The sequence below is a fragment of the Hemiscyllium ocellatum genome, chromosome 2 (genome assembly GCF_020745735.1).
Source record: "Hemiscyllium ocellatum isolate sHemOce1 chromosome 2, sHemOce1.pat.X.cur, whole genome shotgun sequence".
Taxonomy (NCBI): Eukaryota; Metazoa; Chordata; class Chondrichthyes; order Orectolobiformes; family Hemiscylliidae; genus Hemiscyllium; species Hemiscyllium ocellatum.
Genome location: NC_083402.1, coordinates 48301819 through 48373907, shown reverse-complemented (window position 1 = coordinate 48373907; position 72089 = coordinate 48301819).

Here is a 72089-nt window from a genome sequence, read left to right as displayed (position 1 = left end):
GTGGTTGACTCAAAAACCTCCTGAGGTTTAAGCAGTATTTAAATATTCACTTGCATTGTCAAAAGCTGGAAAATGAAACTAGTAAAATCAGATCTTTGTTGACCAACATAGACACGATGAGCCAAACAGCATCCTTCTGTGCTTTAAATGTCTATGAGGCTGTGTATTTGATAGTGATTGAATTTACAGTAAATAGGCAGGCAGAGCTTTTTCACCTCATGTAACCCCAGCTTGTTCTTCCTTTAGGCTATGGCTATCCCAGACACTATCTAGTGTATCATGACTTAAATTCAATAAGCCTAACTAGCATTCCCTTAACTGACTCCAAGTTGCTCAATTTTATTTAAAATATATTAAGGTATCCCCTAAATGTTGTCTTCTGGGTACTCCCTAATATTAATTGGTAGTTTCTAATCTTATGTTTTTTTTCATTTGTATCAATGAATAAAAAATAGATTTCTAAAAACTCAGGCGCCAAGAAGTTGTCAGATTGCGAGAGCAAGAAATTCCAGAGGTCATTCCCTAACACTCCCAAGACCAACCATCCACAACATCTCCAAATCTCTGTGAGAAGACGTTTGCAAATTTAGAACAGGTTTACATTGGCATGAAACCATGAATGAGTACATCAACATCCTGACCACTGGAACTGTAGCTCATCAAATCAGAGGTCTACACATAATCAAGTTTAGTCTGTCTAGCCACATATTTGGTGAAAAAGTAATTTATGCTAATATACAGCCCACTGAAGTTTCATGCAAAACTGGACACATTTGCAAAACAGATCAGTTGCAGAGGGCTAAATTATGTATTCAGAAAAAGGAGCTTTCTTCATTTGGGATGATTTCTGATCTCCTGAATCACAGATAATCTGATAGTCATTTGGGATGGTAGCAAAGTAGGCCAATGAGGTCTACTGCAGATTCCCCTGACCCTCCTGCTGCCTGTCCTGCTAGCTTTGCTTCTCCTGCCTGTTGGATATAAGAGGGAATGCAGGCACTGGTAAGCCTCTTAACGTATTTCCTTTGTGATGTCTTCAGAGATGTCCCTAGTGACTTGCTCAAGCATTGGAGAAAACAGCCTTTGAAGAATTGAAGATCTACAATGCATTCTTACTTTAGGCCTCTCGGCAAAGGTGTCAGGGATCTTGCTGTGGGCACAAGCACATCCAGCTAGGCTATCGTGCAGTCGGCACAAGGATTTTGATAAATTTGTTTGGACATTATAACTTGGACAGCAGATGTCATAGACTAGACCAACTCTCATTGTTGAAAGCTTGAGATATGCCTATGAAAAGTATATATAGATCGTGATATTGCCTTGTGCAGTTTTCTTATAGTTATCTTCCTGCAATTGCCATATTGGCTGGGAGGTCATTATCTATGAGCTATCTGACTCTGTTGTGAGAAGTTTGTCAATTTCTCCAGATTGCATGCCTCCACTGAAGTAGCAAGGGCAAGGATCAGAGACCTGCTGCATGCAGCTGAATGTGGCCTAGATTCTTACAAAGAGGAAGACATCCAAATGAAGGAAAGCAAATTCTTGAGTGATACCAAAATTGTTGGTGGTTAAAACTGTTGTCTCTAAACATGCAATTACGTTTCAACCATCATCAAGTGCATCCAATGGAGGACTAGACACAACTTGAAATGATTCATTTGGGACAGTGTTATACTGAACTTTTAAAGGTTCCTGAAGGGGCACTTGTGGAAAATTGTAGTGCCCTACATTAGAACTGAAGATCAGGTTCAAATCCCATCTGCTCAAAAAGTATAATCATACCACTAGACAGGTTAATTAAGAAAATATCAGCCATTGATAGCACCATTGTATAACATTTATCTAGTTTGTTAGTGTTCTCATTAGGGCCACCAATAATCATTAAAATATCTTTTCAAGTATGCAGAGTTCTGGAGACAAACACCTCCATGATTGCAGCATGGTATTAAGCTAGAGGCTTAAACCAACTCCCAAGCCATCATCTGTATCACCCTAATGAATGGCATGGAATTCTGGGCCAGTTAGAAGTGCCATGTCAAAGGTCTGGAAGGCTGTCACTAAAGATGCTCCTTGAAAATTCTCTTTCAGGACAAGAATCACAAACAAGAGGTCCTATATTGTGTCAGGCTTAACAACATAAAGACCAACCTCAAGAAAACTCACTTCAGATGGGCAGGCATACCTTCCACATGGATGACAGCAGAACTCCCAAATAGATCCTCTATGGGGAACTGTTTTAGGTATGCAAAACTGAGGTGAGAATAAAAACAACACTCTAAAAAAGAACTATATCCTCTTAGGAAAATGCTGAAGCTGACTAATCCATATAGTGGTTCATGCTGAAATTTGGTTCTCCATATTGAAATGCCAATCTAAGTCAAACTTGCAATATCTAAGAAACACAGAAAAATATCAGATGTGATACAGATACAGAAGTTTGCTGAAACATCAACTATGATTGTATAAATTGCTAGTTCAGTTGTCAGCTATGTCGTCATCATGTTGGAGTGTTCAGTCATGAAAGAATCTATAACCACCTAATGAAGGAACAACACTCTAAAAGTTAGTGCTTCCAAATAAACTTGTTGGACTATAACCTGGTGTTGTGTGATTTTTAACTTTGTCCACCCTAGTCCAACACCGGCATCTCTAAATCTTGACCATAGATGAAATCACCCATAGCTTAGACATACTCAAATAACCATCTGCCCCTGTTACCATGGTTCTCTGGGACTGCCTATTTGGAAACAGTTGTGATATGATGTACGTACAGCATTTACTCATTTCTAAAGGATTGGCCCTTCACCCTGAGGCTGTGCCCTCAGGTCCTCGTCTCTCCCACTAGTGGAAACTCCTTCTCCATGTCCACTCTACCCAGGCCTCTCAGTATCCTCAAAGTTTCAATCAGATCCTCCTTCACCTTTCTAAACTTCATCAAGTACAAACCCAGAGTCCTTGAGCATTCCTCAAAAGATAAGCTTTTCATCACTGGGATCTTAAAATAGTATCAATCGTTACATAGTTCAACACCACCCATTTGTCACATCACTGAGTGACAAACATAAAAATTAGCAGTGATTGAAGTCAGCTGTTTTCCACTTAGCCCAGAGTGAATATTATCTGTTTATTGTCTCATCAGCAAATTTTTTAAAATGTGATTGTTGCACCAATCCATCTATGTAATCAGTCTATACATAGCAAAGAGAAGAATGCCACTACAGCAGGTGTTGGCTAAGATGACAATGCCATCTAAGTGCAACAATGATTGGAAAGGGCTGAGAGATGGTTCTTTCCCCTCCAACTCTTAAGTTTTGGAAGGAGTAGCCTTCTGTAACCTTGGATACACCTTTTACTGTCTTAAAGGCTTGAACTCCTTAGAAGGTTCTTTGTAGGGTTTAATCCTGCGGCAGTGTCCAATGTAATTGCCAGAGGTTACTCCCTTCTCCCACAGAAATATGTGAGTCAGGAAATGGATTGGGATTTGGGGATTTTTTTTCAGTCACAGGATGATGGCGTCACTGGGTTAGGGCAGCATTTATTCCCAATCTCAGAGGACAATTAAGAGCCAATAACATTTCTATATGTCTGAGTCACTTGTAGGCCAGATCAGGTAAGGATGGCAGTTTCCTTCCCTAATAGACATGAGTTAACCAGATGGGCTTTGCCCCAACAATTGACAATGGTTTCATGGTCACCATTCGACGCTTAATTCCAGATATTTTTATAGAATTCAAATTCCACCATCTGCCATGATGGGATTCCAATCCAGGTTTTTAAAAAAAAATTCAGGGGATGAGGGTGTCGCTGGCTATGCAGCATTTATTGGCCAGCCCTAATTGCCCAGAGGACAATCAAGAGTCAACCATAATGTTGTAAGTCTGGAGTCACATGTAGTCCACATGTAGTAAAGATGGCAGTTTTCTTTCCTAAAGGACATTAATGAACCAGATGGGTTTTTCCAACAATTGGCAATGAATTCATGGTATTCATTAGGTTCTCAATTCCAGATATTTATTGAATTCAAACTCTAGCATCTGTTGTAGCAGGATTTAAACCCAGGTCCCAGAATGTCATCTTTATCTCTGGATTAACTGTGCAGCTAATACCACGAGGCTATAACCTCCCTCTAAAATGTCAAAGGGAAAGTTAGAATTCTCACTTTGCTACTCTTTCCTCTTTGCACAAAGAGGAGAGTCCAAACAAACACTACTCCTGATGGCATGGTGAATTATTTGTGAAAGAAAGGTTTGGAATAATACAGATACAAATTCCAGTGATGCCCTTGCATGATTTTGAGATATTAGACATGGCATCTTTATTGTAAGAAGGTCAATAGTCATAGGTGATACAATATGAACACACACCTTACTGATTGCCTCGCATCTCAGAACAGCAGAGCCAAAACGTGTAGCACTGGAAATGTACAACAGACCAGGCAGCACCCGAGGAGTTGGAGAGTCAATGTTTTGGGCATAAGCTGTTCATTCCTGATGAAGGGCTTAAGCCTGAAATGTTAAGTCTTCTGCTCCTCGGATGCTGCCTGACCTGCTATGCTTTTCTTGCACCATACGTTTTGATACTGATCTCCAGCAACTGCAATCCTCACTTTCTCAGAACAAGAGTCTCCCAGTTCCAAAGAGAAGTTTGTACAATGAATAAAAAACAATGGAATCAAAGTAATGAAGTCAATCAGCAATTCAAACATCAGCTCGGGAGAAAGAAACTATTTGAATTCTTTCACTACAGATGTCACCTGACCTGCTCATGATTTGCAGCATATTCTCTTCATGTTTTATTACTGTTTTCAACCTCTACACTATTTCTCTTTTTGCTGAAGTTTTTGGTTCAAAATTAAAGGCAGGAACTTTGGGTTTCATGATGATTGCAATGCGGGCAAACCCAAGTGCATCCAAGAGGGACTGCATTTGGAACTGTGTGGCTTTGGCCCAGTATGTTATTTATTATTCACGTAATTAGGTATCCCAAGGTCAATGGAGCTGCCCCTTACTGGTGGAGTAACTTGGAAATGACCGCAGACCTGTTCCTAAGTTCTAAACTGCTATTGAGACATAGGGTTTCTTGCCACTTTGGTTGGAATATTCCTCTGATAACCTGGAGACATAGAAATATAGTGAAAATGTGTTCCACTCCAAATCCACAATCATTGCAATAATATAAAACAAAGAACTGTGGATGGTGAAGATCTGAAACAAAAGCAGAAATTGCTGAAGCAACACAGCAGGTTTGGCAGCATCTGTGGAGAGAAAGTAGAGTTAACATTTTGCTTCCATAATATATGCTGGCCTAGCCAGGGACGCCCACATCCCATGAGTGATTTTTTTTTAAAAACTGCACCACAGATTTTTTCAGTTTATGAAATGTTCACTGGAACAATTCGTGTGAGTGAAACTGGATTTTCACTTGTAAAAATTTAATGTATCACAGCTGCTGCTCCAAGTCTTTGTATTAAATTTTAATTTAAGTTGGGAGCATGGAGTTGGGACATTCTCCTGCTCCACAATTCCAATTACAGGGAATATATCCCAGCAATTTGGTACTTTTGTTCCTGGGGTGCGGGATTCTCAGGGAATCAGGCTTTGCAGGAAATGCAGTGGCTGACATGGATGGAAGGCTGTCGTGATGCTCTGGCACTTTGTTGAAGTGTGTTTACAATGTAATGAAGCACAAAATATTCCTCCAGCCCCCTCCATATAACACCCACACCAAACCTCCCACACCATGCTGACTCGTGCTTTGATTGCACCTCCAACGGTACTCAGGTCCTCACTGCCAACCTATCACCTTCATAGTTTTAAAATATATTCGTCTGTGGGATGTGAACATTGCTGGTGGATCAGCATATATTGCCTTTCCCTAGTCGCCCTTGAGAAGGTTGTGTGAGCTGCCTCCTTCAACTGCTGCTGTTCACCTGCTACAGGTTGACCCCCAATGCCATTAGGAAGAGAATTCCAGGATTTTGATGCAGAGTCAGTGAAAGAACAGCAATATATTTCAAAGTCAGAATGGTGAGTGGCTTGGAAGTATGGTGTTCCCATATATCTGCTAGCCTTGTCCTTCTGGATGGAGGTGGTTGCGGTATTGGAAGGTGCTGTCTAAGGACCTTTGGTGAATTTCTGTTGTACATCTTGTAGATAATACACACTGCTGATACTGAGTGTCGGTGGTGGAGGGAATGGATGCTTGTGGATATAATACCAATCAAGCGGCCAGCTTTGTCCTGAATGGTGTCAAGCTTTTTCAGAGTTGTTGGAGCTGTACTCATACAGGCAAGTGAGGAGTATTCTATCACACTCCTGACTTATGCCTTGTAGATGGTGGACAGTCTTTGGGGGGTCAGGAAATGAATTACTTGCTGCAGTATGCCTTGTTTCTGATCTGCTCTTGCAGCCACTGTTTTTATATGGTAAGTCCAGTTGAGTTTCCGGTTAATGGTAATGCCCAGGATGTTGATAGTGGGGATTCAGTAATGGTAACACCATTGAATGTCAAGGGGCTGTAGTTAGATTGTCTCTGATTGGTGATGGTCATAGTTTGGAATTTGTGTGGCACAGATTTTACTTGCCACTTGTCAGACTAAGCCTGGATATTGCCCAGATAGACTGTTTCAGTATCTGAAGAGTCATGAATGGTGCTAAACATTGCGCAGCCATCGGTGAACATCCCCATTTCTGATGGAGGGAACGTCATTGATGAAGCAGCTGAAGGGCCTAGGACACTACCCTGAGGAACTCCTGCAGAGATGTCCTGGAGCTGACATGACTGACCTCTCTGACCTACTACCTTTTATCCTCTTCATACCATCCTATGCTTCCCACCACACGCATGGCACTTGATAACTCCTATACCAACCCATATTCATGCAACCATCCCTCTTGCCCTTACAGCCTCATGTCAACTCATGGGAAGACTTCTGGAGATATGATGAGATGAAATAATATAAGTTTCTAAATATTAATTGCAGACTTAGAAAGAAATTTCACTCAGAAATTAATCACTACATTAACTCCCTTCTAACAAATGTTTCACTGAAGTACAGAATTCCTACAATTCCTTACTGAGCATTGTAATTAATGTTACCATATCAAAGAAATCTACCACCGCTGTCATAGTGTCAATTAAATAGTGAAATGGCTGATACCTTACTCTTAATCATCAAAGATTGTGCAAGACTTCATGTAGCCTGAATCTAGTAATAAAACACCAGGCTTTTGTCAACAGAATGAAATAACAAGATCAATATTGTTTGACATTTCAAACTTTTTTTTCAAAGATTAAAGGGCGCTGTTATTAAATGCATCATTCTTGTTGATATTTGCTTTTGACAAGCCTTTTAACAATTCTGATGAATTAACAGTTAGTGGGTTTATGCACAATCATGTCTCCTTTTAGCAACTCCAAAGGATGCCATACTTCTCCAAGAGGTGTCCTGTGACCAAGTACAAAGGGGCTACATTACTTCCTCGATATCCAAATGAATCCTCCTCCTACAATGTCTAATTTGTGCCTGTTGCATTTCATGCACCTAGATCACCAAACTCAAATATGACAGGACGCAGTTGCTGAATAATATGGGCAGCTGCCTCCATAAAACATATTTGCAAAATCACAAGCTACTTTTTCCTGACCCCACAAAAATGCTAAATGTGTTCTGGGGCAAGTCTTCCTATTAGCCCACTTTCTCAGTTATGGTTTGATGAAGTGGACTCTGTCTTTTATCCTCACTGACTCTCTGGGGTCAAACTACGTTTGCTCAGTGAATATTGTTACACCTCTTGCATGGGTATTAGGTGAAAGTGAGGACTGCAGATGCTGGAGATTAGAGTGGTGCTGGAAAAGCAGAGCAGGTCAGGCAGCATCCGAAGAGCAGGAAATCAACATTTCGGGCAAAAGTCCTTCATTCCTGAGAAAGGCTTTTCCAGCACCACTCTAATCTTGACTCTTGTATGGATATTGTCTAGTTATGCAGATCCTGACTTTTGTACCAGTTGCATTTTTTTTACAGTTTTTGTGAAATGCCTTTTTTCAGGTAATTAATCATTTGGCAAATCCTGAGATATTCCTTTACCACTTGAATCTTCCCACTGCCACTTATGGATGCCAAGAATAGGAACATAAGAACAGGGGGAGATTATTCTGTGGACTTAACCGTTATTTTGACAGCAAATTCTGGTTGGATATGTTCTGCAATGTGTCGAGTGGTGAAGGAGAGTGAGCAACTCCAGATCATTCCTAATTGCTTTCTAGGAGGATTTTGTTAATGAGGTTGCAGGATTATGGAAGAAGAACTTGCTTGAAACCTTTTATTTGTATTACATAATTTCTTACTATTGGTATCAAACTTTGACATGCATCATGGAAAACAGTGAGTCACTTGACAGTGTGAGTAAGAACAATTATGTTTGTAGAAAAAAATGATATTTGAAGAGCTGTACTTACCAAACTGTGTGTGCTTATGAATCACAGTTTCAGAAGCTGTTGTTTACTTTAAAGATGTCACTTCTTGTTATGAATTTCTGGAGTGTGAAGGAGATTTGTTTCACTGCAAAAATATCTTTATTTTGCAGCTGTTATTGGTCAAGCAATCCATCTATTATCAGAACAGTTTGGTAATAAACTGAAGATGTTTCCATGGTGACTTTTATTAAACTGTCTAGTTTTGCTGTCAGAAATTATGCTTTTCATTGTTACCATTAGGAAGTTAGTGAACTAGCTTCTGATCAAGCCATCACAAAAGTTATCTGTTTGAAACTAATGCACGAGCATTTGACTTGCCTGACCTGTATAAGAAGTCAAAAAGTGCGGCACTGGAAAAGCACAGCCAGTCAGGCAGCATCCAAGAGCAGGAGAGTCCGATGTTTCGAGCATAAGCTCTTCATCAGGAATGATGACTCTCCTGCTTCTCAGCTGTGTTTTTCCAGCGCAACACTTTTTGACTCTGATCTCCAGCATTTGCAGTCCTCACTTACTCCGAACTGTGCAAGAAGTCAACTTAATGCTTTAAGTTTTCAATGTTATTTCCAATGCTTATAGTTCTTTTCCATCAAACAACTTTAAAAAAAAAATCATTTCATGGGATGTGGGCATTGCTGACTGTGCCAACATTTATTGCCAACCCCTAGAAGCCAGCTCAACATCACTTTCTCAAGGGCAACCAGTGATAGCCAATACATTTAGCACAGCAAGTAACACTTGCATCTCATGAAGTGAATAAAATAATTTTTAAAAATTCTAATTTAATTTGCATTTTCTTTTGTGTGTTATTCTTGTGGCTATGGAGGTCAGTCTTTTTTGCTTACAAACTTATACTTACCACAGCTGCTTGCCTGCTGTCCTATCATCTTCTGCCAAAGTCTGCTGAACGTCAATGAAACCCTACTTGAAAATGTCTGGGATGAAATATTCAGGACTTGGAAATTTGCACTATATTGAATTTTCTGCCCAACCCTTGCAACATCGCTTGCATGAAGTGGTTGTGTGGAGTAAGGTAAATCCTCTGATGCAGGTTTTAATTTCCCTGCACCATGAAAACTTCTTTGAACCAGAGACCATTATGCTTAGGTAATTCCTAATGACCTTCAAAAAGGTGGAATTGAATTTGAAGTGTGCTTAGGCTAGGGAAATGACCAGGAATCTAAAAAAGGAGTAAATACTTAAGTTAAAGTGATGGATCAATCTCAGTTTCTATTTTACTTTTCTCTGCAAATTTATGGACTTCACTTTTTGAATATCATCCTTCCTGTATCTGACTGATATACTATTGGAATATCCAGAACTACACTGTTAAGCATTTGCATGACTAATACATTCATCACAAAATTTAAAAGTCTTTGTGTTAATCAGATTCAACACTCTTCACTCTTCAGATATCTTTTCAACATGCGTCATTTTGACTATCCTGTCTTTTCACTTTAAGCAATTGACCTTATGACATTTGCATACTTTCGAGTCACAGCTGAAGCACGTATTAATCAAATCTTGTTTAGTTCCAGGATTCATTCTCCATTATTGTTGCTCAAATGCTGTAATTCCTTTATTTGCTAAATTGGTCTTATTTTAGATCTTCAATATCTGCAGTACTTTGTTTCATTTTATTCTTATGCTGTCTGTGTTTAGTCATTCCTATGTATTGACATCCATGCCCGGTATCTGTACTACTTTGAAAAGTGATAATTGAGTTTTTATTTATTTCACCACAAAATATCTAATTCATTCCATTAAAGTTGAAAGAAATGATTGCTTGCTCTTTTACTAAAAGCAGCAAATTTATGATATGAGACAAGGTCCCTTTCTGAGAAATAAACCCCAGTAAAATCGGATTGTCTGTCCATACAAACCACTTCACACAATCCAGAAACTTAAACAAAAGTGCTCATCCAGGGATTCCTAAAATTGAATTTTGTCAATTTTTACACAATCTGTTATAATCCATAAATATCCGCCAAGAAATGATAATCCTTTTGTAAAGTTTATCAAATTCTGAGCCTTTTTCATAGGCTTTTAACAGATTCTATTTCTGTATTTTCTATCCAACTTGAAGGTGTGAACGTTCATTCCTCTACTTTTGACAGGTATCCAACTCACAACGTATTTTGTTTCTGATTTTACTTCCATTAGGAAAGGATAATGCCAGGTCATACTTTGTTTTCTGTGATAAGGTGTGATCCGTGTCAAAATATCAACCTCATTGTTCCACTGGTCATATCATTAAAATTTCAACATAACCAGCGGGTAATTGTATCCCAACAATGTACTGCTTTTTGACATTTTTTACAATGACACCTAGGATTTTAGTTTCCAACCTAAATTTTTCTCCTTGGTTTCAAACCTTCACTTTCAGTTCCTACATTCTGTGTGAGAATGTTTTGTCTAGGAAGCCACTTGCTATAGTAATATGATAGAATAGTCATGGGGCTAATCTTTGCACATTTTAAAAACCTTTATTCACAGAGAGATGCATCATTGAATATGTGCCTTCTAAGCCAACTGCTCTATTTTCAGTCAAGGGCTATTTAGGGAAAAAATGCAAATCTCAGTCAATATCCAAGACCTGAACACAATTAAACGAATCAATGCAATTAAACAAAATTACAACTTCTGCCTGGATTATAGTTGTTATCAGGCTTTTGAAAGGAAAATGCATTGGTGTGTTCATTTCCACGGAATGGTAGGAAATAAGACCTGGCTGATTTTAATGGTTGTGACTCATTTAATCCTGTCAGCCATCCTCTAACCCTTTCACAATGGGATGTGCCAAGAAGGAGCAGAAAATTGCACAATGTCCGACACCATCACCAATACTAGGCAATGAGTAGGTTAAAGGTGCCAGTGCTATCTCACAGGGGTCAGATCCTTTGGGAGATGGTAGTTTTACATTCATGTCAGGGGAGTAAGTTTTGCTTCTCGAACCTAAAGGCACACAACTATTGGGCCTTCTGCTGGTACTGATTATCTTCTCTGTTGCCTTCACCTGATGAGATATCAGCAAGTTACTTGCAAGCTGTTCAAACTGTCTATCAGGTCCCAATGATTATATAAGAAATCATCATAGAATTCAATACCACGTTGTTTGGTTATTTGAGCAGGTGAGTTGTTTTAAATATTTTTTCATGGGATATCAACATCACTAGCAAATTCGATATTTGTGATCCATCTGTAAATGCTCCTAAACTGAATAACTTGCTTGATGATTTCAGAACACAGCCACAGTCGTCCACATTGTTCTCAGTCTGAAGTCATATGTAGGCCATATTGGAGTAAGGATAGTAAATTTTCTTCCGTACAGGACCAGATGGATTATTATGTCAATGGATAATTTCATGGTCACAATATACAAGGCCAATGTTATATTCCAGATTGAATGTAGGCTCCACCAGCTGCTATGATGTGATTTGAATCATTGCCCACCAGAATATTATGAGATTCATCACTTCATCCCCACCTTCTATCAAAACTAGGAAAAATCAGCTCCCCCTACATAAAGTTAACATCACTCTCTTTGGTATGTAGAATCAAGGTCAGTGATTATCACAAAAGGGAACATTGGCAGAGTGTAAAGTTATAACAAGCCTGAAGTTATCACAGAACTGAAAATGTGGATATCTTGTTAGCTCTTTCTGTTAAAAATTGTTTTCAATTCTGGTCACCACATTACTGGAAAGATGTGGAGGCTTTGGCGAGGGAGCAGAAGAGGTTTACCAGGATGCTGCCTAGATTAGAGGGCATGAGCTATTAGGAGAGGTTTGAAAAACCTCCGGGGGAGGCTGAGGGGAGAGTTGATAGAAGTCTGTAAAATTATGATTTGCATGGATAGACTTAAGGTGAGAAGGCCAAAGTTCAAAGGAGCTGTATGGGGCACATTTTTTACACAGAGAGTGGTAGGAATTTGGAATGCCCTGTCAGGCATGGTGGTGGAGACAGATACAATTGAGGTGTTTAAGGGATTTTTAAATAAACACATTAACATGCAAGGAATATGGACCAAAGGCAGGCAGAAGGAATTTGATGTCATGTTCAGCACAACATCGAGGGCCAAAGGGTCCATTCCTGTGTTCTACTGTTCTCATAGAATCATAGAACCCCTACAGCACTGAAAGAGGCATGTTTGCAATGATCCTCTGAAAAGCATCCCACCCTCTCCCTCTAACCCTGTATTGCCCATGGCCAATCCACCTAACCTGCACATCGTTGGATTGTGGAGGAAACCAGAGCATCCAGAGAGCGCCCATACAGATGTGAGGAGAATGTGTAAACTCCACCCAGACAGTTGTCTGAGGCTGGAATCAAACCTGGGCCCCTGGCCCTGTGAGACAGCAGTGCTAACCATTGACCCACCGTGCCATCTGTGTGTTTTTGTTCAATGTTCTAAGTTCACAGTTGTGATGAAAAGCTTCAACAAAAACATGGGCAACATGAATAACAGAACTCTCAAGGATTACCTTCAGTGAGTTTCCCTGTAGTTACCAGGTCATTTTACTGTCTGCTGTTTTGTTTCATTAATATCTTCAAGTAGTTGCACATGTTACATTCTTCACTGACTAACCTGTTGGCCATTGTATCTATCATTTTATGTATACCTTCTTAGTTGAATCTCAGATGATTTTCGAAACCTTTACTCAGCAGTTCTCCCACATTCCAATTAGACATTTATGTGACTTGTACTTATCTGTCTTGAGGTCTCTACCATGCAGTTTTGAAGTAATCTATATGTGCTTGCTAATAATAACACTGCTTCTTTGATTAGAGTTCACAATTTGTTGTTATAGCTCAAGAACTATGAAATATATTGAAGGGACAGGGCACTTCCTACATTTCTTCCCTATATTCTTCTATTTGCTGTCAGTATGATAATTTATGCTGAAAGCAATTTCAAGGTTTATGTCTATTCATGCCGACTGACTTTAACTTCATATAATCCTTTGACTTCAATGAATAATTATGTGGAAAAAAAGGATTTGCAATGCTAATGTTTGTTCTGCTGTGATTTTTTTTCTCGGATAATAATATCTGTGGGTGGACTTTGATAAACTAGCTAATAGACATTTACTTTTTCCTGATGTACAAATGTTCACAAATCTTGAAAATCGATTAGTAGAGGGGAACAAGTAAGTAATCACATTAATTGACTTGGTTATCAAGAACAGCGCTCATATTTTCACTGTGCTGATTTGTGAGGAGGCATCAGGTCTTAATCACTCCTTGCAAGGCTACTTTTGTTCTGTAGAAAAATGGTCTGGTTAGGGTGGTGCAAATGTGGAGCAGTTGAAAGTGGTTGCTTCCCATACCCTTGCTGGTATAGTGGGCTGTATAATCACTTTAAGAGTGATTTCTTTTCAAGAGTTCAATATGCATACAGACTCAGGACTGGGGTGCCATCATATAACCAGAGGCCATACTCATTCTGTGTTTCTGTTCACTAAAGATTACTTGATGCTATGGGCATTAGTTTTAGCTGTAATTAAACTCACATTAGATCTTCAAGTCAATGAAATGCACAAAGCTCATTTGTGTTAGATATAGGGAGCACAATGAATAACTACATGGTGTTCAGTGATGATCATCTCTTTAAAGAAGCTGGTGCTACATGATTAAATATTAAGTGGAGAAACAGCAAATGGGGATACAAAAAGTAATCTGAAGTTCCCACAACAAAGAAAACAGAAGAAACTACAAATTTTTCATAATTTATGACAACCTTCTGTGCTAGCCAGCTCTACAGGTAGCCAGTTAAGTCAGCCATGCTATTTAAAGTTTACAGGGTCATCAGGCAATATCCCAGTGCAGAGCAAAACAACAGCATGTGCAAATTCAAATAAAATGACAGACTGCAACCATGTCCAGTCCCGGGTGAACAAAATAAATGTTTGAAAGAAGATACAAAAGTTACTCCAAATGTAGTACTGAAGGTAGACAAGATGCTATACAAAACAAACTATAAAACAAAAGGTAAAGTGAAAAAGACATTGTTGAAAATACATCCCTGGGGTTTCCATAATAGTAAAATTGTTGCAATTTCCTCCCAACCTAAAGTGCTTACTAAAGGTAGAAAAGCAGATGAGGGATTGATACCAAGGCTCCTGGCATGAATTAGAAAATCACAAATGTCCTATTTGTATTCAAAATAGTTTAAACAAAGAATTCAGCAATGGTTTATAGACCAAACTGTTGCAGTACCAAATAAACAATCAGAAAAAAATATTCATAGTAGTTAGAAATGGAAGGTTGCACAGAACCAGTACTTCTGTCTTAACTGAAGAGGATCAAACATGGTTTCACAAAGACATGGAATGAGCTAGAAGATTAGTAAATTTTAGAATTAATCACCTAGAATGTACTACAGGAAAGAATCAATAAGGCAATTTGTCAGCAGATGCTATAACAAATGTATGATTCAGAAAATGAACCATCCGAGTGAATAACAACATTGTTTCAATGCCTGCTGAAGTATTCAAAAATACTTATTGGTATAAAGAAGGAAAGGTCAAAGTATTCATATATTGCCAGTAGATGCCTGAAAGAATGAAACACTGGCTGGGCAAATGCAAGATGCAGTGAACCATATTGGTCAGGATATGAAGAGTAAATGAAATTTGTTGTACCTATCACAAAGCTCTCTAGCATTTCAAGCTCTATGCAACACATATGGTGTGAAAAGGACCAAATATTCAAGAAATCTGGCTCAGAAGATGCTATAAGAGGGCACAACCAAACAGAAGACACGTGTAGCAGTACAAAAATAGCGATACATAAAGTTCACAGCAAGACTAACAATTGAAAAAGATAGACCAGATCTAAAAGTTGAAGTTCTAAATTGGAGAAAGGACAATTTTGACAATATTAGGCAAGAACTTTCGAAAGCTGATTCAGGCCGATGTTCACAGGTAAAGGGATGGCTGGAAAATGGGAAGCCTTCAGAAATGAGATAAAAAGAATCCAGAGAAAATGTATTCCTGTCAGGGTGAAAGGGAGGCTGGTAGGTATAGGGAATGCTGGATGACTAAAGAAATTGAGGGTTTTGTTAAGAAAAAGAAGGAAGCATATGTCAGGTATAGACAGGATAGATCGAGTGAATCTTTAGAATTGTATAAAGGAAGTCAGAGTATACTTAAGAGGGAAATCAGGAGGGCAAATAGAGGACATGAGATAGCTTTGGCAAATAGAATTAAGGAGAATCCAAAGGGTTTTTACAAATATATTAAAGACAAAAGGTTAACAAGGGAGAGAATAGGGCCTCTCAAAGATCAACAAGGCGGCCTTTGTATGGAGCCACAGAAAATGGGGGAGATACTAAATGAATATTTTGCATCAGTATTTACAGTGGAAAAGGATATGGAAGATATATACTATAGGAAAGTAGATGGTGACATCTTGCAAAATGTCCAGATTACAGAGGAGGAAGTGCTGGATGTCTTGCAATGGTTAAAGGTGGATAAATCCCCAGGACCTGATCAGGTGTACCTGAGAACTCTGTGGGAAGCTAGGGAAGTGATTGCTGGGCGTTTTGCTGAGATATTTGTATCATTGATAGTCACAGGTGAGGTCACGGAAGACTGGAGGTTGGCAAACGTGGTGCCACTGTTTAAGAAGGGTGGTAAAGACAAGCCAGGGAACTATAGATTGGTGAGCCTGACCTCGGTTGTGGGCAAGTTGTTGGAGGGGATCCTGAGGAAGAGGACGTACATGTATTTGGAAAGGCAAGGACTGATTAGGGATAGTCAACATGGCTTTGTGATGGGATATCATGTCTCAAAACTTGATTGAGTTTTTTGAAGAAGTAACAAAGAAGATTGATGAGGGCAGAGCAGTAGATGTGATCTATATGGACTTCAATAAGGCATTTGACAAGGTTCCCCATGGGAGATTGATCAGCAAGGTTAGATCTCATGGAATGCAGGAAGAATAGTCATTTGGATACAGAACTGACTCAAAGGTAGAAGACAGAGGGTGGTGATGGAGGGTTGTTTTTCAGATTGGAGGCCTGTGACCTGTGGAGTGCCACAAGGATCGGTGCTGGTCCTCTACTTTTTGTCATTTACATAAATGATCTGGATGCAAGCATAAGAGGTACAGTTAATAAGTTTGCAGATGAAACCAAAATTGGAGGTGTAGTGAACAGCGAAGAGGGTTACCTCAGATTACAACAGGATCTGGACCAGATGGGCCAATGGGCTGAGAAGTGGCAGATGAAATTTAATTCAGATAAATGTGAGGGGCTGCGTTTTGGGAAAGCAAATCTTAGCAGGACTTATACACTTAATGGTAATGTCCAAGGGAGTGTTGCTGAACAAAGAGATATTGGAGTGCAGGTTTATAGCTCCTTGAAAGTGGAGTCGCAGGTAGATAGGATAGTGAAGAAGATGTTTGTTATGCTTTCCTTTATCGGTCAGAGTATTGAGTACAGGAGTTGGGAGGTCATGTTGCAGCTGTACAGGACATTGGTTAGGCCACTGTTGGAATATTGTGTGCAATTCTGGTCTCCTTCCTATTGGAAATATGTTTTAAATCTTGAATGGGTTCAGAAAAGATTTACAAGGATGTTGCCAGGGTTGGAGAATTTGAGCTATAGGGAGAGGCTGAACAGGCTGGGGCTGTTTTCCCTGGACCGTCGGAGGCTGAGGGGTGACCTTATAGAAGTTTACAAAATTATGAGGGGCATGGATAGGATAAATAGACAAAGTCTTTTCCCTGGGGTTGGGGAGTCCAGAACTAGAGGGCATAGGTTTAGGGTGAGAGGAGAAAGGTATAAAAGAGACCTACTGGGCAACTTTTTCATACAGAGGGTGGTACATATATAGAATGAGCTGTCAGGGGAAATGGTGGAGGCTGGTGCATTTGCAACATTTAAGAGGCATTTGGATGGGTATATGAATAGGAAGGGTTTGGAGGGATATGGGCTGGGTGCTGGCAGGTGGGACTAGATTGGGCTGGGATATCTGGTTGGCATGGACAGGTTGGACCAAAGGTTCTGTTTCCATGTTGTACATCTCTATGACTCTATGACTGTATGAAAACTTCCAGTCACATGACAAACAGGTTTTCTAGAATGAGTGTATAACATTGTCCAGATGAAGTTGGGCAACTAGAAGCTTTTGCCACAATCGTTGTTATATGGCAAGAGCAAACAGCAAACACTCGCTGAAAATCAAAATATTGTAGTTCATCCAAAATCAAAAGGGCGTGTTCTAAGATTGCTCGAATGGTACAACTGACAATGCTAAAATATCTTTTTAAAATGGGTCATCTATCCCTTGCATTGGCACAGAACTAATGAAGTGCATCTACAGCACTTCAGCCTGATAAACGCAAATATTTTAGCTGGTGGATAAGCAGACTAGCAGTGGTAGGTCTATTGACATCTATGGTCTTAAATTGTGACTAGCCAAGAAATCATCATGGCATCAGGAGAGACCAAGAATACTTGTCAGTCCAGGATTTATAGCAATGGACAGGACTGACACCATAGGAAGGTTCAAAGGTGATGATAAATCGCACCTCAGAAAAGATGCAATTCCAACACTTAATTTTCCCAAAGCTTATATACACAAAAGCTTAAGTCAACACTGGATAATACAGAAAACAAGGCACTACCTATTGTGCGCATCACTTCACAGCCACCTCAGATAAACTGAGTAGATTTAGAAATCTATGCGAATAGCTATTTCACTGGATTACAAGTTGACAGTATGGACATCAAAAAAGATGTTCTCCAAATCAGTATTTTGTTTTGGTCAGCTTTAATGTGACCAACTTTAATCAAAAACTGACAGTGACTTGTCAATTGAAGACACTCTGTTAAGTTATCATAGGGATCATAGTTGCAGACATTCTCAGATGTTTTTGGTCTTACAGTAATGAATCCAGGATCTTAGAAGGTGTATGTGTGAAAACACTTGAATGTGCCCAAAGCTCCATAACATATTTTCCCAACGATACCAAGGAAACAAGAACATAGAGCCCATCTGATACATCCTATTGGCCAGAGATCAACAGTGAAATAGAGATGTTAGTGAGACAGCGTACTGAAATGACCAACCACAGCAATGTAGCAACCGTACACACCCTCACTAAATTCTATTAGCTCCTTTGGTTCAAAACTGCCACTAATCTACGTAGCGTAAATGAAGATAATTTGATTTTGGTCACCAAATACTCCTTCAAAATTTCAGTTGTCAGACAGGTAAAAATCACTTTGAGTCCATTTGTGGCAGATACATTGAGTGCCATATTCAATCTGTTTGATGTACTTGTAGAAATAATTTCTGACAATGGACTGTGGTACACAGGAAGACCTTTCAAGGTCAGGTGTGCCAGAATGAGGTGTGAACCATGTGACAAACTCATCAAATTGCCTCAGACAAAATGGTCTCACTGAGCAAATGGAACACAGATTGAATTCACTTTCCCCGAAATGTGGGACAGCAAAACAAGATTTTGATGTACCCTATTGCACCTATAGATCTGAGGTCACTATCGCCAGCAGGGGAATGTTCACAAGGGAAGTGAGAAGGGTTTTTCCAAGCTGCCAGCTTCCACATTCTCTAAGAGGCAGGATACGATTCATGACACCATGATCAAGAACTTTCACATGGCCAGAGTGAGACGCAGTCTGAGTAAGTACATAGTTCGGGAACATTGGAGGCAACATGGGAATTCAATACAGAGGGAAAGAGGTGCTTTCTAATTGCTTTCTTCGTTCATAGTTTGTAAGGTCTTTTTTACAGGATTAATTAATGTTCAGCATGAAAGAAAGAGTGACATCATAGGAAAACAATCAGTTCATCGATTGGGAGCAGCTGCTAATTTGACTATCTATTTTGTATTACTTTCAGATTGATGGTAAATAGAATGAATATTTACAGGTTACAAACTAAAAGACCAGGAGGAAATTTTAAAACAAAGAACTAAGTTAAAAAAAGAAATGCAGGGCCAGGTGACGTATTTTACCTGCATGATATGGGAGATGGTGAACCCCATTGTGGTATATAATGACCACATCCAGAGCAAATACTGGGTGTTGGATAAACTGTGGGTCAGAGTTGATGAGCTGGAGCCTAAGTTTCGAATGCTATGATACATTAGGGATACATAGTTTCAACTGACAAAGAAGCAGCGCTCTGAAAGCTTGTCATTTCAAATAAATCTGTTGGACGATAGCCTGGTGTCTTGTGACTTCTGACATTAGGGAGAGGAAGAGCTGCCTGAATGCTATGTTTCAGGAGGCAGTTATGCCCCTTAGATTAACTACCTTGAGTTCAGTCAGTGGTCATGAACAGAAGGGTGTGACTATGAGGGATCCAGGAGGTAGTGCTGCACGAACCTTAGCCCTTGAGCTTGTCTTACAGGTTTGAGATTCTTGCTCCCTTTGTGGATGAGAGTGGGAACTGTAGGGAGGATGAGCAAACTGACCATCCCTTCACCTTAACCCAGTTCCAACCTTCCAGCTCAGCACTACCCTCATGACCTGTCCTACCTGTCCATCTTCCTTCCCACCTATCCAATCCACCCTAACTTCTGACCTATCACCTTTACCCTCCACCTCCATCCCCCTATTGCACTCTCAGCTACCTTTCCCCTAGCCCCACCCTCCTCCCATTTATCTCTCCACCCCGAGGCTCCCAGCCTTTTTCCTGATGAACAGCTAAAATCTGAAACTTGAATTTTCCTGCTCCTTGGATGCTGCCTGACCTGCTGTGCTTTTCCAGCACCGCACTGTCGGCTCTAATCTCCGGCATCTGCAGTCCTCATTTTCACTAAACTGACCATTAGCTGTGTGATACAAGGAGCCATTCAAGAGGGGGAAGGAAAACAGAATTGTAGTTGTAATCAAGGATAAGATCATCAGGGGAGAAGACACTGTTCTCTCTGTTGGAAGGCATAGGGTAGGTCGAGTTGAGGAACCAGAAAGGTAAAAAGGTCCTAACGCAAGTTGTGTACAGGCCTCCTAACAGTAATCAGGATGTTGGGCAAAAAATAAATCTGGAAACAGGAAAGGCATGTAAGAAAGGAACTATTACAATACTCGTAGGGGACATCGATAAGCAGGTGGACTGGGAAGATCAGGTTGATAGTAGATCCCAGGAAAGGAATTCATGGAATGTTTCAGGATTTTTTTGGAGCAGCTTGTTGTAAAACCTATGAGGGAACAAACAATTCTGGATTTGTTAATGTGTGATGATGCAGACTTGATTCGGGAAATAAAGGTTAAGGAATCTCTGGGGAGCAGTGATTGTAATATGACAGAAGTCACCCCGTAGTTTGACAGGGAGAAGCTTGAATTAAATGTAACAGTTTCACAATTGAGTAAAAGTAACTGCAAAGATGTGAAAGAGGAACTGACCAGAATTGATTGGAAGGATAGCCTAACAGGAAAGATGGTGGAGCAGCAAAGTCAGGAGTTTCTGGGGGAAATTCGGGAGACAGGGCAGAAAATTATCTAGTGGAAAAAGAAAATTACTAAGGGGGAGATGAGGCAATTGCAATTGAGAACGGAAGTCAGGGACAGCATAAAAGCAAAAGAAATAGTAAATAATGTGGTGAAGATCAGTGGGAAGCCAGACGATTGGGAAGTCTTTAAAAAAAAGCAGAGGACAATTGAAAAAAAAAATAAGGCAGGTAGGGGGAATAATATGAAATGAGAGAGAAATCTAGATAGTAATATAAAAGAAGTTTGTAATGAGTTATTTTTAGATACATAAAAGGAAAGAGAGAGGTAAAAGTGGACATTGGACCGCTGGAAAATGAGGCTAGAGAAATAGAAATGGGGAACAAGGAAATGGTGGAGGAACTGAATAAATAATTTGCATCATGCTTCATGGTAGAAGACACTAGCAATGTAGCAGGCCTTCAACAGAGTCAGGGAGCAGAGGTGAGTGTAGAGGCCATCACTAAGGAGAAGATACTGGGGAAGTTGAAAGGTCTGAAGATGGTGAAAGCACCTGGACTGAAAGGACTACACCCCAGGGCTTGACTCAACTTCTGTACTCAATGTTTTCCTTTTAACACATAACATTTATCTCTGGAAAAAGGGGGTTATTTCATTATTTTTTGAAGAATAGTGTTGCTTTAAGAGTTCACCGTACAGATGGATAAAGAGCCAGAATGTCAGAGGCCACGGTCACTTTGTATCGCAGTAGCCCAGTTGAAGGATGTGTCTTGGGATTATAATGTATTAGTTTCAGTTGTAAATAGCCATGCGAAAGATCTTAATAAATGGAATCCACATACCTCATTTGTATTACTTATAAACAACATAATTAGGTGATCAGAAAATCAAAGCCACTAAAGTAAACCAGAATTAGTGCTGATTCTGGTCATTAGGAATCTGTCAGTAGGACCGTACATCTTGTGCAAAATGTATTGAATTCAGCAGAGGGTAATATTTTGGAAACATTTTAATATGCGAATGTAAGCAATGTCTTTGCTCATGCAGTTTTGTAGCCAGTAAAATTCAGTCACAGCTTTTGTTCTGAGTATGTCTTCTTTCTGACAAATCTAACATCATTGAAAAGATGAAAGCACACAGAAGCAAAAACAGAAAGTGCTGGCGATATTCAGCAGGTCTGGCAGCAACTGAGTAGATGTTTCAAATCCAATTACTCTTCTTTGGAACAGTTCCAAATATTTGTACTGGTAAACATGAAGAGGTGAGAAGTCTTTAGAATCTCATAGTAAGAGCAGATAGAGTCATAGAGTCATAGAGATGTGCAGCATGGTAACAGACCCTTCAGTCCAACCTGTCCATACCGACCAGATATCCCAACCTAATCCAGTCCCACCTGCCAGCACTTGGCCCACATCCCTCCAAACCCTTCCTATTCATATGCCCATCCAAATGCCTCTTAAATGTTGAAATTGTACCAGCTTCCACCACATCATCTGGCAGCTCATTCCATACATGTACCACCCTCTGTGTGAAAAAGTTGCCCCTTAGGTCTCTTTTATACCTTTCCCCACTTACCCTAAACCTATGCCCTCTAGTCCTGGACTCCCCAACCCCAGGGAAAAGACTTTGTCTATTTATCTTATCCATGCCCCTCATAATTTTGTAAACGTCTATAAGGTCACCCATTAGCCTCCAATGCTCGAGGGAAAACAGCGACAGCCTGTTCAACTTCTCCGTGTAGCTCAAATCCTCCAACCCTGGCAACATCCTTGTAAATCTTTTCTGATCCTTTTCAGATTTCAAAACAACTTTCCGAGAGGAAGGAGACCAGAATTGCACACAATATTCCAACAGTGGCCTAACCGATGTCCTGTACTGCCGCAACATGACTTCCCAACTTCTGTACTCAATATTCTGACCAATAAAGGAAAGCATATCAAACACCTTCTTCACTATCCTATCTACCTGCGACTCCACTTTCAAGGAGCTATGAACTTGCACTCCAAGGTCTCTTTGTTCAGCAACACTCCTTAGGACCTTACCATTAAATGTATAAGTCCTGCTAAGATTTGCTTTCCCAAAATGCAGCACCTTGCATTTATCTGAATTAAAATCCATATACCAATTCTCAGCCCATTGGCCCATCTGGTCCAGATCCTAGTTGTAATCTGAGGTAACCCTCTTCGCTGTCCACTACACCTCCAATTTTGGTGTCATCTGCAAACTTACTAACTGTATCTCTTCTGCTCACATCTAAATCATTTATGTAAATGACAAAAAAGCAGAGGGCCCAGCACCGATCCTTGTGGCACTCCACTGGTCACAGGCCTCCAATCTGAAAAACAACCCTCCACCACCACCCTCTGTCTTCTACCTTTGAGCCATTTTTTTTTCCAGAACAAGAAATGCCATTGTTACCACACATCTCAGTAGTTCTCAAAATGGTATAAAGTGGATGAATGGCATGGAAGGACCATGAGTTAGCATTGGCATATAAGGATCCCGAGAGATCAGTGCCAGGGACCCAAGTTCAATTCCACCCTTGGGTGACTATCTGTGTGGAGTTTGCATGTTCTCCCTGTGTCTGCATTGGTTTTCTCTGTGTGGGTGCTCCAGTTTCCTCCCATAGCCCAAAGATTTTCAGGTTAGGTGGATTAGCCATACTAAATTGCCCAAAGCATGGATAGGGTGCTCTTCAGAGGGTTGGTGTGAACTTGATGGGCCAAATGGCTGTTTCCACACTGTAGGCATTCTATAATTCTATGAAAATAAGTGTAGTAATGCTTAGATTGTTGCTCGAAGGTTGTCCACATCTGTAACAGTGAACATAAAAGAAAACATATATTCCTTACAACAGTGTAGAGGAGATTAACACTGGACTTCACTAGAAGCCTATGCATACTCAGCTTCCAGTTCTATGACCTGGCTTTATCATGACATAAAAACTGATATTGCTGAACTTTGAAGAGCAGTGATATCAGACTCAAAAATGTCTCTTTCCTCATAGCTGCTGCAAGACCTGATGAGTTTCTCCAGCCTTTCTTGTGCATTTCAGATTTCTGCAGTATTCTGCTTTCATTCGTCATGATAGAGCTCCTTACGCACATGCTCAGCAATTAACATTAGAGTGAAAGTACATTTAAATTGTAACACAACAGTAAACATGTTAAAAATGTTTGATGGACAATTTCATTTTCCACCTGTAACTAAAATGACATTCTTAAAACAATTTCTGGATTCGCTGGTGATTTTTCTTGTTGCACTGGTCCTGTGTCAGGTGAAAGTGTTTTGAGTGGGGATGTCACAATATAGTCAATCCTTTAGCAAATGCCTTCCTTCCTTTCAGTTGTGCATTCAAATTTGCCTTTGGTCATGCATAGAATTTCAGTAGGATATGTATTCAATTACATATTAATTTATTGCAGCAAATGTTGGAATGCAGTTAATGTGGCCACAATTAGCTACAAAATGAGCTGACAAATTTAGCTGAAGTGTGATACTTGTCTGCTTCGAACAGGTCATTCTATTATTCTATTAAGCAAGACTTGAAAATTCATCACCAGAGGTGAAATGTAGGACAAGAGAGGCTCAGGATTTTATTAGTTGTGCATTGCTAATAAAAAGGATTAGTGTATTGGCCCAGATATTCAATAGTTCAGCGAGTCATGTGAACAGCACAGACTGGAGTTGTGCCTTAGAACCATGCAGAATCTCTGAAGCAACTGACTCTGTGGCAATTGTCAAGCAATTTCAATTTTCTGGTGGGCAATTCCCCTGCGTCTGGAACATACAGGGTCTATTCAAGTCAAAGATTTCAGAGGGCTCTGACTCAAATCAACTTAATAGCTGCAAAGGAAAGTTTAGAGGATTAAAAGCATTCTGTACTTCTGGTGATTATTAAACTGACCACCCAACTCGCCACTGATTATACTATGTCCCCTGACCTATTAGACAGCACCCCCACTCCTATATCCCTGATGACCAACCCTTGGACCAGGATCCTCCTTACTGCATGACTCAACTTATTCCAATGTCCATCGCAATCTGACCCTACTGGAACCAACACCTCTCTTCTGCATCAGTCTGAAATTCCTCCCTCTCTCCCAACAACCCCCTCCTTACATATGGCCAGTCTAATGGCCTCTGAACATGGCAACCATTATTACTGTTGTACTAGATGTCTCTCACACTGACCAGACATTCTGGCCTGATGTTTTCAATCACATAGCACAAAGCCTTCCATTGCATCCCCATTGCCCTCCCCAGGCCCTGGTAAACCTCAATATGAATTGATAACCCCCTCCACCAAACACTGCTAGCTTGAAAGCCCATCACCCTGGACAGGATTCCTCACCACTGGTCATACTCACCTGACACACCTTCAAATTGGAACTGTCCCCTCATGGCACTGTCTTTAACTAACAAGCACAGCCACATACCCATCTGGGACACTATTCCTCACAAATCTGGCACTGCAACCTCTCACTCAACTGCCAACCCAGCCATACAATTACCATACACACTTAGTCTTTCACAGGAGCTGTCGAAAGGTCAGGCTGAGCTTCAGGATGTTTCAATCACAGGACATAACATAGCGACTGCTGCATAAGGTGGTATGGTTTGATCTTCACTGCCGGATTCAGGATATCCTGGACAGCTTTGTAACTAGAGACCATTTCATAAGAACTTTCAGCACAGAGGACCTCTGAAGGTAATTAGGTAATTGTTAATCTGACTACGGTTAGAGGTAGGATCTCCAAGACTGAAATATTTTGGCCAATGCTTTTGGTGGCTGACATCCTTGAATAGGATGATGGTCGCTGAGGCAGGATGCGGAGACCTTGTGGAGATCCTGACAATGCAGTCTTCCTAGGACCAATCCTGGAAATAGAATTTTCAACTGCTCTAATTTTCTCTGAGTAACCCTAAAACTGATCCACTAACGTAATAGTAATGTAATAGTAATAGGACAGCACGGTGGCACAGTGATTAGCATTGTTACCTCACAGCGCCAGAGACCTGGGTTCAATTCCCACCTCAGGCAACTGTCTGTGTGGAGTTTGCACATTCTCCCTGTGTCTGCGTGAGTTTCCTTTGGGTGCTCCGGTTTCCTCCCACAGTCCAAAAATGTGCAGGTTAGGTGAATTGACCATGCTAAATTGCCCATAATGTTAGGTGAAGGGGTAAATGTAGGGGAATGGGTCTGGGTGGGTTGCTTTTCAGAGGGTCAGTGTGGACTTGTTGTGGCAAAGGGCCTGTTTCCACACTGTAAGTAATCTAATCTAATCAAATGCCTTCAACCATCCCAAGGGTTGAAACTTAGCCCCCAAGTCAATCTCAATATCTTCTTTCCATTCCTACCCTGAACACAACATCCCACATTTGGTTCAATTCCTGTCAACCCACCTCTACATTTGAACCAGACACGCCCACCTCTGGATCCCCAAGGGTATCTGACAATACTACCCTTTGGACTTAGCTCCATCTAAGAATTGACAATTCCCCTGACCCCTCCCAGGGGACCTGACTCTTCCTGGGACCAGCACCCCATGTTCTAGACATAACCCCACTCCTGAGTCCCTGGACTTGATTACTGCTGTGATTAGATTCCCCCAAAGACGATCTACCTCACCACTTCAGATTCTAACCTCGGCCCCTCTCAACCTGATCTGACCCAACTGACCAGCACCATGACTTCCAAGACCACACTTCCTCCCTGAATGGATTTTCCTGACTGGACTTGCCCTAAGAGTGTGTAATTCCCACACTCCAATCCTGTTTCTCCAACCTCTCCAAACCTGACCTACTCAAAACACTTTGGATAATCCAAGATGGAGGATGGAAAAAACGTGGCTTTAAGAGCTGCTCCTTTTTTGAGGTATTTTCAATGTTGGGGCTGGTTTTGTCAAATTCTAGGAACAGTAATTACTGTTTTATAAGCTGTTGCATTGTTTTGGAACTTTGGGATAAAATAAATCAAAATGATAGCACTTCAAAAAAGGAGGAAGGGAGACAATGACAGTGACTACATGGTGGGAAGTGAATCAACAGAGAAAGAAACTTACACTGCTGTCTGACCCAGCAACAAACCTTCACAGCTACTGCCTCTGCTGTTCGCTTTGAAGTACCTCTGCACATTGGAGTTCATCCAAGAAAAAAAACCAAGCTGACCTTGAAGAAACCTATGTGGGGAGATCACAGCTGGGGAGCAGCTAAGTAACTAGTTTTTTTTCTTTGTAAATCTACAATAGTGAATAGAGTGGGTTATTTTTGATTACGTGTTTTTATTGAGATGTTTCTCTTGATTATACTTTAAAATATATAACATAGGTACTAAGATAGCTGGAGCAGTGTTTTTTTAAGACTGTCTTATTTTCTTGGTCTGTAGATTGTTAAGGTGCAATGTGGCATTTATTGGAGTAATATACTCTTCCTGTGTGATATGGGAGAGTAGAGAAAGTTTCCATGTTACTGATGATTACGTCTGCAGTAAATCCTGTTAGATTACATGGATCCATGATGTTAGAGGCGATGAGCAAGCATGGATGGAAGCTTGGCTGTCTGGCAGAAAGCAGAGAGTGGGAATAAAAGGGTCTTTCTTAAGATGGCAGCTAGTGACATGTGATGTTCCGCAAGGCTGTGTTGGGACCACAAATTTTCACTTTGTACATTAATGGTCTAGATGAAGGAACTGAAAGCATTCTGGATTGCAGATGACACAAAGATAGGTCGAGGGACAGGTAGCATTGAGGAGGTGGGGAAGCTGCAGAAGGATTTGGACAGGTTCGGAGAGTGGGCAAAGAAATGGTAGATGGATTACAATGTGGGAAATTATGAGGTCATGCACTTTAGTAGGAAGAATAGAAGCATGGAATATTTTATAAATGAGGAAAAAATTCAGAAGTCTGAAGTGCTGAGAGACTTATAAGCTCTAGTCAAGGATTCGCTCAAAAGCAAACTTGCAGGTTGAGTCAATAGTTCAGAAGGCAAATGTAATGTTAGCATTTAGTCTAAGAGTACTTGAATACGAAAAGCAGGGACTTACTTCTGAGGCTCTCTAAGGTTCTGGTCAGACCAAATTTGGAGTATTGTGCATAGTTTTGGGCCCCATATCTCAGGAAGGATGTACTGGCCCTGGAGTGGGTTCAAAGGATGTTCACAAGAATGGTCACAGGAATGAAAAGCTTAATATATGAGGAACATTTGAGGCTTCTGGGTCTATACTTGATGGAGTTCAGAAGGATGAGGGTGGATCTAATAGAAGCATACAGAATACTGAATGACATGGACAGAGTGGATGTTGGGAAGATTTTCCATTGTTAGGAAAGACTAGGACCCAAGGGAATATGCTTATAGTAAAGGGAAGACCTTTTAAAAGAGAGATAAGAGAAATGTCTTCAGCTAGAGAGCAGTGGATCTATGGAATTCACTGCTACAGAAGGCTTTGGAGGCCAGGTCAATGAGTATATTTAAGACTGAGATAGATAGGTTCTTGATTGTCAAGGGGATCAAGGGTTACGGAGAAAAAGTGGGAAAATGGGGTTGTGAAACTTATCAGCCCATTGAATGGAAGTGCAGACTAATGGACTGATTGGCCTAATTTCTGCTCCTATGTCTTCTGGTTTTATAGTCTTATGAATCAATTGGAGTGACAGTGAGAGACAGTGAGGAGTGTACAGGAGTTACAGGGTGTGATGGATGGCAGTTATAGGTAGTGAGGTAAAGTTAGGTAGATGGATTACCTCCAGGAAAGGTAGGACAGGGAGGCAAGTAGCATAGGAGTCTCCTGTGAGTACCCCCACCTCAAACAAATATAGTGTTTTGGAAAATGTCAGGGTAGATGGACTCTCAGGGGAATATAGCACTGACAGCAGGTACCGAGAATGGCTCCAGTGTAATGAAGAAAACGACAGGTTCCAAGCGATCGATTATGATAGGGAACTCTCTAGTCAGAGTAATAGACAGACATTTCTGTGGCCAACAGCGAGAAATTAAAATTGTGTGTTACCTACCTGGTGCCATGATCAAGGATATCTCAAAGAGTGTGCAGAATATTCTCCATAGGGAGAAGGGCCAGCAGGAGGTTGTTATACACATTGGAACTAACGACATCGGAAGATATAAGGATGAGATTCTGAGGAGAGTATAGGAAGCTAGGCAGGAATTTAAAAAGGACCTTCTCAAGAGTAGTAATATCTGGATTGACCCCAATTTCATGAGCTAGTCAAGGTAGAAATGGGACGATAGAACAGATGAATACGTGGCTGAGGAGTTGATCCAGGAGAGAAGGATTCACATTTTTCAGTCATTGGAATCTCTTCTGGAGCAGATGTGACCTGTACAAGAAGGACAGATTGCACCTCAATTGAAAGGGGCTAAACCACTGGTGGGGAGATTTACTAGAGCTGCTTGGGAGGATTTAAACTTGTAAGTGGGGGTGCGGAGGATCCCAAGAAGTTAATAAGGAAAGAGAGCAGTCTGAAACTGATACAGTTGGGAAAAAGAGTAAGTCAGGTAGTCAAAACAGACAGGAACAAAGCAGAGAACAAAGTAGGACTGATAAATTAAACTGCAGTTATTTCAATGCAAGAGGCCTAACAGGGAAGGCAGATGAACTCAGAACATGGTTTGGAACATGGGAATGGTATATCATAGCAATTACAGAAACGTGGCTCAGGGACGGACAGGACTGGCAGCTTCATGCTCTGGTGTATAGATGCTACAGGATGGATAGAAAGGGGGACAAGAAATGTGTGTGAGTGAGTTTTTGATCAAGTATCCCAGGGAACTCATTTGGATGGAACTGAGAAATAAGGAGGGTTGATCACCTTATGGGATTGTACTATCGACCCCCCCATAGGCAATAGGGAATTGAGCAACAAATTTGTAAAGACATCTCAGTTATCTGTGAGAATAAAAGGGTGGTGATGGTAGCAAATTTTCATTTTCCAAACATAGACTGGCACTGCCGTAGTGTTAAGGGTTCAATGGAGTGGAATTTGTTAAGTTTGCATTAAAAAAAATCTGATTCAGTATGTGGATGTACCTAACAAAGAAGGTGCAAAACTTGACCAACTCTTGGGAAATAAGGCAGGGTAAGTGACCGAGGTGTCAGTGGGGGCCAGTGACCATAATTCTATTAGTTTAAAATAATGGTGGAAAAGGATAGACTGGATCTAAAAGTTAACATTCTAAATTGGAGGAAGGTCAATATTGATGGTTTTAGGCAAGAAATTTCAAAAGCTTATTGGAGGTGGATGTTGACAGGTAAAGGGAGGGCTGGAAAATGAGAAGCTTTCAAAAATGAGATAAAAAGAGTCCAGAGACAGCAAGTTCCTGTTTGGGTAAAAGGCAAGGCTGTTAGATCCATGGAATGCTGGATGACTGGAGAAATTGAGGATTTTGTGAAGAAAAAGAAGGAAATATATGTCAGGTACACACAGCAGAGATTGATTAGATTACTTACAGTGTGGAAACAGGCCCTTCGGCCCAATAAGTCCACACCAACCCGCCGAAGCGCAATCCACCCATACCCCTACATTTACCCCGTACCTAACATTACGGGCAATTTAGCATGGCCAATTCACCTGACCCACACATCTTTGGACTGTGGGAGGAAATCGGAGCACCCGGAGGAAACCCACACAGACACAGGAAGAACGTGCAAACTCCACACAGTCAGTCACCTGAGTCGGGAATTGAACCCAGGTCTCAGGCGCTGTGAGGCAGCAGTGCTAACCACTGTGCCACCGTGCCGCCCACCGTGAGGCAATCCTAGAAGAGTATAAAGTTGTAGGAGTATATTTAAGAGGGAAATCAGGAGGGCAAAAAGGGTACATGAAATAACTTTGGCAATTAAGGTTAAGGAGAATCCAAAGAGATTCTACAAATACATAAAGGAAAAAAGAATAACCAGGGAGAGAATGGAGCCCCTTAAAGATCAGCAAGGCAGTCTTTGTGTGGAACCACAGGAGATGGGGGAGATATGAAACAAATGTTTTGCATTCGTGTTTAACGTGGAAGAGGGTAAGAAAGATATAGGACATGCGGAAATAAATAGTGACATCTTGAAAAATGTTCATAACACAGAGGAGGAGATGCTGGATGTCTTAAGATGCAAAAATGTGAATAAATCCTTGGGAACTGATCAGGTGTACCCTAGAACTCTGTGGAAAGCTAGGGAAGTGATTGCTGAACCCTTTATTGAGATACTTGTATCATCGATAGCCATAGGTAAGGTGCTGGAAGGCTGGAGGTGCATAATATGGTGTCACTATTTGAGAAAAGTTACAAGAAAAATAAGGGAACTATAGACCAGTGAGCTTGATATCGGTAGTGGGCAAGTTTTTGGAGGGAATCCTGAGGTAAAGGATTTACACATATTTGGAAAGGCAAGGACTGATTCAGGATAGTCAACATGGATTCGTGTGTGGGAAATCATGTCTCACTAACTTGATTGAGTTTTTTTTGAAAAAGCATTGAAAAGGATTGAAGAGGGCAGAACAGTGGACATGATCTATATGGACTTCAGTAATGTGTTTGGCAAGGTTCCTCATGGTACACTGATGAGCAAAGTTAGATCACACAGAACAGAGGGAGAACGAACTATTTGGATACAGAACTGACTCAAAGGTAGAAGACAGAGGGTGGTGGTGGAGGATTGCCTTTCAGACTAGAGCTTGTGACCAGTGGTGTGCCATAAGGATTGATGCTGAGTCCACTGCTTCACATTTATATAAATGATTTGAATGTGAACAATGGAGGCATGGTTAGGAAGTTTGCATAGGACAACAAAATTGATGGTCCAGTGAACAGCAAAGGAGGTTACCTCAGAGAACAACAGGACCCTGATCAGATGGCCAGTGGGCTGAAGACTGGCAGATACCGAGGTTAACTTAGATTTTTGTGAGTTGCTACATTTTGGATTTATACACTTAATGTTAAGGTCATGGGGAGTGTTGCTGAACTAAGAAGCCTTGGAGCACAAGTTCATAGTTCCTTGAAAGTGGAGTCGCAGGTAGATAGGATAGTGAAGACAGCATTTGATCTTCTTGCCTTTATGGGTCAGAATATTGACTATAGGAGTTGGGAGGTCATGTTGCAGCGGTACAGGACTTTGGTGAGGCCACTTTTGGAATACCGTTTGCAATTCTGGTCTCCCTCCTATTGGAAGGATCTTGTGAAACTTGAAAAGGTTTAGAAAGGATTTACAAGGATGTTGCCAGGATTGGAGAGTTTGACCTGTTGGGAGGGGCTAAATAGGCTGGGGTGATTGTCCCTGGAGCTTTGGAGGATGAGGGATGACTTTATAGACGTGTACAACGTCATGCGGTGCATGGATAGGGTAAGTAGAAAAGTTATTTTCTCTGGGGTGGGAGAGTCCAGAACTAGAGGGCATAGGTTCAAAGTGAGAGGGGAAAGACATAAAAGGAACCTAAGGGCAACTTTTTCACAAAGAGGGTGGTGCATGTATGGAATGAGCTGCCAACAGAAGTGGTGGAGGCTGGTACAAATACAAGATTTAAAAGGCATTTGGTTGGGTATATGATTAAGAAGGGTTCAGACAGATATGGGCAGAATGCTGGCAAATGGAACTAGATTTATGTAGGATATCTCGTTGACATAGATGAGTTGGTCCAAAGAGTTTGCTTCTGTGCTGCATATCTTTATGACTCTATAACTGTATGACATACCTGCCACCTTATCCTTTTCCACTACCCTCACTTACATGGTGGCCTAACTCTCCATCTACCTAACATCTTATTCCCGTATCCACAAGGTAATCTGACCTAATCACCCATCTTTCACCGCAACCACTTCTCCACTGGCTATCCTCTGCCCCAACTTACCAGGCAACTACTTGTCACCTTCCTGGCACCCAACATCCTAATCAACTTTACACACATTCTCTCAGTTACTGAGAGAATCTGCAAGATGTTTAAAGCAGCAATTGTCATCTAAAAAGGGTGTGGTTTCATGTCTGATCCACCCCTCTGCTGAATGCATATGTTCCAGGCCTGGTCCAGATCCATTCAAATGAAAAGGTCCCTAGCTTGGAAATTCACACAGAAAATCCCTCTAAAGGCAAATCATTTTATTTATTTCTCTCATGAGGATCTGAAACATGGTTTCCAATCCTGATCAGAAAATCTGGACTGCAAACTCTTTGCTGTGATCCCAGCTGATGTTAAGATGGAAACAAGAATAAGAGGGTAGAGCTTTATACATGAAACAAGGGTGATGTGAGAAATCCTTTAATCATACAGTGAGTTATTAGGGTATGAATGCACTGGGTAGAAATGTAGTGGAGGCAGGTAGAATTGAAGCATTCAAGAGGGCTTTGGATAGTTATTTGAATGTATATGGAGAAAAGGAAGGAGATTGGGATAATAGAGCTGGTGCAAACAGGATGGGGTGAATGACCTTCTTTAAATCGTATTAATTCTGTAATTCTGTGAAGTCTGTGAAAGCTGTTATTAAATTTCTGAATGCACGTCTCAAATTTTAAATTTAATGTTGATCCCACAATTTGTTCACCTACTCTGCAGCTGTACCATTGTATTCCTCACTGTTCTACTACCCAAATGCACTTTGTATGGTATGATCTGTCTGTACTGTACTCAAGCAAAACTTTTTACTGTAGCTAGATACATGTGACAATAATAAATTAAATTAAAAAAATGTCAGACCTGGGAATGAAATCTGGCTTGACAGATTTGATCTTGTTTAGTTTGGTGATCATTCACTGATGTTCTCCAGCATCTGTAGTCCTCATATTCTCCCTGATCATTCAATGAAGCAAGAACCATAAGGTTGCAGATTTTCTGTCACAATAGAACAGAAATTTAATACACAAAGGAAAAGAGAACAAGCCAAGGTATTGAAATAGAGAACACTGTTTGAAAAACCTTAATACACATAACAAAGTAAAAACTGATCTATTCCTCAGCACAATTGTAGTCATACAGTTGGACAGCATGGAATAGATCTTTCAGTCCAACTCATCCATGCTAACCAGATATACTAAATTAATCTGGCCGCATTTGCCAGCATTTGGTCCATATTCCTCTAAACTCTTTCTATTCAGATGTACCCATCCAGATGTCTTTTAAATGTTTTAATTGTACCAGCCTCCACCACTTCCTCTGGCAGTTCATTCTATTCATGCACCATGCTCTACATGAAAAAGTTCCCCTCTCACCTTAAACCTATGCCTTCTAGTTTTGGACTTCCCCTTGCTTTGGGAAAAGACCTTTTCTATTTACCCTATCCATGCCCCTCATGACTTTATAAACCTCTACAAGGTCACCCCTCAGTCTCCAATGCACCAAGGAAAATGGCTCCAGCCTATTTAGCTTCTCCATATAGCTCAAACCCTCATTGCAAATCTATTGTGAACCCTTTCAAGTTTCACAATAACCTTCCTTTAGCAGGGAGATCAGAACTGAATGCGGTATTCCATTAGTAGCCTAACCAAAGTCGTGTACAGCTGCACCATGACCTCCCAACTCTGACACTCAATGCACTGACCAATAAAGGCAAACAGACTATCCTATCTACCTGTAACTCTACTTTAAAGGAACTATGCAGCTGCATTCCAAGGTCTCTTTGTTCAGCAACACTCCCCATTAAGTGTATAAGTCCTGACCTGATTTGTCTTTTTAAAATGCAGCAACTCACTTTTATCTAAACTAAACTTCATCTGTCACTCCTTGGCTTATTGGCTACAGTTTCCCATGCACAAATCCATGTTGACTGTCCCTAATCAGTCCCTGCCTTTCCAAATCCTGTCCTTTAGGATTGCCTCCAACAACTTGCCCACCACTGATGTCAGGCTCACCAGTCTATAGTTCCCTGGCTTTTCCTTAACACCTTTCTGAAATAGTGGCATCACAGTAGCCAACCTCCAGTCTTCCAATAGCTCACCTGTGACTTTTGATGATACAAGTATCTCAGCAAACGGCCCAGCAATCACTTCCCTGGCTTACCACAAAGTTCTAGAGTACATCTGATCAGATCCCAGTGGTTTATCTACCTTTATACATTTTAAGACATCCAACACCTCCTTTACTGTTATGTGGATATTTTTCAAGATGTTGCTATTTATTTCCCCACATTCTATATCTTCCATATTCTTCTGCACAGTAAACACTGACGCAAAATAGATGTTTAGTATCTCCCCCTTCTCCTGTGGTTCCACACAGGATCTTTAAAAGGCTTTATTCATTCCCTTGTTAACCTTTTGTTCTTAATGTATTTGCAGAATGCTTTTGGATTCTCTTAACTTTATTTGCAAAAGCTATCTTATGTCCCCTTTTTGCTGACCTGATTTCCCTCTTTAGTTTACTTCGACTGCTTTTATAGTCTTCAAGAGATCCACTCAATCTCTGCTGTCGATCTCTGACATATGCTTCCTTCTTTTTCTTGACCAAAACCTCAATTTCTCTAAGCATTCAACTGCCCTACACCCACCAGCCTTGCCTTTCACCTTACCAGTAACATACCATCCCTGGGCTCCTTTTATCACATTTTTGAAGTTTTCCCACTTTCCTAGCCATTCCTTTACCTGCAAATACCTGCCCCCAATCAACTTTTGAAAGTTCTTGCCTAATAATGTTAAAATTGGCCTTCCTCCAATTTAGAACTTCAACTTTTGGTTCCAGTCTATCCTTTCCATTACTATTTTGAAACAAATAGAATTATGGTCATTGGCCCCAAAGTGGTCCCCCGCTGCCACCTCACATAAGATCATAAATCATAGGAGCAGAAATTATGCCATTCGCCCCATCACATTTGCTCCACCATGATCAAGCATAGCTGATAACTTTTTCAACCCCATTCCTGGCTTTCTCCCTGTAACTCTTGATCCCCTTAACAAACATGAATCAGTCTATCTGCATCTTAAATGTACTTAATGACCTGACCTCCATAGTTTTCTGTTGCAATGAATTGCATAGATTCATCATTCCCTGGCTGAAGAAGTTTCTCCTCATCTCTGTTCTAAAGGTCTTCCCTTTACTCTAAAGCTGTGCCCTCAAGTCCTAGTCTCTTTTGTTAATGAAAACATCTTCCCAATGTTAACTCTGTTGAGGCCATTCAGTATTCTGTAAGTTTCAATAGATTCCCCCTCATCTTCCATGGAGTATGGACCCAACATCCTCAGATGTTACTCATATGTGAAGCCTTTCATTCCTGAGATCATCCTCGTGAGTATGCATTGCACCTGCTCCAGGGCCAGTATATCCTTCCTGAGGTATGGGGCCCAAAACTGCTGTCAATACTCTTAAATGTGGTCAGAAGTACACCCCTGCTTTTATATTCCAGTGCTCTCGAAATAAATGTCAACATTGTACTTGCCTTCCTAACCACTGATTCAACCTGCAAGTTTACCTTAAGAGAATCCTGGTCTAGGATCACAAGTCCCTTTTCACTTCAGATTTCTGAACTTTCTCCCCATTTAGAAAACAGTTTATGCCTGTATTCTTCCTACTAAAGTGCATAACCTCACAATTTTCCATGTTGCGTTCTGTCTGCCACTTTATTGCCCACTCCCTTAACCTGTCTAAATCTTTCTACAGCCTTCCTCAATATTACCTGTCCCTCCACCTATCTTTGTATTGCCTGTAAACTTAACAAATTTCCCAATTTCCCAAGAGTAGGTCAAAGTTTGCTCCTCCTCTAGTTGGTACATCCAATACTGAATTTTAAAAAAAATTTTGTACACACTTATATTCCTCTCCATCCAACCCTTAACACTGTCTCAGTCCCAGTCTATGTTTGCAAAGTTAAAATCCCCTACTATTACCACCCTATTGTTCTTACACATGACTGAGATGGCCTTACAAAATTTGCTTCTCAATTTCCTGCTGACTATTAGATGGAGGTCGATCCTTCAATCCAAAAATGTGAGTATCTCTTTCTTATTTTTCACTTCCACCCAAATGAATTCCCTGGGCACACTCCCAGGAGTATATTCTCTAAGTTCACCCATAATGATATCCCTTATTAAAAATGTCACTCCCCCTCCTCTTTTGTCCCTCTTTCTATTCTTCCTATAGCATCTATACCCTGGAACATTAAGCTGCCAGTCCTGTCCATCCCTGATCCATGTTTCTGAAATCGCTATGACATCCCAGTCCCATGTTCCCAACCATGCCCTTACCTCCCTTACCAGTTAGGCCTTTGTATTGAAAGAAATTAATTTTATGATATTTCAAATCTCGCAGAATTACCCTTTAATATCAAATCTTTTGATATGATTTTTTTCTGCCATTCTGTCCTGTAACATATGAAGACTTCATACATGTATATTGATAGAACTAAAAACTACATTTATTCAGATTTTTCATAATCTGCTGGTTTCTAACCAAACACTCCTGATCTGGAACATTGCACAAGCTAAAATTTCATACCAACGTAATTTTTTGTCCAAGCATACTCTGAACTGTCCTATACTCTTTTCTTGTCAGGTCTCTTTGAAAAATTTAACCTGAAATCTTTCAATCTCTGTTTTAGCCATACAAGTCAAATTGCACCAAATACTTCCAGAGTGGCCTTTACACCTCCCCCCTCCCCCAACCGCCATTGACTGCGCTGTGCTATGCTATGTTTTTACTTGAACAATAATGATTCACAGCTTCCATTGCAATTTCAATACAACTAAGACAGCAGTATGCCAATCCAGAGAATAGGACATAGTAGAGATATGGCAGGAAGTTAAGAATCTGCAAAACTTTACAGAGGAACATAACCTCTGTTGCCTTTTATCCAGTCACTTGAGCTAAAAAGAATACAGTTAGAAGTCTGGATATTCCAGATTTGGGAGAGAAACTAACATATTCCTGACTTCCAAATTAGCAGGGTCAAAAAGTGTGGCACTGGAAAAGCACAGCTGGCCTGACAGCATCTGAGGAGCAGGAGAATCGATATTTCAGGCATAAGCTCTTCATCTCCAACTCAGCATGGTTAAGCAGGAGTGATGTTTGCTTTATAGGTGCCCATGAGAAAGTTTACTCTTAACTCGGCAATAACATTAAGTGCTTTTGACTTAATGCTTTGTCACAGAGTCATAGAGCTTTGCAGCACGGAAACAGACCCTTCAGTCCAACACATCCATGCTGACCAGGTATCTTAACCTAATGTAATCCCATTTGCCAGCACTTGGCTCATATCCCGCTAAACATTTCTTATTAATTTACCCATCCAGAGGCCTTTTGACTCTTGTAATTGTACCAACCTCCATCACTTTCTCTGCATGAAAACGTTGCCCTTTAGATCTGTTATTAATTTTTCCTTCCCATTCTAAACCTATACCCTCTAGTTCTGGACTCCTCCACTCCAGGGAAAAGACCTTGTCTATTTACCCTGTCAATGGCCCTCATGATTTTATAAATCTCTATAAGGTCACCTCTCAGCCTCTGAAGCTCTTAGGAAAACAGCCCCAGCCTACTCAGCCTCTCCCTTCATCTCAAATCCTTCAAACCTGGCAACATTCTTGCAAGTCTTTTCTGAACCCTTTCAGGTTTCACAACATCCTTCCGATAGGAGGGAGGCCAGAGTTGCATGCAATATTCCAAAAGTGGCCGATCCAATGTCTTGTCCAGAGTCAACGTGACCTCCCAACTCCTACACTCAATGCTCTGATCAATAAAGCAAAGCATACCAAACACCTCGTGAGTTTTGAGAAGATTTGTAGCTCAGGTTGAGGTTCTGGATGAGCTGGATAATTCATTTTCAAATGTTTCATCACCATACAAAGTAACATCTTCAGTGAGCCTCCGGACGAAGCATTGCTGATGATTCCTGCTTTCTATTTATATGTTTGGGTTTCTTTGGGTTAGATTAGTTTAGGTTAGAATCCCCAATAGTGTGAAAACAGGACCTTCGGCTCAACCAGTCCACACCGACCCTCCGAAGAGTAACCCACCCAGACCCATTTCCCTCTGACAAATGCATTTAACACTATGGGCAATTTAGCATGGCCAATTCACCTGACCTGCACATATTTGGACTGTGGGAGGAAGCCAGAGCACCCGAAGGAAACCCACACAGGCACGGGGAGAATGTGCAAACTCCACACAGACAATCGCCCAAGGCTGGAATTGAACCTAGGATCATGGTAAAATGAGGCAGCAGTGCTAACCACAGATCCACTGTGCTGCCCTGGTGATGTCATTTCCTGTTCTTTTTCTCAGGGGGTGGTAAATCACGTCCAAGCCAATGTGTTTGGGTAGATACATTATACTTTACGTACTGAAAAGGAAGGACACCACTTTGACTGGACCAACCAAATGGAGACATGCACGAGAATTCCTAAAAGCATGGCATTTCAACCAGAACACTATCAACAAACACACTGACTTGGACCCGATATACCACTACTGAGAAAAACAACCGGAAATTGCATCACTATAGGAAATGACATCATCACAGGAAATGACATACCGACCCAAAGAAACCCATATAAATAGAAAGCAGGCATCATTAACATTGCTTTGTCTGGAGGCTCACTGAAGGTGTTACCTAATATGTCTGAAAATGAACCTTCCAGCTCAGTGAGCAAACCTATATCCAATGCCAAACACCTTCTTTACTATCTTATCTACCTGTGACTCTACTTTCAAGGAACTATTAACCTGCACTCTAAGGTCTCTTTGTTCAACAACACTCTCCAGGACCTTACCATTTCGTGCTTATCAGTGTTTACTGTGGAGAAGGACATCAAAGTTATAGAATATGGAGAGATAGATGGTGACATGTTGAAAAATATCCACATTACAGAGGAGGCTGTGCTGGATGTCTTAAAAAGGTGGATAAATCCTCAGAACCTGAACAGGTGTACCCTAGACCTCTGTAGGAAGCTAGGTAAGTGATTGCTGCTCCCCCCCACCTTGCTGAGATATTTGTGTCATCGATGATCACAGATGAGGAAGACTAGAGGTTTGCTAAAGTGGTGTCACTATTTAAAGAAGGTAGTAAGGAAAATCCAAGGAACTATAGACCTGTGAGCCTTATATCGGTGGTGGGCAGGTTGTTGGAAGGAATCCTGAGGGACAGAATGTCCATGTATTTGGAAAGGCAAAGACTGATTAGGGATGGTAAGCATGAATTTGTGCATGGGAAATCATGTCTCACACACTTGTTTGTGTGTTTTGAAGAAGTAATGAAGAGGATTGATTAGGGAAGACCGGTGAATGTGATCTACATGGATTTCAATAAGGTATTCAACTAGATTCTTCATGGTAGACTAGTTAGCAAGATTAGATCTCATGGAATACAGGGAGAACTAGCTATCTGAATACAGAACTAGCTCAAACATAGAAGAGAGAGTGGTGGGGGAGGGCTGCCTTTCAGAAAGGAGGCCTGTGAGCAGTATTTCCCCCCTGCGGTTCCATACACAGGCACCTTGTTGATATTTGAAGGGCCCTACTTACTCTTTGTCCTTAATGTTTTTATAGAATCCCCTGTGGATTCTCCTTAACCCTATTTACCAAAACTATCTCATGTCCACTTTTTGCCTTCCTGATTTCCCTCATAAATATACGCCTACTGCCTATACTCTAAGGATTCATTCAAACTATCCTGTCTATATCTGATATATGCTTCTTTCTTTTTCTTAACCAAAACCTCAATTTCTTGTGTCATCCAGCATTCCCTACACCTACCAACCTTTCCTTTCACCCTAACGGTAACATAGTGTCTCTGGACTCTTGTTTTCTCATTTTTGAAGATTTCCCATTTTTCAGCCATTCCTTTATCTGCAAATACCTGCCCCCAATCAACTTTTGAAAGTTCTTGTCTAATACCATCAAAATTAGCCTTCCTCCAATTTAGAACTTCAACTTTTAGATCTGGTCTATCTTTCTCCATCACTATTTTAAAACTAATAAAACTATGGTTGTTGGCCCCAAAGTACTCCCCCACTGACACCTCAGTCACCTGCTCTGCCTTATTTCCCAAGGGTAGGTCAACTTTTACACTTTCTCTAGTAGGTACATCCACATACTGAAACAGAATATTTTTTCATACACACTTAACAAATTCCTCTCCATCTAAACCCTTTAACACTATGGCAGTCCCAGTCTAGAAAGTTAAAATCCCCTTCCGGAACAACCCTATTATTCTTAAAGATAATTGAAATTTTCTTACAAATTTGTTTTTCAATTTCCAGCTGACATTTCGAGGGGTTTATAATACAATCTCAACAAGGTGATCATCCCTTTCTTATTTCTCAGCTCCTCCCAAATAACCTCCCTGGATGTATCCAGGAATATCATCCCTAAGTACAGCTGTAATGCTATCCCTTATTCAAAACACTATTCCATCATCTCTTCCCCCCCACTTCCTTTCTATTCTTGTATCCTGGGATGTTCAAACTGTTTGTGGATGATCACGAAAATTTAATATTGTATTAGGTAACATGAAATAGCTGACAAACTGATCAGTGATCACACAGTCTATAGTGGACCTCTGTGTCTCTTAAACTCTGCGTTATTGCATAACTTCTACTGTTCTAACTTTAGGAAGTGAGGTGAATGTTGGATGAGTAAGCACAAATGCCTAATTATGTACAGCAATATCTCACAAATCAGAAATGGATGAGTTATATAAATCTATTTTTATGATATTGGCTGAGAAAAGTTAAATAAGGAGTTTGCTTGATAAAATATCTCATGGCAATCTTGAAAGATAATCAAGGTGTTCTTCTGTTGCCAGTGTTCTCAGCCAATATCATCAATATCTACATCCTCTCTTCTAGGACAGAAAAAGAAAGCAGTTAAATCTCCAAAGATTTGTGTGTGAATATTGCTCAAAGTTTACTTGTTATTCATCTCTTCAGAAACATAAAGTCCACAATTTCTTATTTAAACACTTCATTTTCAAGGTTTTTATTTATTTATTTATGTACTTCATATTTCCCAACCTTGCTACAAGTTTCTAAATTCACATAAGCTAAGTCAGAGATTCTAGTTCTGATCCTTACAGAATTTTATTTAAGTCTCCTCATCACTGCTTTCTTTTTGTGTGACAAATACTGCTTACAACCTCCCCATTTCCAAACCTTTCATCAAATTTTATATCCAATCTTTTGGCTTCCAGTTTAATTGGAAATCTTTCATGTAGAACCCTATCAAAAGCATTCTAAAAATAAACGGCAGTAATTTTTGTAATCTCCTCCATCTGTAAAGTCCTTCACAAAAGGCAAGGATGTTTTTCAGATATGATCTTCCCCTCTGAAAGACAGGTTTTCCGAACTAGAACATTTGTATAAGCAGAATGTAATGCGTAGTATTTTGATTTCTCCTTGAAGTATTTTAACCTACTGTGGAATAGCAGTTTGGTATTTTCAACCATTCAAGGGGTTCAAGTAATACTTAACAGAATGTAACTCAATCTGCAGACAAACTAATTTATACGCCTGAGTTACACAAATAGAAATGTGTAAGCAGGTGCCTATATGTGCTCGCTTTGTCACAGCTTTCGTAAATGCTGGCAAAACGGTGAAATTACTGAGCTATTAATCCCATGGGATGAACCGATGCTGATCATGTATAAGCTCAAATTCTATAGCTGTGTAAAATTCAGTTTAAAATTACATTTGAAATAAAAAGGGTTGTTTCAGTAATAGTGAAAATGTAGTTATAAAGTCGTAGAGTGACAGGAAAAGATCCTTCGGTCCAACTCGTCCATGCCCATTAGGTATCAAAAATTAATCTAGTCCCATTTGCCAGCTTTTGACCCATTTCCCTTTAAACTCTTCCTAATCACATACCTGTCCAGATGGCCTTTTAAATGTTGTAATTGTACCAGCCTCCAACACCTATCAGATCAACAAGGAATAGGCAACAAAAGTGACTTACCTGAGCCATTTAAATCCCAAGAATGAATAACAATAAAACAATTCATTCCCTATTTTTTTTAAACAGAACTCCAACAGGCCTAATCTTTGCAAAAGTGGTGACTTTGATAGACCTGGGTTCCTCATCACAGATAAAGAAAATTGCCGATGTTTGGCATGCTCATTTTGGTGAAAAGGCTCACTGCTATGATAGTTGCAGATATCGTTGATGAAGCAAAACTATAAATAGGGTAATCATCAACGCCACTGAAATGCAGTAAAGAGATAGACTAAATTGGTAAAACATTTAAGTGAGATTTCTAAGAATTATGTCTATCAATATTGGAAATAAACTGTTAGAACACCAGCTTATTTGTGTTATTAAGAAATAGAGACTGGTAATGTGTTTAAGAAATTAAAGTTTACAAATATACAGCATATTAGATTCGGCAGATAAATTTGAAAATTAATGAGGTTATGCATTTAGTTTAAATAATTAAACATTAAAAGGAGTAGGGATGTAGAGAAAACAAATTTTCATAAATTACTGTATGTTGATGCCCAAGGCCTTTTAAAAAAGCAGTAAAAATATAGCAAACATACAAAAATGAAAAGAATTCATGAAAAATATCAGTTGTAAATGTAAAAGAAGTGTCAAGCAAAGTAGATTTTTAAAAAAACTAAGTTGATTTTTTTATTGCACATATATATGCACAGCATGTTGAAAACTAGAGTTAAGCATGCACAGTGGGCAATTATCAAGGGATTGTTCATGTCAATAAATACTTTGCACATCTGATCCATTTTTCTAGCGAGGATGAACATAAGAATGTTGTGGTTCTGTTTGCCGAGCTGGGAATTTGTGTTGCAGACGTTCGTCCCCTGTCTAGGTGACATCCTCAGTGCTTGGGAGCCTCCTGTGAAGCGCTTCTGTGACATCCCACTCAGACAAACCAGACATCCCACTCAGACCCATAGTATCACTACCAGGGACACCATCTCACAAACTGGCAAAAGAACTACAGCAGAAACTGAAACACCTGATCAGCGGATCCAGACACTCTATACAAACAATACAGGAATTCTTGGACATCAGAAGAAATATACACTACCATACATCAACAGCATTTCCGACTGACAGCCAGACTACTGCGACCACTAAGACTCATAACAGCACACAAACCAACAGCCACTCTCAGACAACAACACACCAGAACGAAGGACCCAATACCCAGCATGAGCAAAACCAACGTAGTGTACAAAATCCCATGCAAGGATGGCACAAAACACTACATAGGACAAACAGGAAGACAGCTAATGATCCGCATCCATGAACACCAACTAGCCACGAAACGACATGACCAACTATCCTTAGTAGCCACACATGCAGATGACAAGCAACATGAATTCGACTGGGACAACACTACTATTATAGACAAGCCAAACAGAGAACAGCCAGGGAATTCCTAGAGGCATGGCACTCATCTACAGATTCAATCAATAAGCACATCGATCTGGACCCAATATACCGGCCACTGCAATGGACAGCTGGAACTGACAACCGGAAGCGGCAGATTCGAACCACTACAAATGCTGGAGGAAAGATCACAGAAGCGCTTCACAGGAGGCTCCCAAGCACTGAGGATGTCACCTAGACAAGAAACGAAATGTCTGCAACACAAATTCCCAGCTTGGCGAACAGAACCACAACAGTGATAGGGTTGTGTTGAGTTGTCCTGAAAGACAGGCAGTATGCTACGAACAATGATCTGTATGAGGTTTATCAGTTGTTTAAAGGCGAGCAGTGGAGGTGTGAGGAAGGTCTTGGCGAGATGCTCATCCTCGTTGATAATGTGTTACAGGTCGTGAAGAACATGGCGTCGTTTTTCAGCTTCTGGGAAATACTGAACAATGAAAGGTACCCTGTCGGTTGCAGCACATGTCTGTCTCCTGAGGAGATCATTACAGTTCCTTTATGTGGCACATCGGAACTGGCGGTCAATGAGTTGAGCATTGTACCCCGTTCTTATGAGAGCATTCTTGAGTACTTCCAGGTGCCCGTCACGTTCTTCCTCATCTGAACAGATCCGGTGTTTGTGTAGAGCTTGTCCGTAGTGAATGGCTGTTTTAATATGTTTTGGGTGGAAGCTGGAGAAGTGCAGCATTGAGGTTGTCTGTGGGTTTGTGATAGTGTGGTGCCGAGGTACCCATCCTTGATGGAGATGCATGTGTCCAAGAATGAGACAGATAGACACACACTCCTATAGACACACACACTCACACATGCATCCTTTCACAGATTTAGACCACTTTACACACACATACACTCTCTCTCACAGACACTCTCAACCCCCCACCCCAGACACACTCCTACAGACATACACACTTCCACACTCACCCTCTCATAGACTTAAACCCCTTTACACTCTCTCACACACACACAGACATATACACTGTCTCACAAACACTCCCAATCCCCCATCCCAGACAGACAGACACACACATATATACATGTGTGGGGTGAATTTGTACTTGCAGAGTTATGTTGTACTTTGCTCAAAAACTGCATGAATCCATAAAAGACTCTGTTAACTCATTTTTTAGATTAGAATCAATCTAAACATTATAGCACAGACAACAGAACGCTGGGGGCTAACACCTTTAGCATCTTATCTGGGCTGACACCAATTGTTACATTCTCAGGTTAACTGTAACTTTTAAAAAAGGTTTTGTGATTTACGGATCTGTTCAGATGAGGAAGAACGTGACGGGCACCTGGAAGTACTCAAGAATGCTCTCATAAGAACGGGGTACAATGCTCAACTCATTGACCGCCAGTTCCGATGTGCCACATAAAGGAACTGTAATGATCTCCTCAGGAGACAGACATGAAAGAAGTGAAACTATCATGGTCATTCTAACAGATGCGAGACTTAACGAACAATCAAACTTCAGTTACGTCACACTGTAAACTTTTGTTTTAACTTCTGTGTGTTACAATTGTGTCTTCCACAATCACCTGATGAAGGAGCAGCGCTCTGAAAGCTAGTGTTCCCAATTAAACCGGTTGGACTAAAACCTGGTGTTGTGATTTTTAACTTTGAACGTAAGAAGCTATTCATGCTGACCCACCTGGAGCTGAAGCTGAAGGAATTCCATAAGATGCCTTTTTTTAATCATCCCATGGACATTGTTCTGTTTAAGGATGACCGTTAATGAATAGAATTTTCTATTTAGCCTGTCAAACATGTACCAACATTCAATAGGATCATGGCTGATCATCCAACTCAGTAACATATTCCAAATTTTTCCCCATATCCTTTTATCTTTAAGCTCGAATAACTATACCTAACACCTTCTTTAAAAGATTCAATGTATTGAAGTCAACCAATTTCTGTTGCAAAGAATTCCACAGGTGCTCAATTCTTTGGGTGAAGAAATTTCTCCTCATTTCAGCCCCAAATGACCTATCCCAATCTTTAAACTGTGACTGCTGGTTCTGATGAATGTAAATGAATGTAGACCTGATCTTTTAACATGAGCTAACTAGATTGTGATTGATATGATTGGGGAACTCAGTTTCATCTGGGCCATATGTAACTGTGTGCATATTGTCTGTATTAATAGTTTGAAATGCACAAACAAGGAACATAATCAAAACTTTCAATATCCACAGATGACCAGTTACAGCAGTTCAATGATATTAAAATTCAAAATCTGAGTCTCCCCTCATTGGAACTTGATCATTTCACCTTCTCAGTCAGTTGGGAATGTTATTACTGAGACAATGCTCATGATTAATGCTATATTCAATTTCTGTCCTGCCTGCTCTGTCTCAATTTATATATGTGAATGTCTAAGTGAGCCCCATTATTAAGGACTCAAAGATAGAAGGTTGAGAAGCAGAGGTGATTTGATTTTCTCCAAGTAACACAATCAGAGCTGATTGTTCAAATAGAGATTATAACCAGTTGAAGACTGGTTTAATAACTAATGAAGGCAGCTTACCTCTCTTTTCTACAGGCTTAAATATATTAATTTCTTATGAGTGTACATGAATCAACATTGTCCGAGCACAATTTTATAACAACTGAGTTACGATTAATTCATACTTAAGATGCAACTTTGTAAATAGGAAATTTAGTCAACTGTATGTGTAGATCAGCACTAAATTGCTTTAGATGGCATTCTTCCAAACTGAAAGTGACACATTATCTCACCCAGCTCTTCAATTTTCAGAATACTTAAATTAGTGAAGGTAAATAGGCCCAGCTGATTCTAAAACAATTTAATGCACAGATAAGTGCTTAATTGTTTCATTTTCATTACTACGAAATGAACTAAGAAGGGCAATAAATAGATCAATTAAAATCCTGAATATAAAACTGTAGTGGATCGACTTGCACAATTTATTATAATTAAATGAAATTATATACTTCAATCACTTTCTTTAGTTTGGCTCTGTCATACATCAGTGTGCACTCATCCAGGACTGATGGTGTTTTGGCCTTTTACTCATCGGAGTACACAATTATCCAATCACTGGCAGCTAGAGGTGATTCAGTTTCATCATGCAGATATGTTCTGACAATTACATCCTTGATACAAGCAAAAACAACAACAGCAGGCAGTAATGGTGGAATAGTAGGGATGACAACAGACTGATTCAACACGTAATAAAAATGGACTCTGAGAGGATGTAGAAGATTTGGGTTAAGCAAAAGCTTGAACTATGCTGTGAGTTTAAGAAAGACCTTAAAACTGGAAAAGAAGGTGGAGATGTTTATCGAGATGAATTCACAATAACGAATTGAGACATCTGAAATACAATCTCCAAAAATGGAGCAGAGTGAGGGAGAACAAATTCTAGTTTCATTGGAATGTAGTTTTGTGTATGTGACAAGTTGAAGACAAAAGGGTGTAAAGGCAATTAATTAGAAGACTGAAGTGCTAATGTTGACCAACAAGACAAGTTATGATTTATGAACAGAAGTTGGTGTTGGATCAGGTACAATCAGTCAGCTTACTTTTATAGAAGGTGGAGATGGGCACTGCAGATGCTGGAGATTAGAGTCAAAGTTAAAATGGTGCTGGAAAAGCACAGCAGGTCAGGCAACATCCGAGGAGCAGGAAAATCGACATTTTGGGGAAAAGGCCTTCATCAGGAATGAAGCTTCAGATCCAGTGACCCTTTCTCAAAACAGAAGAACTGACTGGCCTGCTGAGTTCTTTCAATAATTTGTGTCCTTGTTTCAAGTTTCTCAATGTTTAAATTCCAACTCATCTAATACTGAATGTAGGACAGCCTGCATGACAACAATGTGGTGGTGGAATGATAAAGCTGGTTATTGTCTTTAGAAAATGTTGGCAATGAAAAATTCAAAAACTATCTGCTGCAAATGTTATCACTATTTCTCAATGACCATATTTTCAATAATAGAAAACTAAGTTCCTGCCTCAATAGGTATATTCAAATGTAATCTCCTAACTATTGCTATTAAAATAACAATGCAATTCATCATCCTGCAATTTTCCTTCAGAGATTGTTATAAATGAACAGAATTTTTATTGTCATACACATTTTTGATTATTGCAATGTTATGAATAATCCACAATTGCAAGCATCGTTGGAATTATCAATCTGTGATAGATTTGTGAAAGGATGCTTTTGAGTCTTAAGAGGATTGCTTGCTTCTGGCACCTGACAAAACATGTACTTAAAATGTGTCATAATGCTATTTACTTTGTTTCAGAAGCTCCTGAAAAGAGTTTTGTGTTTATAACAGTAGATATAAATACCCATTCAAAGAAATTCCAGATTACTGAGGAAAGATTGAAGACACTTAACGTTCTTTCATGGAACTAATTCATGGTTGCTCAGTGGTTAGCACTGCTGACTCACAGTGCCAGGGGACTCAGGTTCAATTCCCAGTTCAGATGGCTATCTGTGTGGAGTTTGCACATTCTCCCCGTATCTGCATAGGTTTCCTTCGGCTACTCCGGTTTCCTCCCACAATCCAAATATATGCAGGTTAGGTGAATTGGCGATACTAAGTTGCCCATAGTATTCAAGGATGTGTAAATTAGACACATTAGCCTGGGGTCAATGTCGACTATTAGGGAAATTAGTTGAAAATGTGTTGCTGGTTAAAGCACAGCAGGTCAGGCAGCATCCAAGGAATAGGAAATTTGACGTTTCGGGCATAAGCCCTTCATCAGGACCTACTATTAGGGAAATTAGGTGGGTTGCTGTTCGGAGGGCCGGTGTGGACTTGTAGGGATGAAGGGCCTTTTCCATAGTGTAGGGATTCTATGAATGTAGTTAATATTGTGACCATTGGTCTCACTCAAAAAATCCTTTTGCAGGGAAATCAATGTAAGTGAATATTACTCCATTGATAGTTGCTTCTGATGTGTTCAAATATTTGATTTAAATTTTACACTTTCCATCTACATTCAACGACTGACCACCAAAGTAAAAATAAAACTGACAAAGTTGAAAAATTATTAACTGCTCTAAAATGGAGATCAAAGCTGGGATTGGCAATGTTCCAGGATTTTCTTGGAGTTTCCCCATGAATTGAAAATTAATTATCATGGTTTTACAATGAATACCCCAGGAAAAATCAAAAAGCGGCATTAAATAAATTGTATTTTTTTATTTCTCGGAACAATTTTGTTTGCTATTTGTAAACAAAAAATAGAGTTGTGAATAAGGATAACATTCAAAGATAACATTCGTTCACTTCCAGATTGGCATGATAGCATCTGCAACAACTGAAATATTGGACAACCAGTAGTGGTAATGGGCAGGGCAGGGCAGTTGTTTCACCAGAGTTTGTGACTTTACTTACAACACAGTTACAGTAAAAAGGCCAGTGGATTTTGTCTTTGTTAGAATGCTGTAATTGTCACTACCATTCAACTTTGCGTGAAATGAAAATTCTGGGATTTTCCTTTATTTTTCTAGCAGAATGTATAAGCTACTGTGGACAAGTATTTGTGCTGACCTTTGCTAAATCAAATGCTTTATGATAGTTGACGTAATTGTTAGTGGGGTGGAGAGCTGTATTCCTCTCTGTTTGTGTTCACTGTCATTTTCTCTCTCAGCCTCCTACCACAGTTCACCCTGACTTTTTCTCTGATCTACCACCCCATTCACAGGGAAATGTAACTCCCTCCAATTCCGATGTTAACAGGAGCACTGGACCTGATTTTCCCCTCACAATTATGACTGATTCCTTTCCAGTGCTGCAATTTGGTCTGGGGAAAACTACATTCGATCAACTTGTTCAAACATGTTAAGTCAGATCTCTGGATGTGAACCTCACTTTTTGGCCCAGAGATAGGGATATTACAATTGTGTCATGGGACTCCATGGGCAGATATCAAAAATGTCTGAGGAGCAGGAGACTCAATGCTTCGAGCATAAGCTCTTCATCAGGAATGTGAGGGCACCCAAGGAGGCTGAAAGATAAATGGGAGGGTATTGGGGGGTGGGGTGGGGGGGGGGGGAGTAGAGGTAGCTGAGAATGTGATAGGTAGATGTGCTGAGGATGGAACAGATAGGTGGGAAGGAAGAACAACAAGTAGGATAATTCAAGAGGGTGGTGGCGAGTTGGATCTGGGATAAGTTCAGGAAAGGGGAGATGAGGAAACTATTGGCTGATAGCCATGGGCACATGCGTGGGCCCCAGCTTTGCTTGCCTCAGTCCAGTTTCTGTAGCTGCACCAGCACCATTTCCCACCTTTCTCCTCTGCTACATCGGCGACTGTATCAGCACCACCTCATGCTCCCATGAGGAGCTTGAACAGTTCATCAACATAGAACATAGAACATAGAACAGTACAGCATAGAACAGGTCCTTCAGCCCACGATGTTGTGCCGACCACTGATCCACATGTATGCACCCTCAAATTTCTGTGACCATATACATGTCCAGGAGTCTCTTAAATGTCCCCATTTTAAGGGATCTATGTACTTGCACCCCAAGATCCCTCTGTTCCTCCACACTGCCAAGAATCCTATCCTTAATCCTGTACTCAGCTTTCAAATTCGACCTTCCAAAATGCATCACCTCACATTTATCCAGGTTGAACTCCATAGGCCCAAGGACAGAGCCCTGTAGAATACCACTCACCACAGACTTTCAGGCAGAATATTTTCCTTCTACTACCACTCGCTGTCTTCTGTTGGGCCAGCCAATTCTGTATCCAGACAGCTATGTTCCCCTGAATCCCATTTCTCCTGATCTTCTGAATGAGCCTACCATGGGGAACCTTATCAAATGCCTTGCTGAAGTCCACATCCACAGCTCTACCCTCATCAACTTTTCTAGTCACATCCTCAAAGAACTCGATAAGGCTTGTGAGGCATGACCTACCCCTCACAAAGCCATGTTGACTGCATTTAATCAAGCCATGCTCTTCCAGATGGTCATAAATCCTATCCCTCAGAATCCTTTCTAACACCTTGCAGACGGCAGATGTGAGATTTACTGATCTGTAATTGCGGGGGATTTCCCTATTTTCTTTCTTGAAGAGAGGAATTACACTTGCCTCTCTCCAATCCTCAGGTACGACTCCAGTGGAGAGCGAGGATGAAAAAATCTTCACAAGTAGCGAAGCAATTACATTTCTCGTTTCCCAAAGCAGCCAAGGACAAATCTGGTCCAGGCCTGGCGACTTGTCAATCTTAATATTTGACAAAATTTTCAGCACATCAGCTTCCTCTATTTCTATCCATTTCAGCATGCACACCTGCTCTTCAAAGGTTTCATTCACTACAAAGTTTGTTTCTTTCGTAAAGACAAAAACAAAAAACTCATTTAGGGCTTCCCTTACCTCCTGAGACTCCGCACACACATTCCCTATGCTATCCCTGATCGGCCCTACTCTTTCTTTGACTATTCTCTTATTCCTCACATAAGTGTAAAATGCCTTTGTGTTCTCCCTAGCCCATTCTGCCAAGCCTTTCTCGTGTCCCCTCCTGGCTCTCCTCAGACCATTTTTAAGCTCCTTCCTCATCTTCCTGTAATCCTGTAGAGCTGAGCTTGACCCTAGATTCCTCCACCTTATGTAAGCTATCTTTTTCCTTTTGATGAGAAGCTCCACCACTCTCGACATCCAAGGCTCCTTTATCTTACCACTTCTTGCCTGTCTCAGAGGGACATATTTATTCATCACTTGCAACAACTGTTCCTTAAACAGTCTCCACATGTCTATAGTGCCTTTACCATGGAATAATTGCTCCCAATCCATGCTTCCTAACTCATGTCTAATCTCATCATAGTTTCTTCTTCCCCAATTAAATATCCTCCCATTTTGCCTAATCCTCTCCTTCTCTATAGCTATGTAGAATTTGAGGCAGTTGTGGTCACTATCACCAAAATGCTCTCCCACCACAAGATCTGATACCTGCCCCGGCTCGTTTCCGAGCACTAAGTCTAGAATGGCCTCTCACCTCGTCGGCCTGTCAACATACTGAGTTAGGAAACCTCCTGAACACACCTTACAAAAACAGCTCCATTCAAATCTTCTGCTCGAAGGAGGTTCCAATCCATATTGGGAAAGTTAAAGACACCCATTACAACAACCCTACTATGTCCACACTTCTCCAAAACCTGCCGACCTATGCTTTCTTCCATCTCCCTGCTGCTATTGGGGGACCTGTAGTAAACCCCTAAAGAGATGATTGAGCCCTGCTGTTCCTAATTTTCACCCATACTGACTCGGTAGGCAGATCTTCCTCCACAATGGAAGTTTCTGTAGCTGTGATACCCTCTCTGATTAGTAGTGCTACACCCCCTCCTCTTTTTCCCCCATCCCTATTCTTTTTAAATGCTCTAAACCCTGGAACATCCAGCCACCATTCCTGCCCCTGAGAAACCCATGTCTCTGTTATGGCCACAACATCATAGCACCAGGTACTGATCCATGCTCTAAGTTTGTCACTTTTATTCCTGATACCCCTTGCGTTAAAGCAAACACACTTTAACTGATGCCTTGGTTCCTTGCCAGGAAAATCCTTCCCGTGACCGGTAAGTAATTTTTAAAAAAAAACTGCCTTACCTTAGCTGCAGTCTTCCGGGTTCATCTTACCTCCACTGCTGCTCCACTCAAAAATCAAGTTAAAGAATAACTTTCACCCTGTCCTCGAATTCACCTGGACATCTCCATCTCCATTTCCAGCAACTGGCTCAACACGGACATCTACTTCAAACCCACCAGCTCCCACTGCTACCTGGACTACACTGCCTCCCACCGTGCCTCCTGTAAAAAAACACTATCTCTTACTCCCAATTCCTCTGCCTCTGCCACATCTGTTCCCAGGAGATCCAATTCCACCATAGAACATCACAAATGGCCTCCTTCTTCAAGGACTGCAATTTCCCCTCCCACGTGGTCAATGATACCTTCCAGTGCATCTCCTCCACTTCTTGAAACTCCACCCTGAAACCTCACCCCTCCAATCACAACAAGGACCGAATCCCAATAGTCCTCACCTTCCACCCCACCAACCTCCGGATACAACGCATCATCCTCCGCCATTTACACCATTTAAAAATAGACCCCACCACCAGTGATATATTTCTATCCCCACCCCATCTGCATTCTGCAGAGACCATTCCCTCTGCGACTCTCTTATTAGGACCATGTCCCCCACTACCAACCTTTACCTTGCCACCGCAATAGGTGTAAAACCTGTGCCCTCACCTCCACCTTCACCTCTATCCAAGGCCCCAAAGGGTTCTTACACATGGAGTCATAGAGGTGTACAGCACGGAAACTGATCCTTCAGTCCGACTTGTCTATGCCGACCAGATATCCTAACTTAATCTAGTCTCATTTGCCAGCACTTGACCCATATCCCTCTAAACCCTTCCTATTGATATATGTATCCAGATGCATTTTAAATGCTGTAATTGTGCAGCCTCCACCACCTCCTCTGACAGTTCATTCCATACACGGACCACCCTCTGTGTGAAAAAGTTGTCCCTTAGGTCTCTTTTATATCTTCCCTCTCTCACCCTAAAACTATGCCCTCTAGTTCTGGAGTCCCCCACCCCAGAGAAAAGACTTTGCCTATTTATCCTATTCATGCCCCTCATGATTTTATCAACCTCTATAAGGTCACCCCTCAGCCTCCGACACTCCAGGGAAAACAGCCCCAGCCTATTCAACCTCTCCCTATAGCTCAAATTCTCCAATCCTGGCAACGTCCTTATAAATCTTTTCTGAACCCTTTCAAGTTTCACAACATCTTTCCGATAGGAGGGAGACCAGAATTGCACACAATATCCCAAAAGTGTTCTAACAGATGCAACGTGACCTCCCAACTTCAGTGGTCGATGCTCTGACCAATAAAAGAAAGCATACCAAACGCCTTCTTCACTATCCTATCTACCTGCAGCTCTACTTTCAAGGAGCTATGAACCTGCACTCCAATGTCTCTTTATCCAGCAACACTCCCTAGCAAGTTACCATTAAGTATATAAGTCCTGCTCTGACTCGCTTTTCCAAAATGCAGCACCTCACATTTATCTAAATTAGTTCCATCTGCCTCTCCTCAGCCCATTGGCCCATCTGATCAAGATTCCATTGTATTCTGAGGTAACCTTTTTTGCCATCCACTACACCTCCAATTTTAGTGTAATCTGCAAACTTAGTAACTGTACCTCCTATGTTCACATCCAAATCATTTACGTAAATGATGAAAAGTAGTGGATCCAGCACCGATCCTTGTGGCACACCACTGGTCACAGGCCTCCAGTCTGAAAAGCAACCCTCCATCACCACCTTCTGTCTTTTATCTTCGAGTCAGTTCTGTATCCAAATGGCCAATTCTCCCTGTATTCCATGAGATGTAACATTGCTAACCAGTCTCTTGACATCCAACAGAGATTTTCCGGCACCCCTGCACACATCTACCATCTCCTTTGCTTTCGATGTGGTCTCATCTACATTCTGGAGACAGGATGCCAACTTACGGAACGTTTCAGAGACCATCTCTGGGACACACGCACTATACAACCCCACCGCCCTGCGGCCAAACACTTCAACTCCTTCTCCTACTCCACCGAGGACATGCAAGTCCTGGCCCTCCTCCACTTCCAAATTCTCTCCACTCAACACCTGGAGGAAGAACATATTATGTTCCATCTTGGGACCCTCCAACCACACGAGGTAATTGTGGATTTCACCAGTTTCCTCATCTCCCCTCCCCTAACCTTATCCCAGATCCAACCCTCCATATCGGCACCGCCATCTTGAAGTATCCTACCTGTCCATCTTCCTTCCCATATAACCATTCCACCCTCCGCTCTGACCTATTATCATCATATCCCCATCTCCATGCTTATTGCATTCTCAGCTACCTTTCCCTCCAGTCCCACCCTCTCCCATTTATCTCTCGGCCCCCTTCGAACCCCTCACATTCCTGATGAAGGGCTTATGCTCGAAACGTTGACTCTCCTGCTCCTCAGATGCTGCCTGACCGACCGCATTTTCCAGCACTACACTCACGACTCTGATCTCCAGCATCTGCATCTTCACTTTCTCCATGTGGGCAGATATGCCTGACCTCATCATGGGGTCAAGAAATTCTCTTAGGAGTGTAATGGCATCATCTTATGCCATTGCACAGTTAGCCCAGTGAAGGAGGTTTGAAACCGAAATGATTTTTAATTGCAAGTACACATGTGTGAACTGGAGTTCATAACTCTGACTTTTACAGCTAAATCTTATCGTCACAGGTAAAAGATAAAGCTGCCAAAGTCCTAGCAGAGCATAGGCTGCTCTCTCAATAGAGAGAGAGAGAAATGAATGGTAGTGGTTTAATCTGAGTGTTACCGCACCTTCAGTGAGAGGTGAAGTTAGAAGGCGAGAATTGCTTGTTAACTTCAGCTGATGCAGAGGTTCACTGGGGTCATAGAAATATAGAACCCTACAGTACAGAAGAGGCGAGGAGAAAGTAAGGACTGCAAATCCAGGAGATCAGAGTCGAAAAGTGTGGCACTGGAAAAGCACAGATCAGGCAGCATGCGAGAAGCAGGAGTGTCGACGTTTCAGGCATAAACTCTTCATCAGGAACACCTTCCTATCCTTACAATGCATTTTGATTATCTCAGTTGGCTGGACAGCTGGTTTGCGATGCAGAATATCACCAACAGCATAGGTTATCATCACAACCTGGTCTGCAACCATTAGGAACAGGTCATTTGCTTGTGAAATGAAAAATTAAGCGATCACTACATCTGGGTGGTAATCCAGTGATGATTTCTTTTAGATTACTTAGTGTGGAAACAGGCCCTTTGGCCCAAGTCCATACCGACCCATTGAAGCACAACCCACCCAGACCCATTCCCCTACATTTACCCCTTCACTTAACACTACGGACAATTTAGCATGGCCAATTCACCTAACCTGCACATTTTTGGACTGTGGGAGGAAACCCACACAGACACGGAGAGAATATGTAAATTCCACACAGACAGTTGACTGAGGTGGGAATTGAACCTGGGTCTCTGGCACTGTGAGGCATCAATGCTAACCACTGTGCCACCCCACCAGTGATTGTTAAAGCAATGAAATTAAAATGACCCTTTTTGTGCAAAAATTGTTGGGACCCTCATCCTTACCTATGTTACTTCTAGAATAGACAATTCCAATGCACTCCTGGATGACTTCCCAGTTGCTACACTTGTAAACATAAAGTCCATACGCTAGTGCTGACCATTTGAGCACTGTATCAGACAGTAACTGTCGTCAATGAACTATATCTTGGCAAGAGTCCAATTCTCTTAGTAGAACAGAGGAGAGGAAAGCGAAGGATGAAGGAACCAAAATCGTAGAATAAAATTGGTAAATATCTTTAAACATTCAGTCCATCTGAATCTTCCTGGAACAAAAAGTCTGAACACAAATTTGCAAAGTGAAAAGTAAGTTTCCATCTGCAAGCTTACTTTCATTGTTTTGTCACCAGTAAGAATCATAATGGATAGTTCATTTTCTTCCTTGAGGAAATTATGACTTCTCACGTAGAAGTGGTCCCTTTTTTACTTCTGATTTTAACTTAGTTAGTTCAGCAGTGATGTGGTCAGGATGGACACAGGGTAGGGTGGGATGAGTTAGAGTAAGATGCCATTTTTTCACCATTCTGATTTTACCTTTCATCAATGAAGTGTTGTTGGTGGGAATGCTGGGTTTTAATGATCACATCAGTTTCCTGATGAAGGGCTTATACCCGAAACATCAACTCTCCTACTCCTTGGATGCTGCCTGACCTGTTTTTCCAGCACCACATTCTCTGCTTTCAATGATCGCAGCTTACTACTGATAAACAGTAATCACAGGTCTTTCCTATGGATTCTTATGTAAAACGTGAAATGGGTACTGAGCAAACATTAGACCGAATTACACATTAATAAGATTATAGCAATACTATGGCTACTCAATTGGCTTCACATATGGAACACTTGAAAGAAACCTTTAATTTTGAAATGTCAGAAGCCCTTTGTGCTCTTTTTAAATGTATATTTACCTCTAAATTTTCTAATTAATATAAATTTGTGGAATTACATTTTATGATACAATTGTTAGCCATGTATCACTATAAGTTTAATTTTAAATGCCTGGGATAAAATTGATTGCCTGCATCACTACAGAGTGAAGTCCTTTTCAAGCACATTCCTTTTTTCAGCCACTCCTGTTCTGCTGAAGCAGAATTAAAAATAAAATCTGAATAAAACATTTGCAGGTCTTTAGGAACACTTGAAAAAAGAAAGTCAACAAAGAGTTTTCTTGCAGTACCAATGATTTTAAGTGCAGCTAAGCCATGGTAAGTTGTTGTTCAGGTAACGTTTATCAAAGGATTGATTTGGATGTCCGTCCAGTACAATCATATCAAATAGGGATTTTCAAAAGATCATCACCAATTAAAGAATGAGAAGAGTATAGTACCTCTTCTTTCCACAGGATATCAGACAGCATGATGCAATGATGTATTTTTGATAGTTATGAAATAAATTACAGGTCAAACTATTTATGGATGGAATATTTTCCTTCTGTACTTCAAAGAGTGGCATTTAATAATAAATTCTGCATTGCTCCAATGCAAAGCTCCCTCAGTACTGAATTGAAATGTTTGTATAAATTTGGTGAATGAATTGGTGGAGTGAGACTTGAGACCACAACCTCCTTATTCAGAGCTGAGATCACAAGATCAGGTTGACAACCACCACAATGTCACCTCTGCTTGCGTAGATCTTGACATTTATATTTTAACGATTGAAGTGATTCATCTCCATAGTTTTCAGGTCAGCAGTAAGCCAATTGCACAGCTTTTCAATGAACAATTCTCTGAGCAATATCAACTCCACCCATAACCTTTCTGCCTCTGTCTCATCCCATACAGCAACCAGGTGAATAATGTATCAGTGTCATACCCAATGTATTCCTATGCTTTTATGCTGAAGAGCAACAGGGGAATAACATGGTTACCCAATTTCCCCGAACTGCTGCATTTCAAAAATTACAGAGCTTACTGACAAGGCAATGACTATCTGGGAATGCTCCTGCTGCTCCAGTACTGTCACTTCTTGTCTCTTCTCACCTTTACATGATGTTCTATTCCCAATCTCAATGACCAGCCTCTGAGATATACCTGAGATGACTTGTAAGAGGAACGTGGCACACAAGCAGGCTCTCGTTTAGCTGGTGCATTAGCAATGCTAGCAGGCTGCTGTTTGAGGCCGACAATGATAGAAAGGTGACTAATGTGACCATCTCCAAGATGCACCTTACAAGATAATTTGTATTAAAAAATATTAATAAAATCTGTTTTGATGTGGACATGTTTCTTTGAAAGGAATTGAGAAAGAAGCAGAAAAGCTTTGACACTCACAGATTCCTCTCTTACCAGTCTCAAAATATGTATAGGCAAAATTATCTAGAGTGGGTTTATCCCAGGAATCAAGTTTGGAACAGTCTTTCAATGTTGTCCCATTAGAACTTCTCTTCAGGGACTAATTAATGACGATACCAGTCCCTTAACCTCAACCTTTTTCTTTAAGGAGCTTCCATTACCAGGTGGCAAACAGGACAAAAGTTTGGTTTTATATAAAAAGGAAAGTCATTCAAAAGCACTTTCTGGACTAATATTGGTTTGGTGACATGGGTATTTATTCCATTGTATCTACTTCCTGAAGATTAGCACAGTGACCTGAAAAAAAAGTGGGGTTTGGGTCTTTAAGGTGTGTCAGGTACATGAGGAAATAACTGAATACTGACCATCTTGTATTTTGTAGCCCAGGATTGGCACCATGTATTTACAGTATAGAGCTTCAATCTATCTCTTAGCATTAACTGTAATGGCTTTGGCGTGACTCTCAGCCAATTGCTCGGTGTTTCACCCATGTCAATTTTCTGTTCTCTCTGGATTTACCTAGGATGTTTAAATTTCCAAAAAGGGCAAATTGAACAAGAATAATTGATTATGAAGTCAAAATTTTAGAAATGGAAGAGTTAGCACTGAATTCAAAGATCATTATTTATAGCTCTGCAAACCTGTGTAACAAACTTCATCTCAGTGATAAAATGGAGACACTCATTATATTCAGAATGTCCAATAGAATGATCAAAGTGTTTTCTGAGGCAATATAAAAGATGAAGATATTCCCTTCTGAATACATGCAATTTGTGAATAGCATTAAATATTCTATGAAATGCTCTAATGGAATTATTGTTTACATTTGAATTAATAATTCATAATTCTAAGCTATGTTAAAAGTCAGTAAATAGATTGCAATTGTTGACACAGTTTCAGAAACCCGATATACTAAAATAACACCATACATATAAAGCACGATAAGCACTACCTTCCGTGATTGTGCACATGAGAATTTAAGACCTTATTAAATTCTAGGTACAAGGTTTTGAGTATTGCATTTTAGAAAGTAATACTTTAGTATATACTAAATATTGCTATTATGTTCAGCAATATAAGTGCAACAGTAGCAAAATGAATGTCAAAGGTCTATAAAATACATTAATATTGATACTTTCAGTAAATATCTGACTCGGAGTAAACAATCTCACTGAAAGCTAGTTGTTGTTTTAATATGCATATCATCTGCGCTACTGGCTTAATCTGTTTTACCAGGCTTGTAACTAGGTCAGTGATACAGATGTTGCATTTTTAGTTGGATTATTTGGAAGGCATAGTTTAATGAACTGTTGAATCAGCTGAATATTGTATAATGAGAAAGCTCAAAAGATAATGAAGTTCAAAATGATTTCTTAACTTTTTGACTCAAGTATAGATATGTTTGTACACAATGTTAAGTATTTTCTGTATCTGATTTGTGCGAACTGGTTTCTGATCTGATGATTTGAAGGTTCAGAAATTCCAAGCAGAGGTGTTCATGGAATTTTTGAAAAATTACTGTTTTGTAAACCATTGCAGTTTATCCCTTGAGATGGTCTTCAGTTATTTATAAGCGAGCATGTGAAGCTTCTCAAGAAACAAACTATGTCCTGATTCAGCCAAACACAAACTGTGCATTTCTCATATATGAAATTTTGAAGAAAGGTTTGCTCATAAGTAATTGAATATCAAAGCAATTTACAGAAGATAGAGATAATAGTTGGAGTACCTAGTACAGTTTAGGGCATCTAATTATAGGAAGTATATTGGAACAATAAAAAGGTAAAGATTTTCTGTCTAGAATATCAATAGCATGCCTTCACTGGTATGCATTTTAGTAAGGCATTCAACAAGGTTCCACATGACAGACTTTTAAGAAAAATGAAAACCTGTGGGATACTAGCTCAGTGGCAAAAAATAAAGGGTAGTAGTTGACGGATGTTTTCACAAATGGAAACTTGTTCTCAGTGGCATTGTACAGGTTCAGTTTTGGATCCCTTGTTATTTGTTGTATATCTTAATTTAGACTTTACTATGGCAGGCACAATTAGGAAATCTGCAGCTATCTCAAAAGTTGGGTGGGTTGTTAATAGTGAAGAGGGTAGCTGTTGACTGCACGAGGTATTGATTGTTTAGTTGAGTGGGTAGAAATGTGGCAAGAAGAATTTACTCTGGAGAAGTCCACAATTATACATTTGTGGAGAGCAAACAAAGCAAAGGAATGCACAATCAAGGATGTTGATATGGGTAAACACAAGCTGAAAGAACTGAAAATACAAGTTGGAAGAACAAACCATTATTTGTCCATTAGAATGATCCACTTCTAGCAAAGAAATAATTCCTCTTTACAAATGCACTTTGACCTCTCCTACTTTGTGACCTTGAGAGTGATAGGATTTGGATGTCACTTGCTTCAACAAATATAAATGTGGTGAAAAAAATATCAGCTCAAAATATTAACTTTATTCTTCTGGCCATTGTTATTGTACCAAAAGTTGGTAATTGAATATGTGCAGGTATTACCTATTAGGAAACTACTGGAGTATGTTGAGAGGCTTGCTGCTACCGTCAATGTAACTGCATACCTGATTTAAAAAGGAAGTTTGATTTTCTAAAGGCATGATGGAGTTCAGTGAGAAGGAGAAAAATCTCTGTTATTGTTGCCTTTGTCATCACCATTATTTTAATATGAGAAAAATATCCTGCTGAAATAGAACAGAATCATCTATTTAATAACACAGAATAAATGATAAAATAAAAAGCCATTTGGATCATCAAACCTGCTCCTTTAATAAACCATGCACAATTAACTCATATCAATGACATCATCCCTCCTAAGTAAACACATCGAATAGTATTCAGCAGAGGGGAAATATTCCAAAGTAATAGAAGCCATTAAAAAGACATTGATGGATATATTAACATTCTATCCACGGCCAAAACCAGAGACAAAAAAAGACTGTAAATGTCAAGTGTGCATTATCAACAAGACTGGAGCAACGCCTGTAGAAATTTGGATCATCACAGTAAAAGGAAGGTCTGCAAGAAGAAACAGTAAATTCCATTATAAATCCATGTCATAGTGAAAGATTACAGCCAAAGCTGTGAAAGTGAACCAAACACTCTGTAATAAAGATGAACCACCCATTACACAACAATCACAAATCACCAACTAGCTGATAAATATCTTCAGCTTTCAGTCAAGGGATTAATGCCCAATACCCAGAAAGCAAGGTACAGAATGGGAAAACCATTAGGTGTTCTCTGCAACTTAGTATTCTGAGTTTTCCAATAACTGATAGGGCTCTAGGATAACAATCTAAAATGTCTTAAAGTAATCCCACATTATTACCACTGAAAGCTCGGAACGTTGAAGAGAATTTTGATATATTTGTGGTTACTTGCTCCATCAATGAAAGGAAAATGATAATGTTCCTACATGCAACATTAATAATGCTGCATGTTTTCAAGAGAAAAAACACTGATGCATTAAAATAAATGATAATGACTTTTACAACTTTACAATTTTATAAACCAACAGATTTCAGTATTCATACTTCTCTCTAACTTATTGCAGCATTGTACTGGATATGACATGCCCACACAGAGCATGTTTCAGCAGGAGGAGAGGAATGTAAAACAGTTCTGATGGCCAGCCCTCCCCTGGAGAATACAGGGGAATGTACAGTTTCCAAAACTGACAACCCAGGGCAACCTTTGTAGAGAAATAATTAAGTGTGAACCAAGCTTGTTAAAAGTTGAAAACTCAATTGAGCCTCATATTACGCTGTCAACTCCATTAATGCTACTGACATGAGCAAATAGGTTGGAGTGACATGGGATGTTCTTATAAAAGTGCTTTTAAAACCATGGGAAGGAGGGATGCCATTATTGAGGGTGCTTTCCATGAATAAGGATGTTTGTCTTTTTAACTTTACTTTTTGTTTTTATGACATATGGTTATACTGTATATGGATGTAATGTAACTTTTATTTCTTCATTTCTCTATTTTGTAACTGAGGATTGTACCTAGGTACTCTGTACCTCAGATGGCACTGTGTGTTGGTAATATTGTTAAACTGTATATAATCTTGTAACTGAAGAATCTGTCCCGAGGTATCTTTGTACCTAAAACGATCCTGTAAGTAGTAATTTAAAGGCTTTTCTCTGTACTCATTTGAGTAAATGTGACAATAAAACAAACTCAAGTCAATTCAGTTTAATTCAGTTCTCCATGAATATGGTGTCTCTTATCCTTTGGGTTATTCGGTATTGATATTCCCAATTCCTTTGTCTCCGCCGCAACTGCTCCCAGGAGGACCAGTGCCAATACCGTACAACCCAAATGGCCTCCTTCTTCAAAGACCGCAATTTCCCCCACAGATGTGGTTGACGAAGCTCTCCACGGCATCTCCTCCACTTCCCGCTCCTCCGCCCTTGAGCCCCGCCCCTCCAATCGCCACCAGGACAGAACTCCACTGGTCCTCACCTATCACCCACCTCCATATACATCGTATCATCCGTCGTCATTTCCGCCACCTCCAAATGGACCCCACCACCAGGGATATATTTCCCTCCCCTCCCCTATCAGCGTTCCGAAAAGACCACTCCCTCTGTGACTCCCTCATCAGGTCCACACCCCTCACCAATCCAACCTCCACTCCCAGCACCTTCCCCGCAACTGCAAGAAATGCAAAACTTGCGCCCACACCTCCCCCTTTACTTCCCTCCGAGGCCCCAAGGTATCCTTCCATATCTACCACAAATTCACCTGCACCTCCACACACATCATTTACTGCATCCGCTGCACCCGATGTGGCCTCCTCTATATTGGGGAGACAGGCCGCCTACTTGCGGAATGTTTCAGAGAACATCTCAGGGACACCCGGACCAACCAACCCAACCACCCAGGGCTCAACACTTCCCCTCCCACTCCACCAAGGACATGCCGGTCCTTGGACTCCTCCATCGCCAGACCATAGCAACACGACGGTTGGAGGAAGAGTGCCATATCTTCCACCTAGGAACCCTCCAAACACAAGGGATGAATGCAGATTTCTCCAGTTTCCTCATTTCCCCTCCCCCAACCTTGTCTCAGTCCCAACCCTCGAACTCAGCACCACCTTCCTAACCTGCAATCTTCTTGCTGACCTCTCTGCCCCCACCCCCTCTCCAGCCTATCACCCTCACCTTGACCTCCTTCCACCTATTGCATTTCCAACGCCCGTCCCCCAAGTCCCTCCTCCATACCTTTTATCTCAGCCTGCTTGGCACACTTTCCTCATTCCTGAAGAAGGGCTCATGCTGAAAAGTGGATTCTCCTGCTCCTTAGATGCTGCCTGACCTGCTACGCTTTTCCAGCAACACATTTTCAGCTCTGATCTCCAGCATCTGCAGTCCTCACTTTCTCCTAAATAAATCTATTGGACTATAACCTGGTGTTGTGATTTTTAACTTTGTCCACTCCAGTCCAACATCGGCTCCCCCCATCATTAATATAACACATAGCATGAATGATTTACAAACAGCTTTTTAGTCAGGGGATAGAGATAGATGAGTAGTCCACCTGTCAATGGTGACACCTACCTCCTCACCATTAAATGTAGACCATTTGTTGGTAATGGATTTGATAAGATGGCAACTTTCTATACCATCAGCTTCCTCCTGATTATTCCTGAAGTCAGGAAGACAAATGGTCAATATAGCACAGAGGAGGCCATTCTGTATATCAGGTCTAAGTTGTTAATGAGCAAATCAATCAGTCCCATTCCCTAATAAAAACAAAATATTGCAGATGTTGGCATTTGAATTAAACTCATGGAATTCCAGAGAAACACAGGAGGCCTGACGGAATCCTTGGAGAAAGATTTTGGGTCTGGTATGACTCTGAGAAATGTTAACTTTAACATAACATGAGACTTCATTTAGTTGAATTAGTCTTAATTAGCCTTCTGCAAGTGTAAATAATATCTTTATTGGGCATCCCTGCCCTGAATTATGGATGTAGTGTTCTGAAAATTAAGAAACATTTGACCTTAGAAGGTATTAAAACTAACCTTCAAGTAGAAGTAAGCACAGGAAGAGTGGTCATCCTGGCATCAGTACATGTGGTCATTGGGTGACAGGGGTCAGTCAAGTGATTATCGTATAGACGGCCAGCCCCTAAAATAAGATAATTAACAGGGACTGGTGGGAAAAAAAAGAGAGAGATAGAGAGAGAATCTAGGGATCCATCATCCACTTAGGAGGAGACAAGGACTTCCTCTGCACTAGCCTGAGGGATAGACAAAGACTATTACCATGCAGGATGGCATGATATCAGGCAAAGACATTCCACCATTTCAAAAGCATCACCCTTGCTTCTCCATTCTTCAGAATGGCTTCAGGGTCAGTAAAGCATTCTGATCTGTCATGGGTCAAATATTTCCTTTCTTATCTAACTAAATAGTGCATTTCAGCTAAACTGTTCATCCTTAACAAACTTAATAAACTTTTTTTGAGAATTGCTTTCAAATGATCGACTGCCCATATTGACTGACTGTGATGATGAACCTCCAAAATAAATGCACCTGACTGTTGATAGCACATATATGACAACAAAACATTGAAAATAGGAGCAGTATTAATTCAACCCTTCAACCTGTTCTGCCATTCAAATGGTGATGGCTACTCATCCAACTCAGTACCCTGTTCCAGCTTTCAGCCCATACCCTATTGAACACCTTTAACCCTAGTAACTATATTTATCTCCTTGAAACCGTGCCTTAACTGATAACCATGGCAGAAAATTCCATAGGCTCACCACTCACTGAGTAAAGAAATTTCTCCTCACCTCAGTCCTAAATGGTCTACCTGTATCCTCAGATTGTGACTTTCCAGTCTCACATTGAAATATCAGCATGTAAGAACATGGGTTGTGATGTGCACGGGGGCATGTTATTTGGAGAAAGGGTTAATGGTGACTTACTGACAGAATTGTACTTCCACTGTAGGTCTAAAATTTTGTTTGTGCAAGGAACAATCGGATAATATCACACCCTTACATGGTCATGACAGTGACTGCCTTAGGAAGCCTTCATGCCACACAGTGTGAGGACATAATTTGAAGCTTTATAGTGACAGATGCAAAGGTTGAGCAGTTGCTTCTGTTAAATTGTGCTCTTTGTCTGACAATACCCACAGATTACCTGCTCAGAGGTCACACGTGAAAATTCCCATGGCTGTAGTCCTGAACATCATGCTTGAAAGATTCCTGACATCCAAGGTTATTGGCTGTCAGGTAGCTGGTAGCTTGTCGGAGATGAGCAATGCATGGCCTTTACAACTTGGAATTCCTGAAAAAGCTGCACATCCCTCACATGGTTACAACTTAATCAAGTCCAAAAGCAAAATTATACTACATCAGGCATTTTAAGAGTTCAAGAGATTTATTTAGGAATGTGTAAGGATATTTATGAATACATGTTACTTGTGGCACCTCTGCACCCTCAGTAAGTTTTTTTTTCTTCCTCTTCCTCCCACTCCCACTTTGCCTGTGTACGGCCCTGACCTCCATAGCTGGGGTGCAGTGAGCCTGCTCTGTAGTTGGCTCTGTTGGCTTGGAATATTTGGATGGCTGTCCACAAGGTTTATTGGTCATAGAGGGACTCAGGACTGTTGAACGTCTCCTGCCAGACCTAAGTTTACTATCTTGCCTTTGACATTTGCAGGTTTTAGAATTTCAAGTCAGGAGGAGATAGAGACGCCAGGCACCTCTGGAGTGCCATGAAAAACAAGCTTCTGAGTGTCCAGTGATTGGTTTCTGTTCCCTTTGGCAGCTGGCACTACCCTTCTCCCTGAGAGATAGGGGCACCTCTTATGAAGTTTGAGGCCCCTCATGCTAATGGTGTGAGGATTGTAGAACTCTGGGGCAACTGTACAATGATATCAAGGATATATTCCCCAAATAGCATAAGTAGCACAACGTAGTTTGGGCGCAGTCTTGTATATCTGATTGCCATTCATTTAAAGTTAATATGCAATAAAAATGTTTATATTTAAAAAGAAAATGCAGTGAAGTAGTTGAAGACCTATCAGAAATGAGGTAAAGTTTGGTATCTATTGAAGGGTCACCCTGTCCACATCAGCTTACATCAGCTTGTTGGACTATAACCTGGTGTTGTGTAATTTTTCACTTTGTCCACTCCAGTCCAACACTGGCACCTCCACCTCATATCAGTTCAGCATTGCTGGCCTTCCAAGGCCCTTTGTTATCAAAGGATTGATAAAAGCACTCACATGAGAGTTGTAGAAGATGCATTTTTGTAGGTTTAGAACAATGTCAGGTCTCCATTTGAATCGCCAACAGTTCCAAGTTAATACTTTCTACCACAATGGGCCACATTGCCAAGGAGATTTTTATAACCAAGATACTGATGAAATCGCAGTCAATTTTTAGTCAGTCCTAGCAGCCCTTTTATGCTTATTTTAGTCCTGAGAAGCTCATTACTGTATGCAGCTAATCCAAGCTAGTTGAGGATTTATATAAAGTGGATTTATATATGGAACAATGCAGCATTGAGGGATGAGCTCATTCAAGTTCTCAATGCTCACTCAATGATTTATTGGAGTATAAACAAGGCCTGATGATAGAGCAGGTGATCGAATGGTTGAGACAGGCCAATTGCAAAATATGACATTTGGGGTGCATGTCAGGTTTGAGTCTCAGTTCAAGCCCATAAGTTGGTTAGGACCAAAGATATCTACCCAGCAAGAGGCCCATCAAAAATCTTTGGTCAAAGCTTTAATAAAGATATGGAAAAAGTTAATTAAAGGAAGCATGATTGGTGACGTGCTCATGTCTTGATATTACTAGTCACACAATTATGTCTCTCTACTGTCAATGATGTCTCTTTTTAAAGGGTGTTAAAATTATGAGGTTTATAACATTGTTATGTTTTGGAATGTGTATTTAATTTGAGGTAAAATGAAAGGGATCTTATGAAGTCTGCCTGACAGTAAACATGGTTGCTTTGCTTGATAGAGATGAAAGGATGGTCCATACTTTTTACTGGGATGAAGATGGTCAAGTATTTGTTCTTGGAGATAATGGCATTCCCCAGAGTCTCAAACCATGCTGAGAGTGCCAGGTTATAAGTATTTACTTCAGTTCACTTATTTATTTTCAAACTAAAAGAGAGTTGAGATCTTAATAGATAATCAGCATTTATACCTGGACAAAAGACCCAGTTGAATCACATTTCCATGGAGATGTACTTTTAGAAAGAAAAGATATGCGTTAACCCCACAGGATCTCGTGGATGACGTTAATCTGCCCAATTTCAAGAGATTGAAAGAAACTATAGGCAGCAAAAGGCATGTGTTCACCACACAGGAATGTAAGCGAGAGCTCACACTGAGATTATATTAGATTACTTACAGTGTGGAAGATTTAAAAGAACAATTTCATGAGTTTAAATAAGTTGAGAGGATGTGTATAACTTGTGTGAGAGGAATCTCTATGTGAAAAAAATCATTGTGAAAGTCAATTTTGAGGTTCAATGTTCACAGCTGAGGAAGGAAAATAACACAATTAAACCATCAAAGTTAAGAATTCACAGAGTCATAGAGATGTACAGCATGGAAACAGACCCTTCGGTCCAACTCGTCCATGCCGACCAGATATCCCAACCCAATCTAGTCCCACCTGCCAGCACCCGGCCCATATCCTTCCAAACCCTTCCTATTCATATACCCATCCAAATGACTTGAACTGATTCCAGCAAAATTGAATATCTAGCTCAAAGGCCAGTGTAAAGTATAGCTGTGAAGTCTGTTTTTGATTGAATTAAAAAGAAAATGAGAAGGTTCTTGTTTGTGCCTTAAGGTATAAATTGCCTGCAAAAAAAACAGTTTTAAATGGTAGTAAAAGTAGGTGAAATTTTATGTCATCTTTTAAATTATTCATTGAAAGTTTGAATTAAATTTCAGTGTCCAATGAAATTGTTGCAAGGGTGGGGTTAAGAATAATTTGCTGCCATGTGTATTCGTTAAACAAAAGAACAAACTGGGTGTTCACTCTCTTCTTTAATAAAGGAAATAATGATACCAGCAAAAAAAAATACTAGATATATAAACTTGTCATAGTAAAGACCACAGGGAGCACTAGAGAAGCACCAGATGGATGATACACACAAACTCAAGGTAATGCTGTTGAAAGAATTTGGAAAGGTCAGCTGCCAGATGAACACAGTTGGTTTCTGTTAAACTTAAAAATAGTTAGCCAATTGATGTTATGCTTGGATGATGGTTTACACAAACCCTAGGTAAAAATAAAACTTTGCACATTCTTCCACTGTGGCTATTTGTTTACTCATTCAGCAATCCAAACAATGTGAAGACATAGGCCTGGATTTTCTGATTGGCAGATAATAATTGAAATATGGAGTGCACCCTGTGGATACCCATTGGAATAGATCATGAAGGAAATGCCTGGAAAACTGAAGATTTCCTTGAGTAATTCCCTTAAAGTTAAAACACTCCAGAAGTACTCATTAAATCAAAAATTTGGAGCATTCTGCAGTAGTTAAGTGAGTTACTCAGGAAACATTAGAAATTAAATATTTAATCTCATTCCTGAGTAACTATTAAACTGATCTGCAACTTGCCTCACAAACACTTTCCAAGATCCTCAACAGCTCCCTTTGGGATCACTATCCATAAGCCCCACCATTGGAATCCAATCCCCCTTCCCCTGGACCTGGATTTTTTTGCCCTACAATTTGAGACATGGATTAACCAAATTCCCCACCCCCAACTCACAACTCCCGCTGCTCACCTCCCCATACTGAGGACCTGACATCACCCCTGATATATATTATAAGAAGTACACACACATCTCACTATTGGTTCCCCAGGAACATGATCCCTTGGGCCCTTGGAAAGTAACTCCCTTGTCCTCAACGCTGAGTTCGCCCTATTCTGATTGAACCTGCCGCCAGATATGATCCACTTTACTCCATAATGTTCTTCCCCAGCCCTACTAGGACATGATTCCCTTACCCTCCCCTGTCCCCAGACTTAACCCTACACGAGATCTGACCCTCAAACTCCCACCTTCATTGATCTTCCCTCAGAAGACAACATGATCATTCCATGTATCAATATAATAAACCTTTTTAGAATATTTCCAATCATTTACCTTTCTCTAAATAAGGAGATCAAAACTGGACACAGTATTTGAGATATGATCTGACCAATGCTCCGCATAACTGAAGCAAAATGCCCTAACTTCTATAAAAGCTAAATACAGCAGATGCTGGAACTCAGAAAGAAACACAGAGAATGCTGGGGATACTCAGTAAGTCTGTTCGTATCTGTGGAGAGGGAAAAACAATTTTAACTGTTAAAAGTCTGGTATGACTCTTCTTTAGAATTGAATTCCAGATTGTTGAACCAAAGGACAATGGAAAAAACAAAGATGGACCGAAAGATACAGTTATAAATTGTGAGAAGGCTGATTGTCATATTACAAAACAGAACCTTGCCAAAGTGGGCACAGCTCCTTAAGAAAATCTACATCAGAGTTATAGGTTAGTGAGAGTGCAGGGTGGGATCAACAAATAAAGGGAATCCTGAATGTCAATGAACGTGCAGGACTGGATAAGAATAAAAGAAGGGTGTTTATGGTAAATATTGAGGGCTTAAAACAATGGATGCCCTGCAAAGTACAGGAAGTTACTTAAAAAGAAATCAGAAAAACAGAGGGGGAAAGAAAATACCGGTGAGTAAAATAAAGGAAAATTGAAAAGTGTTTTATAAGCCTATTTGGTGTAAGAAGATATCTGTGGAAAAATTAGGATCCATTAAAGAGCAAAGTGACAAACTATATGTGGAACCAGAAGATTAAAAATGGGTTTTAAATGAGCATTTCGTATTTGTATTCACTATCGAGGAGGACAATGTAGGTATAGAAAACAGGGAGGGGTCTGTAATATATTTGACAGCGAGGAGGTATTAACAGTTTTAACAAACTTAAAAGTGGGTAAATGCTTAAGCCTTGATTTAATCAATTTGTTTGAAGAGGTAACCAGGAGTGGTGTTGAGGTAATGCATTTAATATTGTCTACATAAACCTTTGCAAGGCTTTTGATAAAGTCCTTCATGGCAGAAGACACCAGTATGAGGCCACGTGATCCAAGGCAAAATGATAAATTGTATTCAAAATTGGCTGAGACGCAGGCAGCAGAGACTGAAGACTGATGGATGTTTCTATAACTGGAGATGTACTTTCAGTGGTGTTCCAGAGTTTGGTGCTTAGACTCTTGCCATTTGTGGTCTATATTAATGATTTGGACTTCAGTGTAAGCATTATGAACAAGATATTTGCAGATGATATGGAAATTGGTCGGGTTGTAATTGTTTTCATCCAGACCAGGGGTTCTAGAATTCATGACCTTAAAGGGTAGAAGACCCTTTAAAAAGTATTTAAAAGATGAACACTTGAAATACCAAAGCTTCAAAGGTTACAGGCCAAGTGCACTCCATTGATTCCATTAGGATAAGCTACAAACCTTAGTGTCAATTATATTCAACTGCAGGATGAGGACCTGTGTCTATACATTCCCTTCCTACATTCTGCCCTATGCCTGAATTCCTAACCTCTTGCTGAGCTAAGTTAGGTAATGATTGGAACAAGGGGTAGCTGGATCTCATTGATTATGAAATCTGTCATTGGGATTATTAACCTGGGCCAATCAATGAACCCTGACTGAGAAATAAACAGAAGATTTAGTGAGTCTCCTTTTTCTAGCAACTGGCTCTGAGCTGGCTGATCAGAATCCATGTACTGCGCACATGTAAATAAAGGATGACTCGGTGATGGAATACCAACCTCTCTGTAGTTATTTGTTACAAGTGAAGGTGGATTTTCTTTTTACTACTTGCAAATTGTTAATTGTATTTCAATTTTCCAATAATGCACACTTCCCACAACAGAGGCAGGTAAAGCAGATGGTTAGAGTCACAGGTAATTGGTGACTGAGGCTGGCAAGTGACCATTAAAAATCACAAAACACCAGGTTATAATCCAACAGGTTTATTTGGAAGCACTAGCTTTTGGAGTGCTGCTCCTTCATCAGGTGTTTTGAGATAAGTGATCAGTCAGCCTACTTTGGTGATGTGGTTGAGCGAGAAATGTCGTTTAGCTGACTGGAAGAACACTCCCTTGATCTGGTTCATAATAGCTTATCTTCTGCTTCAACTTGAAAGAAATGATGGGCCTTAATTTAATGCCTCACCTCAAAGACATTGTTAGTGATGATGTGGCATTCCCTCAGTGCAGTCGTGAAGGGTCAACATGTGTACTTGAGTCTCCAAAGTCTAGCTTGACCTGGCAACATGAAAGCTGATTGCTTTTACAATTAGATTAACATCAATAGCTTGTTTCT